This window comes from Gordionus sp. m RMFG-2023, chromosome 3 (assembly GCF_954871325.1).
Source record: "Gordionus sp. m RMFG-2023 chromosome 3, tfGorSpeb1-WG-v2, whole genome shotgun sequence".
Classification (NCBI taxonomy): Eukaryota; Metazoa; Nematomorpha; class Gordioida; order Chordodea; family Parachordodidae; genus Gordionus; species Gordionus sp. m RMFG-2023.
The window spans coordinates 40,154,702-40,217,423 of NC_088777.1; the positions used below are offsets into that span (position 1 = coordinate 40,154,702).

Here is a 62,722-nt window from a genome sequence, read left to right on the forward strand (position 1 = left end):
TCCTTTAACTTCCCATTCCCACATTCAATATGTTACAAACCTTCATTTACACATTATATATTTGCTCGGAAACGAGTCTAATTCTTCGGGATGCACCTTCATTTTATTTATATATATAATCTCATATTTATATCATCATATGAGGTACCTCAGATTTACTCCCGCGGTCGTATATGATCATTGTGGCGCATAACTGTGCCGCCCATTTCTAATTGAATCAAATTCAACTTTGAACCTCTGTTTACCCCAACAATACCCTTGGCCCATTTCTTGCCCCTCCCGTCAAACAAACGAGTCCATACTTTTTCTCCAACTTCAAACCTAATCTTTCGGTCCTCCAAAACTCCCTTCTCGTGACTCTCGGCCCTTAGAAAATCTAGGGGAACCCTAGTCCTCCGACCCAAAAACAATTCAGCAGGTGTCACTCCCTCCTTATTCCTAGAATTGAGGTAATACAACTGGGCCAAATACACCCCATTCCCCTGATTGCCGGCCTTTCTTATCCAATTCTTAACAATTGCTACCATCCTCTCAGCTTGACCATTTGAGCTGGGATGATAGGGCGGGGTCAAAATGTGTCGAATCCTAGACTCTTTACAAAACTGCTTGAAATTTTCGCTAACAAAGGCAGGTCCTCCATCAGATACAATGGTATCCGGCAATCCGAACCTGGCCATTAATGCCCTCAATTTCCTTACAACAATTTTCGTGGTATATCCATGTACCTCCTCGTACTCTATCCATTTCGAATACGAATCTACTACTAAAAAATACGACCTTTTATCTAAATCGAAAAAATCAACATGTAAGCGTTCCCGCGGTTTTCTCGACCTGGGCCATATCTGACCCACCTCCTTTCGGGGCATCGCCGCGCACGAATTACACGGCTCACATGTCCTTGTGATATTTTCAATATCTTTTCCCATACCCGGCCACCAAACATATTCACGGGCCCACGATTTCATCTTCCCTTGACCTTGATGTCCAGCATGTAACAAATTTAAAATTTTACCCCTTAATTTGAACGGAATTACGGCATGATTACCCCTCATTAAACAATCATCTACCACAGACAACTCCTCCTTCACCTTTTTAAAAACTTTACAATCCTCCTCCCAAGTCTTTTTCCCCATTACACATAACTTTATCCTAGTCATTTCTCTATCTCTCAATGTACTCAACTTAAGATCCTCCCAATTGGTAGGACCCCCTTTGAGCATATGCGAAAGCAAACAAACCAGGGCTTTTTCACTGTTTCGAACCTTATCCTTGTTCCCTTCATCATTTCCTTCATTTAATCCTAATCGGGACAAACTATCAGGCAAACAATTCTCTTTACCGCAACGATATCGGATCTCCACATTAAAGCTGCCCACCAACAACAACCAACGTTGTAACCGGGGAGACATCATTAACTCCCGATTGTTTTTCCGAAATAAGTGAATTAACGGTTTGTGATCAGTAAAAATTACAAATTTTTTACCAATCAAATATTCACGACATTTTGTCAACCCGAAAATCACAGCCAGGGCCTGCTGTTCAATCACAGAATACCTGGTTTCCACCTCACGAAAAACACGCGAGAAAAACAATACGGGTCTCTCCAAGCCCTCTAACCTGTAATAACGCACCACCAACTCCTTTATTTGAGGCATCTACCGCCAAAACAATTTCCAAGTCATTATCAAAAGACACCAAAACTGGCTCTTTTCCAATTTTTTCCTTTAAAATTTCAAAAGCAATCTGCTGTACATCCTTCCACTCATAATGAATTCCTTTTTTCAATAAATCATATAACGGCGCCGCCACCTTTGCAAAATCTTCCACGAACCTATGGTAATAATTGACCATACCCAAAAAAGACTGCAACTCAGCCTTAGTGTCAGGCCGTTTCATGTTCGATATATTCTTCAAATTTTTATCCAAAGGTTTCACTTCAATTCCATTAATCCGATGACCCAAATATTCAACCTCCATTACCCCCAGAACACTTTTCTCCTTACTAGCTCTCAAGCCTTTAACACAAATTCTCCTAAACACTTCCTCCAAACGTTGATTATGCTGCTCCGGCGTCACTCCAGTAATTAACACATCATCCATATAATAAAATACTCCTTCCAATCCTTGAAAAACTGACGCCATGGTCCGTTGAAAAATGGGAGCAGATACGCTCAATCCAAATGGTAATCTACAAAACGCAAACAACCCCTTTGGAGTCGTTATCGTCAATAATTTACGGATTTCCTTTCTCAAAGGTAACTGCAAATACGCCGACGAAAAATCCACCTTGGAAAAATATTTCGCACCCTTCAACTGAGCCAAAATCTCCTCAATCCTAGGCAATGGATATTTAACCTCCACCACCCATCGATTTACCGTGACCCTGAAATCCGCACAAAGTCTCAATTTACCATTTGCCTTTTTAACAGGCACTAACGGAGTTGCCCAATCTCTATATCCCACAGGAATAATAATGCCGTCCTTCACCCATCTATCTAATTCCTCATCGATCTCCTTCCTCCATTCGAAAGGAACTCGCCGACAAGCCAAAAAGATCGGTGAAAAACCCTCCCTCAGTTGAACATCAACTTGATAATCATTTAAACAACCTAATTTTTCATCAAAAATAATGCCATACTGCCTTACTAGAATAGGAATAGCTTGATTAACCTTATTCCATTCCTCTTTTCCCCCGGCCACAATTTGCTTCTCATTCCCCTCATCATTAAAATCCAACTTGCTCGATTTCTCCATCATCTCCGAAATTTCAAATTTTATTATTGGTATTATCCAAATTTTCACTCTCTCCAACATCCACTATTACATTATCACTAGTATTAAAAATATTCCAATAATTATTGGGAGGACCAAGCTTGGTAATCCAATCCCACCCCATAACAGTCTCAACATTTTCCTTTACTACCCATAAATCAAGGAAAAATATAGTATCATTAAGATTAACCCCCAATTTAGCCTTTCCCAACACAGCGACTTCCGACCCATCAAACTGCCTGACACACATAGCCTCTTTTTCCAGTTTACCCCCAGGCCAATACTTATAAAAATTCTCCTGCGACATTAGAGAAATACTAGCCCCGGTGTCAAATAGCATTTCTATATTCCTATGATCAACCTTCAAACTAACCCTCGGACACAAACATGGTCCATCTAATTTTTCCGTCATTAAAATATCATATGTTTTAATCGGAGAATCAGCGTTTATTTTATCTAAAATAATAATTTCATTGGCATTCTCATTGCCCCTTAAATTCAACTCGGAATTCAAATTTTTATTACTGACAATTACATTTCTCTTACCAAGATTTGTGGGACATCTTTCCCAAATAAAATTCTTAACATCCCTTCTAAGAGAATAACGGACAATATTCCTCGGATATTGTTCCCACCTAAATCGACTAACCTCCCTCTCAGGGAAATTACGAGAATGATTTCTTATTTTAATTCTATCATTTCCCTCATTTCGACTAATAATATTAAATGTTTTATTATACAAATTTTTCCGAACTCTCAGAGCCCCGACTCCTATATGATTCACTCTGCAATCATATAGTCAACACGAATTTCGTGATACTTCCATGCAGTCCACTGCTACATGTCCCGGTCTTTTACATTTAAAACATAATCTGGCCCCATTTAAACTAACCATTTTTACATTAGCATTTCCTATTTCAGGTCTCTTTAACGGAAATCCATCTTTAAACCTTTGCTCTGGGACTATGCAGGTATCCCTTTTATGTCCTCGCCATCCGCAACGATGGCAAATGATCATTTCAACAAATCTTTTATTTCCTGACACTCCTTTATTTTCCTCGTAATCATTAAATTTCTTATTCATATTTATATCACCCACCTGGCTCTTAACCGGACCTTTGCTCTCCTTCATCAACGCATTGATGGCTTCTTTCATTTCTTTCATTTCCAGGAGGATCCTATCTGACCTCTCCCCAACATTTCCAGCCTTGATTTCCTCTAAAACATCTTTTAGATTACTTTCCAAGTCTGCTATTTTCTTCCCATAAATATCCGATATTAAATTAAAATACGTTTCCTCCATTTTCTTTTTATAAACATCTGACACCGCAGTGTCCTTCTTCCAATTGCAATACATGCCTGCCAGTACCGCAGTACCCCTTTTTACCAACAATTTCAATATAATAATCAATAAATACATCATTAATAATATTCCCACAGTAATCAACTGTTTACCTAAATCCAATTCATTAAAGTTCTTATACATAACTTTATAACCCAAATCCTTATAAAAGAGAACCTTATCCCCAAAACTATGCTCCCCACTAGGCCTAAAAAAATAAACCATTTGCTCATAAATTTTTTAATTAATACTAATAATCAATTACAAAAATTTAAATATTTGTAGAAAATATTAATACAGCACCTTAAATAAAAACTTCTCTATCAGAATCGTATAATGGTTAGTACAAATGCGCAGTCAAAAATTCTTAAAAAGATTATATAATTAAAAATTTTTTGTTTTACCTTCTAAACCGAATAACTCCTAGGAAACTATCAGCGTCACAAGACACCACTAAAAAAAAACTACAAACACAAACTAAAACCTATCTAAAATCTACCCCAACCAAATCCTAGAAACTTAATCAAACTTTCTAAAAAAACGAATCGTCAAGAATTATATGAAATTATCAAATCCAAAGACAAATAAAACTACAATATAAATCCAAAAATTTTATTCAAAAGAAAATTTCATTTCTCAAAAAAAATAAATTTATATATAAAAAAAATTAATTTTTTTAACAATGATCAAAATCCGTAATTTTTTATAAAAAAAAAATTAATTAATAATATAATAATAATCCACATATAATATATTACACCTAATCTTTCTATCCAATCAACCTTATTTTAATTGGTTGATTGGCATTTCGCGTAAAAAAAAAATATAAAACGTTCACGTATTTACAAATACGACACTTTCATCTTATGATTTTGATCAAGGTAGATAATCAAGTGAGTTTGAGAGTAAATAATTTGTCAAATGTAAAGTTCATAAATATTAAAGAAGTTTCGATATCGGAATTGATTCCAGATCGATGTATCAAAATATGGAAAAGTAATCCTCATGGACGAATGAAATTCTTTCAAAGAAAAATAAAGACCGAAGTAAACGAAGATGAGAGATTTATGAAAATTTTTTAAATTCATATTTATATATTTTAATTTCTATAGATATCGGTGGTTTTTTGTAGTGTTGTTAAAAAGCCCGATTCGGGTCGATTGTCAAAAACAGCCAGATTAAGATTATAACCAAAATAATATTATGTAAGCCTGATAATTTTGTTCATAGATGGCAGAAACGTTTTTCTACCCACCAAATCTTGAGGCTTACATTACACAATATTATTTTAGCTAAAATCTTAATCGGGCCGACACTAATATTTTGCGATCTTATTTTTAAATTATAATATTATAAATAATAATTTATTTATATTCGTAATAAAAAAATTTGATAACTTATATATATATTATTATATTTAATAATATTTTTAAAAAAATCCAAGACCCCCCCCCCCCCCCCTATTCCAAATACTAATATTTTGCGATCTTATTTTTAAATTATAATATTATAAATAATAATTTATTTATATTCGTAATAAAAAAATTTGATAACATATACATATATTATTATATTTAATAATATTTTTAAAAAAATCCAAGACCCCCCCCCCCCTATTCCAAAATTTTAAGCAATACACAACTGTTCATTACTATGAATAATAAAAGTTGAGGATATATATGTTAGCTAAAATACATGAGGCAAACTACAACTCTTTCATAGGCTATGAAATTATCCATGAGTAGTGTTGTTGAAAGGGTTGATTTAGCCAATTTTTTAAAAACGATTCATTAAAATTTTATCTAAAATAATATTACTTAAAATAAGTCTTGAAATTTCGCTAATAGATATCCATATCTTTCAGTTATCTATGAACAAAATCTCCAGATTTGTGTAATATTTATTGGTTGAAATAGTGAATTAGTCGTTTTTAAAATTAAAATGTGCTTAATCAGCCGTACCCATGATAATGAAGTACTTTATTTATGACTGACTTTCGATCTTTCTACTTCATATTCGATTTAAAAATTTTAAAATCTAATGTCACTTGCCGATGAACTATTAGCTGATTTAGAAGAAGGGGAAGAGGAGCAGGATATTTATGATGTCAATATGGATAAGGATATTGAGGATGTAGATGATATTGACGAAGAATCTAATAAAAAACAGTATAAGGATTCTGTTTTTAATATTGCAAAATTATGGGATAGTGATCAAGTATTATAATAATATATAATATAATATTTTAAATCAGAATTTAAGTTGAAATCTGTCATGATCCAAATTGAAGAAAAAATTAAGCAACAAGAAGATATGGGATTTGAAATGAGTGCACAAAGTTTTGAAGGGATAATTGAAAATCATCATGAATACCAACTCATTGTTGAGGCAAATAATTTGGCTGTTGAAATTGAAAATGAAATAAGTAATTTAAAAATATAATTATGATTTATGATAAATATTTTCAAAATTTTTGGGCATCATTTGTCTAGAAATATATTTAAAAACTCATACAAAAAAATAGTTTGCTCCAAATTTAATAAAATTTAAAACAAATATTACTTCATTATATATGAATACAAAAATATGAGGTATACCTTTATGACCTCATGGGACATATTATAATTAATATTTTTTTAAAATAATTATATGATCTAAAAAGTTCCTGTCAAAACATCAATGCCTGAATGCACCAGGTTTTTAGGTGAAGACTGAACTGAGCAGAATACTAACATCAAATATAATATATTCATTTATTGATTAATTTCTTGCTATTATTAATCAATAAAAGTATTTATACCATATTTGTAGCATTAGAGACCTCCATAGCATAGGTTATGAGGGTGTGCCTTATATGGTGCAAATAGAAAGACTAAACCTCATTATGGGGGAATTAGGATAACTATATACCCCATTTATGGTTCTATTACAAAAATTAGCACCAATTATAGTATAGTCCAGGACCAGTCTTTTTATTTAGAACCACAGTCTGGATCAATCTTTTTCTTAAGGAGCATGGTCTGGTCCATCTGAGGGTATTGGTCCAGACCAAAGACCGGACCATGACCTTCTCTATTTTCAATCCATATTTTTTGATTTAAATGTATAACTAATAAAGATAATTTGGATTTTTACCCTAAATTTTTTGACAAATTTGATATTTTATTTGTGATATTATAAATTCTAGTTACATTCAAGATCAAGTTTATAAAATTTAAAAGTACTATCATTTTAAAAATAGCTATTATACCCCATTTTGCAAATAGTATTGAATAACAGATAAATCCTTATCTTTGAAATGTATAAATATTTTATAGTACATATTTTGTGTATTAAATTTTCTCTCATGCAAATTGGCCTATGACAAATTTTCTTAACTATTAAGAATTTTTTGACAAGTTTATGAATAATTTTTGGAATATACTTACAAAAATACATATTGAATATTTGTTATTCATATTCAATTTGTATTTTCGATCAAATAATTGTATATTTCGCCATCATTATTTGATTCGGAATTAAATCTTTTAAAAATACTTTCAAAAATTTATTATTAAATTTTAAATTGATTTATAGATGCCGAAAAAAGTTTTAAAATAAAATGTTTCACAAGGAACATGTTAATAAATTTAAATATTTTTAAATGTCCACAAATTATTTTGAATAATAATTATACAGATAATTCCATATAATAGATAAAAAAAATTATTGGACTGACAATAAATTTTTTATATTCATATTCGTAAATTGTGAATCGAATATTGAATTCCTTTATATAGGTATAATTTGAAATATCTTAAAATCTAATTATGTTAAACAGCAGTAAGGATTATTACCATCTTAATAAAAATATCTGTATATTTACATATAGTATTAAATAAAAAGATAAATCCTTATATTTTCTGGTGAAACTTGGAAATATATTGATATTTTTATTAAATTTTCCCTCATATGTATTGGCCCATGACTAAATTACTTACTAATAAGATTACTCTAAATAATTTGACGAGTATATAATTAATGAACTTTTTTAATATGCAAAATATATTTATGTAAATCTTAATAATACATTTAAGTTTTTAATATTTGTTGGCAGTATCAGGGCACATATCTCATTGATAAATCATCTTTGTAAATATACCATGATATAGCCGTGGCTCTGCCGAATTTTTCTTTATAGATTTAAGTTGTTCCCAAGCTTCTAATGTTTAAGATAATGAGACCGATATCTGCATTATGCTTTTTTAAGAGTCGCATATCGATTGTTGTCATATCTAGTATATCATTACAGCTAACTAATACATTGTTCCCTATTTTCTCGATTGTTATTAATTCACAAACTTTGCTTAAAATCCACATTATTTTTTTCTTTCTGTGAATGAGATATAAGCTTTAGGCTTCATTTCTGGTAAAAATATATAAATGTTTTTAAAATTTCTACCAATATTATTAGCTGGTGTTTTTTTTATGAGAACAATTGTAAAATTCAATTATCTATATAAAAATATAGTGTATAAAAAATCAATATAAAAACCTGAATTTATTTTATCCTTTATTAAAATAATTAATAAATTTTTTGTGGGAATTTTGTAGTTCTGATATTAAATAAAATAGTTAAAATAATGTTATATAAATATATATCATTTTACACTCCATACTTTTTATAACTATTATTTTTTTCTTCTCCTTTCTTGATAATCCTATTACCATAAGGTCTGATTTTTTATATCTGCCTTGTCTTTTCATCCGTGCTAGCAATTTGATATTTTTCATCTCCATATTATCTTTTTCTAATTATTTAAAAAACAATATAATATAACATAAGTTGAGTTGAGTTAATCAGATTTTTTTAAAAAACTGCTACTTTCTTCTTTGTTGTTTATCTCTTTCACTAATCATGTCTAGATCTAATGATAGCTTAAATATATATATATTTGAATATAGAAATTGCTATTATTTTTAATAATTAACGATATTTGTATATCATGAACATTGTGAGGATATGAAGTAAAAATGTCATAAAATGATATAATATATCATAAAAATACCAATCTCGGATGACGAGACAGCCTCAGTGTAGGGCACCTAATTATCCTTTGGAGAGTTTGAAGAAAAATATCAAGGAAAAATATAATATATCATTAAGATAGCAGATGGCAAGAAAGCCTTAAAGTAGGACACCTCATTATCTTGGACAATTGAAGAGTCTGAAGTAAAAATGTCAAAATAAAGGCCATAGAATTTACTATAGCTGACACGTCTTTTTATATTATGTGCAGCTTTAATGGAGAAATTACCACCACAGAGAAATATAACTAACAGGAGAGGATGTTACATTATTTCTGGATATGCTACCAATATTATATGTGCATTCTGAAGCTGAATATGACAATCTCTATATACGAGCATGCTTAGTTAGAACCCTCCAACAGTTACTAAATATTATGAAACAAATTGGCATTATATCAGAAAATAATGGGTGATCCCATTTCATGCATCTACCCCATTTTTTTAATGCCACAAATAATCGAACTGAAGCAATGAATCACAGATTATCACGAAATTTTAAATAATTTTTTAATATCCATGCAAGCTATAGTAAATTCTGAGGTGCCCTACTACAGTGAGACTGTCTCGCCATTCAAGATTGGTATCTTTATGATACATTATATTATTTTATGACATTTTTATTAATAGAATAAATAGTGTCATTCTTATAAGAATAATTTTCTGATTGAACCATTATTAAAACAAAATAAAAAATAAATAAATGAAAATTAATAATTTAACATTTACAATAAAATTTATTTTAGCTATACTTATATTTTCATTTAGAAATTTAGATATTAGTCTGTTTCAATTGTTATGATTTCAATAAATAAAAAAAAAATTTGGTTTTATTGACTTTCCTATATTTATATATAAAATATTTATAATTTGAATATATTTGGATAACTGCAATGTAATTATTATTTTATTATTGAGTTTATATGTGGCATCAATAAATAGAACTATTATCTTATATCCCCATAAGTTGATTTTTTTCCTCTATTATCTCAACTATTGCTCCCTTTTCCTGTTTTAATTTATGAATTAATATGAAAAGTATATTATCTGAGGGCTTGTAAAATTTAAGTGTTAAACCAGGTAAAAAATAAAAAGTAAAAAAAAATTAATAAATTTATTTTAAAGCACTTCATGCCATAAAATAAATTTTTAAATGTAATTGAATTTTAAAAATATTTTTAAAAAATCCTATAAATGAGCTATGTAATTTATACATTTGCTCAATCTGGAGTAGCCCATTAAGATTTTACAAAGGTTATCGTCTAAATATTTTTAAAGAAAATTTTAATTCTTTCTAAATTTAAATTTTATATTCATATTCTGCAAATGGCTGGCCCATGAAATTTTTAGACCAACCCAGCTTTTGGGCTGAGCTTTTCAAATCTCTAACATTTAAAATACTGTATAAATATTTTCATTGATTGATAATAGAGGGAAATCAATCAAAAAAACCTCCACCATATTTTTATATTAAATCAGATCTGCATGGTACAATGACAGACATTGAAAATTATGTGATAAAAACTTTTAGATAATTTCTTATTTAAAAAAGTATATAAATATTATTAATCATTTAGGGGAAGAAAATAAAATACATCATCTTAGTGAAAATGATATTGCTCATTTTATACTAGTTTTCATAGATTTTACCTATGATATCATATAGGCTTATCTATAATTTTTTATATTAAAATTGAAGTGATCTATTTTTCTATAAGGTTTTTAGATTTTGTTTTGAACAAAAGATCCCCAAAAATTATTAATTTTTTTTTAAAAAAATTTTAACACTAAATTTATTATTTATTAGCATATAGTTTTTAATCACTCATTAATTGAATACCGACACTCATAAAAAGGCTAATTTTTTTTATGTGTCTAATCCTGGTATCTCTAATGGTATTACGGATAGGATACAAATTTTAGTTTGCCTTTATATACTAAATTTAGTAAAAATCGAAAGTTGTCTTTAAATCATGTTTTTTTTCCTGATGATATAATATGGCCCTTCATTTTAAAATTTTAAAAGGTTTTTAGAATTGGAAGGTATTAAGTTATTAAGTATCAACCTCAAAATTTATAAACACTCATTATAACTGGAACTTATCAATCCCTTTAATAATTTTGGGGGTAGGAAGAATTATTATATTTAATCTTATTAACATTTTCTCTTCTTCTTGGGAGATATTTATGTGAAATCCGATATCCAGCTATTTTGTCCTTTTTGCTCCTGTGATTTCAGGATTTCTATCTGCAATATTTGTCGAGGGAGAAAAGAATGATAAACATAGGATGGAAAATCCTATGAGGTTGGGAAATAGGGATTTCAGGATTTCTATCTTATTTGTCATCATATTAATACTGACAATAACTTGAAATTTACTGTAATTAGATATTTGGTTATAGCTTATATCACTTAAAGCATAGCTTTGAAGCAGCTAAGAATTTTATCCAAAATATTAATAAGATTTAATTTTAATAAATTATTATAGGTTTTGAAGACCTACGGTTTAAATTTTAACCTAAAATCCTTTTACTTTAGTATAATACTAGTAAATAATAAGATAAAATAAAAAGAAGTATTCTAACCTTTCTATCATATATCCCCTTTACCTTTTTATTAAAGATTTTGGGTATAATATTTAATATTAAATAAATAGATCAAACTATAATCATGCGATAATAGTAGTAGTATCCAACCCCCGATAGCAATAAAAGTATTACTACTATTATCGCATGATTATTGATAAGGCTAATAACCCCGACTAACTTCATTAAAAAAATATTAGAGGGTGGAAACCCCGACACAGAAAACAACAAAATTATTAGTAAACTAATTCCTATTACTTTATACATCAACAAATAATTAGCTTTCACATTAATCACCCTTAAAACTATTATTCCCAAATTTTTTACTCTAAAAATTAGAAGGATGTACATTCCTCTAAATAATAAAAAATAAAATACTCCTCTTCTCACCAGTAAAACTATCCATACTGATATCCCAATTGAAGAGTACACTATAATTATTATAAAACTTCTCATATAAATTGGCGCTAGTGATCTGATTAGTGCTCTTAACCCTAGACAAACCATAATTGGTTTGTCTCAAGATCAAAAATAAGAGGCTGGCAGTTCTTTGTACCAAATAGTACAATAATAAACCGGAATTAACTTTTGCAGTGTAGACATTGGTACAAAGAACTGCCAGCCTCTTATTTTTGATCTTGAGACAAACCAATTATGTATGGGTGCCAATCCTGCTTTCATTATATAATGAAAGCTTACATATGTAATGTATACTTCAAATTACTACAGCGAGGAATGATACACCCCAATAAGTTATACTCCTATATCATTTTGATGCACCTTCCTCCTTGTTTACCTTGGTTATTGGGGTAACTTAAATGATAAATAAATCTATCCGAAAATCTGAAATATTTAATGAAATTAATAAATTCATTATTGATCTCCCAACCCCCCCTAATATTAATTATTGATGAAATATAGGATCAATTACAGGATTATTTTTTATATCCCAATTTATTACCGGATTCTTTCTTTCTATACACTACATTTCAGACATTAATAAATCATTTTTTATAGTGGTATCTATTGAAAATAATATTTGGGAGGGATTTTTATTACGCAACCTTCATTCTATAGGAGCATCTTTTATGTTCATTTTTATTTATTTGCACATCTTTCGTAGTCTATTCTATGGATCATTTGTTATAAATTATATAGTGTGATCCTCGGGGGTAATTTTACTTCTTTTAACTATAATAACAGCCTTTTTAGGGTATGTTCTTCCATGAGGGCAAATATCTTACTGGGCAGCAACTGTAATTACTAATATAATCTCCGCTATCCCTATTCTAGGGAAGCCTGTGGTTATTTGAATTTGAGGGGGATTTAATGTGGGGTCCCACCTATCTTGTTAAGCATAGTTTTGCGTTTTTAAATAATTCAAGCCTTATTTATAGTAACCGCGATAATAGCTCGATCGCATTGCTAACAAAATAAATTGGTAAATAGATTGCTACTATAAAGTGATGATAATTGCATGGCTCCATAAATAAGGCCTTATCCTTTGCCCTTGATAGTTTTAATTTTTCTAGACATTCCAAACATTCTTAGTCTTCATCAGAAAGAAAGAGTGGCCCTTATTTATGATTAAACACCATAATTATTTTATAAAGTAAAAATAATATGTTTATCCATGCTTAAGATTATATCTTACACTTTGACCAAAAATTGAAAAAGATTTTTTGAAAAAACTGCACATATACATCGTTCTCACACTATATATCTTTGAAAATTAGTTATTCTTTCATTATCGGAAGATTTTTAGGTTTCCAATATGAATTCTATTAATCTTTCAGAATTAAACAGATTTCACAAGATGATTTTTGTTATAAGATTATTTATTATATTATTTTAATTTGTCTGCCTCATTCTTTGATTTCATATAATATTCCCATTATGTGAAAAACTTGAATTTAAACGGTCTAATTACAGGAGGGTATTATTGAATTCAAGATAGTTAAATTATTCACGTTAAAATGCGAGTTTAAGGAAAACGAGATAATAGACGAACAAATTTGAGATCAGTTTGTTCACAATTTTTCGTCAAGTTTAGGAAGAGGAAGGAATGGCATCTAGATCAATTGTTTAAATTATACCCTTTCTATTGAAATAAAGCAAAGTGTACACAAGCCTGTCCCCATACGAAAGCATATTTTTGATTCATACAAATATGTATTTTTTTTAATGATATGTAAATTTTATTTCTATAAACCTAGATGTCATCCATAAATATATCAGAGACGTCTATACAAAACGGTTTCCAGAGCTAGAATCATTGATACCTACCCCATTAGAGTACATATTGACCGTTAAGGTAAAATAACACATATCATACTGCCGATACCAACTAATATAATATTTTAAAAAATATTTCCTTTAATAAAATTTTAAATTTATGCATTTATTTTGAAAGATTCTTATAAAATTTACAATTCTTTATTTTTCTATATTTAAATCATTTTTATAAAAAAAATTAATTGTAAATAGGAATTGGGCAATGATTTGGAAAAATCAAAATCGAGCTCAGAACTGCAAAAAATATTGACACATGCCACTATCATGGTTGTCAGTGTAACTGCATCTACTACACAAGGGTTTTTACAAAATTAGCTATAGAACATTTTATAAATTTTAATTTTTGGTATTATTTGTAATTTTGGTTTTGTCAGTCATAATCATAATTACATATCCATTTTGTAATTTATTATATTTAAATTAATTATAATGTTCATGTTGAAACATTTGTGCTTATGTTAAGAATGACTTATTGTTATATTCAATTTTCTGATAGTTTCTTTATATTTAAAGAAAATTATATCCTATATATAATAATATATAAATGACATATTAGGACTTTACTAGAAGACAATGAATTCAAACAAGTTGATGATGCATGTGATTTGGTTTAAATTAATTTATTAAATTTTTTTAATTAATTTAGATTCTATACTAATATTAGGCTATAAATTTGAACGATGCTAAGATGAAAATTTTACATTTTGTTGAATCGCGTATGATGTTCATAGCTCCTAATCTGACTTTCATAGTTGGTTCAACTTGTGCCGCTAAATTAATGGGTAATTTACATAAAATTAAAAATGATTCTTATTTTTTCATAAACGAGTGTGTGAATTATGGGTTATATCGATTTGTATTATATTTTATAAATAATAATTTATTAATTGCTATTATTAGAGCAGAACATATACATCTTTTTTGGTGTTCGATCCGATTTTAGTTATATCAAACTGATCCCATTTTAATAATAAATTTATAAGAAGAATGTTTACAACAAACCAAAAATGTATCGATAAAATTTATATGCAGATAATTTAGATTGGATATTTTTACAATTTTTAAAAGTAAATAATTATGGCACATTTTTTTAGAAATGTTTCTCTGATCTAGTATTAATAACATTGTGTCATAAGGTTTTTAAAAATTGCTATTTTGATAATATAGAATTGGTCAAAATTCACTGAATGATCTTCCTGATCCTATATTTAATGATCCCCTACTAAATTGTTTATTTTTGTTTTAGACTTGTGATAGGATATATAAAACATCTTTTATATATTATAATTATCAGTATTATATATTTAATTTATAAATAAATCTTTATATTTTAAAGCACTTTTATAATTTTAAATTTGATCATTTGACTTTATAATATGATTGAAATTTTATTTAAATAAATATCGCAATTTTTCTATAATTTTTTGTTGTAAAAAACAATAATAGGAGGTGCCGGTGGTTTATCGAAACTTTCTAAGATCCCTTCCGCAAATTTCATGGTTATTGGGGCTCAAAAAAAGATATTGTCAGGATTTTCTAGCACCGCCTTAAACCCTCACCTGGGTTACATATTCATGAGTCCTATCGTACAGTCTGCGCCACCTGTAATCTATTTTTTTAAACTTTTTTTTTGTTTATTCTGCATCCAAAACAGCAAAAAATTTAATTCAAATACTTTAATAAGTCTTCTTTAATAGAAAATTAAAAATACGTGTAAAAACCTTGTTTTGGATGCATAATAAAAGAAGAAAAATAAAATTATAGTTTGACATGCCTGTCCTAAAAGCTCAGCCCACAAAAAGATTTTTGGGCCAAACAACTTGTACAAAATATTTTTATGGGCCAGGCCTAATGTTTTAAATTTTTAAAATCTAAATTATGCGAATTTGTCTTTTTTTCATTCATAAAAAATTCTCTGGCTGGGCTGGGCAACTTATACAAAATCTTACTCATACCGGCATCTACTTTACATACCTAAGCAATCATAAGATTTTTTTTGATTACTTCTGCAATAATTTATTTACCCAGTTATATGCTTTTTATTTATTTGCACTTATTCATATTATAAATTAAATAATGATTATAATGGTACAAAAAAATTTAAAAACTACAATATTTCTCCGTCTATCAAACTATTTTATATAAAAATCTTGAAATTTAAAGTGGTAAAAAATACAGCCCATGCACCTTATTCTGGCAATATTTCTATATCTGGTCATGCACCCTATATTTTCATTGAAATCGGGCCAATGAGCTATTTGGTATTGAAGCAGTATTTCCTATTTTTTTGCCTTATCTAAAACTTATTTTTGTTTTCTAACTATAAATATTATTTATATGAGCTTATGTGTTAAGCTTTGATATTTTAAATTAAATACCATGATAAATTTCATAATCACGAATAATCATGATAAATTGTTTATTAGACCCAATATAATTTATTTACAATATAAAAGAGTTGAAATTGATAGAATCCAATTTCGCTTGCCTTCTTGCCTAAGCTTTTGAAGGCTTATTTGAATTTTATAAACTTGTCCAATGTAACAAGAGCTATCTGCAAACTGCTGATATTTGAATTGATATTTTTATTAGATGGGTATACATCAATCTGGAGGTGATGAAAGATTATAAGGTTATGGGAATCGAGCCAATAAATGGGAAAATCCATGTCAGATCGATCACGATTCCCCGACCCTTTTTAATTTTTACTTAATTTTATATACAAACTAAATTTCATGTAGCTTTTATTTGGCAAAATTTTTGATTCATAGCTCATAGACATATACAGGATTTTTCTATAGAGGGGAAACACTATTAGGCGATGTTTTCCGCCGTGAATTTTATTGGAAGTCTTAGGTTGACCTATTATAGGTCTTTGGCTATCTTATATTTTTTTAAAAATAATTTTTGGTTTTCACTTATTTTTTCTAAAATTAGGAATTATAGTCGTTATTTTAAAAAGTTATTAACTTTATTATTATTATATTTCATTCTTCCTTATAGTGATATATTGTATGCATTCTTTGTGGAGAGGGTGGTGATGGGGAGAGAGACTAATCTCCCCCTCCCCTTGGCTACGCACCTTTCATAGCTCTTATACTTTTGGAGATATCTGGAAGTGATATACCATCATTTCCACACACATCTTCATTTTGGAGGGCTATTTATTTGTTTTTTTTATTTAAAGGGAATCCTACTATAAAAAATGTCTTCATGATTTTCATGCAATAATATTGTAGCTTTTGAATGCAATTGATTTTTGAGTCAATTCAATATAAATTAAAAACTCACTCGAAAAAATAAGATTATTGGAGCAGTTAAATAAAAAAAAATCGATAATTTAACGCAATATTTTTGATTCAAATATCGAAATATTATTTACAAATTTAAACATATTTATTTTAGGATCTCAGGAGAAAATTATGCAGGTTGGTCGGAAATAAATGCGCTTTAGCTTCCAGGGTAGACAGTTTTCACCAAAATAGAAACGGACTTATAGGTCAGCAATACGTAGACTTGATCAAACGTTATTTAGACAAATTACAAGAACCGCCTGCGGTAAAACAAATAAAACCATTACCAGCGCCCACCGAGGGCCCTAAGAAAAGAAGAGGAGGTCGAAAGTAATTATTTCCTTTATTTTAACAAATCAGGCTTGGATGTGTCAATTTTTTTATTGTCCAAACAGCCCCAGATCTCTTATAAATCAAAAGTGAAAGAATTTTTTGTAAACTACTACTTTGTGTAAAAAGATTAAGGTTTTTAAAAGTGTGGTCCATATGATTATTTTAAATTACTTTTAATGTACAGGTACCGAAAAATGAAGGAAAGGTTCGGGTTGACGGAAATGAGAAAGCAAGCTAATCGAATGACGTTCGCCCATATCGAAGACGACGCTTATCAAGAGGATCTAGGATTTTCTCTCGGAAATTTGGCTAGCCAGAGCACGGGAAAAATAAGGGCCGCCCAAGTATAATCCCAATCATTCAATCATAAACTGATCTCTAAAACTCATGCGCATTTAGTTTATAATCATATGCTTAATACCATTAGCCAATCAGTCGAAAATAATCGTTCAATGTATAAAATATAATTTTGAACAACTATGGTGTTATTTGGTATTTTTTGAAAATACTTTATATTTAATTATTAAAATTTCTCTCAAGTAAAAAAATATTTCAGCATGAATCATTTGCAAATCTTTTATTAATTTCGTTTCATAGAATATATATTTTTTTATTAGGTCGACAATAAAACGCAAGTCAAAATATCGAAGACCCTTCAAAAACACATTCATAAACAAAATGCCCATTGGAAATCGGGAGCGTCTCAGACCCCCTCACTATCGGGTGGTAGAACTACTATTCGACATGGTTCATCCGTTAAGACTAATTCAACTGTGTGTGGTACGGCTTCTAGTATAGCTTTCACTCCTTTGCAAGTAATCAATTTTTTATTCAAATAAAATAAACAACTTGAAAAAGGTTTATTATAATCTACAATTTCAATGTTTTTTAGAATTATAACTCTTTTTTTCAGGGGTGAAGAATTAAAAGGTTTATGACTCAGCTGCCTAAATTGGTTAAAATAAAAGGTTATCGAAATCCCCGGTTTTTAATATAAACTTAACTATCTATTTTGGTGAAATTAAACTAATAAATTAGGACAGCGCTGGGCTTCACTTCTTATGCCGCATCCTATTCTAGAGACTTAATTTTTATTCTGAATTCTATCTAAAAAAGCTACTTAGACACCATTTAGTTTTTTTTTAAAATATAGATTTCGACATAAGTTGATAGCTTTAAAGTACGCCAAATATGCTTATTTCCATTTTTTAAATCAAAAAATCGGAACAGCTATTTAAAATTTTTAAAAGGAAAAAACCCAATCATGGCATAGTTATAGCAATTTAAATATTAATGAATCTTTTAACAATTTAATATATTTTTAAATAAATATATATATAAAACATTTATTATGTTTACTCATTTTTTTCTTAATAAAAGGGACTTGAAATAGTTAACCCACTCGCAGCTGAAAAGATGATGGATGATTCATCCGCCAAATACTTTTCTCAGAAGAGTGGATTTATTAATTTAAATAAAAAGTCATGAAATGATTTGAAAAAATTAACGTCGAACATGATTTATTTATCGTTTTTATCATTTTATTTATACCAATTTATTTGTATATTCTTTAAAAAAATGTATAATCTTTATAAAATTTTTATAAAAAATATTCCTATATACAAAAAGATTTTATAATTAAAATAAAAGAATATATAATAGTTTTAAAAATTTATAGAATAGTTTATATTATCCATCCTATTTTAATATTATTTTTGATAACTTCTTCTTTTATAAACTGTATGAGAGGTCGGAAATACTCTAATAATGGCTGAATATCATAATCTGGTTTCCCGGTCAGGGCTAATAGCATTTGACGCCAAGATATTTGATTGCCTAGTCGCATTAAATTCCTATATAGTATGTTGTATTAATGATAAATCAGCTTAAAATAGTATTTAAAAGTAGGGTTGTGCCGATCCACATATTTTTCACCGATTCTATCCGATATAAGTTTAAAGCCGATACCGATCCGATATTTATATTGATTTTTCACCACCCTCTTTTGAACCAAATTTGTTATGCAAAATATCGAATTATATATATAATTTAATTTTTTTATTTCTACAATAATTAAAAAAAGTTTACGGATTAAATAATAAAATAGGCGTTATTATTTAAAATAAATAATACTTTGGGTGTTCCTTTCAATTTTTATAAAAATAAATTTAAAATACTATAAATCTATTTGAAAAAATAAATAAAATTTAAGGGATGTTATGCATTTGCATTGTTTAAAAAAAAATTATCTAGAAAATATTATTAATTTAAAATAAATTTACATAAAATAACAAAAAAAAGAAAAGTAAAAAGATCGGATCGGTTTTTTACAGATTTGGTAAACAAAATGGGGGTTTTTTAAAACATAAGAATTATAATATTTAAAAATAATATTGAAATACTTTAATAATTATTAATAATATAACAGTTTTAAATTGGGAATATAGTGTCATAACTTGATATCAAGGATAGGAAGAAGAGTCGCTTTAAAATGAAATGGAAACCCACCATAAACAAAAATATATATATATTTAAAAAGTATATTATATTACTAACACTCGAAAAATTATTTTAAATGAGTTAATTGCTTTAAGATGACATTTAACTAAGAATGAGGATGTTTATTAATTATTATTAAATTAGAATACTTGTTTATTACCATAGAACTTTTCCAGCGACTTTTGATCCATGAAGGTTACACCTGTGTAATGGTATATTTGCATTTTCTCCGTTCGCCTTTTCGCATAACACTTTGAATAATTGAAACTGTAAAACGGTGGCTTGTAGATATTCCAAAAAATTTTGATTTTTTATGATGTGAAACTTGAAAGCCGGATCGAAATTATTTTCGTTTCTTTTGATAGGTGGAGAGAGCCCTTGATATTTACCTACTATTTCCCACCATTTGCTATTGTAATTCTCTGGTTTTATATTTCCAATCAAGGTGTTATATCGCCAATCTTCGAGCGAATATGCGAACATAAATAAGGGGATCTTCCGCAACGCTTGACTAAATAGAAACTCCATTTCTGTAATATATATTTTGATAATGCATAAGTTTTAAACACATTAATTTACCTTGTTCGGGATTAACTGTGATATCCCAGCCATAAAAATTGAGACCCCACGGTGACAACGCGGATAAGGCTATAGTATCACCAATCGATTCGTGGAAGGCAAGGTTAGGTGACATTCTGTATAGTATGGATAAATTTTGGTATGCCATATAGTAATAAATGTGTCCAAGTTCGTGATATAAATTCATCCACGAGGCGTAATTGGTTTTTTGGCAAAACATTATCCTGCAAAAAAAAATAGTCATTAATGATCATGGTGTATAATATATTTTTAGAGGGCAGCAGGCTTGGGTCTTATAATTAATTTTTTTGAAACCCAGCCTCAACTGAAAAATATAAAATTAGGACAGGGCCATATATTTTTCTCACCTAAAATCATCCCCTTTGAACATATTCCAAGCTGAGGGGTAACAGGTGGTCAGATTATTATTGGATGGCTTTATTATAATTGAATTATCCCAAAATTCTTGAGATAGTTTTGGAAATGCGAGTGACTTGAAATATTTCTCCGACAAATTAACTAGATTTTTAAGGGACAGATTTTGGGTCTTTAAGACATTGTTTATAATTTCTTTGAATGGATTCGATGTTATAGGAAATATTTTGCTGGATATACTCTCCCAATTTTGACCCCAAGCATTTTCTATTTATACGTATATAATAGCGATCATAAATTGTACATATATAATTATATTACCTGTGAGCTGAGTAGGAATTAGTCCATTAATAAAATTCTCGTCATTTAAATGGTAATAATTCTTGAGTTTATAACGCGCGTAACCATGGATCAATTGATAAAATGGGGTTATTTTTGCCATTGAATCATTTATATAACTCGAAGCGAATGGAGGTATGTTTTCTAAACAGATTTTGAGGTTATAGCAATATTTATATAATATAATTTGGTATTAAATTTTTAATCTAAAAATAAAAGATGCTTTCTATTTAGGCTTTTAAAAAGTACTACGACTTATCAAAAAAAAACACCTTGGCTCATATAAAATATTTTAGGTTATGTTGCTGTTTAAATGATAAAAATACTGTTTTAAATTAAGGGTTAGCACGAAATAAAATAATAAGGAATGGGTGGAATGAATAATCCAACCTTGAATAACACTTATTCTTTAGAAAAATTTATACAAAAAATAATTTCATTATTTTATAGGTCTCCCCAAAAACAAGCTAACTCCTATGAAGTTAATATTCATAATTTTTTTATGATTGAATAATTTAAATATTCGCATTAATTAGTAGAATAACTAAGAATTAGAAATGTAAAAAAATAAATAAACTACATTTCCGGCTCGGTTCGGATGCTTAAAACTCAAAGGGTTAATGTTTTCGAAAATTATTTTAATCGGGTTTTGAAATTCTTGTAATTATTTATATCAAATTTTTTTTTAAATAAAAATATAGAAAAACAGGTTATACTTGGATATAATATTTGATAAAATGAGTGTGCAAAGACTAAAAAATAATTTATAAGAAAGTCATTTCATTAGAATTGAAGCCTTTGAACCTATTATTGATCATAAAATTGGGTTCAATTTGATTTGATTGGATTAATTAATTTTTTATTTGCAATATAAAATTAAGATTAGAAAAAGTAATATCATTAAAATTTAAATAACTATCTTGTTTAAAAAACAAAATTCAATCATATAAATAGAAAAATAGATAAATGAAGTGAATAATGTGTTTATAATACCATTATAAAAATAATATAAATTACCAGGAAAACTATTATTGATCAAATATATGGTCTTAAATTACAATTTATATAAAATTATAACGGTATTAAACCAGTTCTGAAAAATTACTTAGTTTTTGTTTGTTTCTTTTAGTGATTAGGTATAAAGATTCGGTTACGGTTCAGAAAATTATAAAGGTTCGGTTGACTCGGGGTCCCTGTTTTATATTAAAACTATCGCTGGATATTTATAAATTTAAGTTTAAAAAAATTTTCCGAACGTTTACTTTCATCATGTGATAAGCAGCATTTTCTGTAAGAATTTGCCATTTTGGTATAATATTTTTTTAATTCAGCATCTGGACCGATTCTATGTTGTCTCCAACTACAAGTTAGCCGTTCAAATTGGGAAATATAATATGGACGAATGTACGAAACGTTATTTGAACATTTATATTTTTTTCTCATAAACCGTATTTTTGAGTAGGATTTTAGGAGATTATTCTTTGCTTCTTGATAATCCCTATAAGAGTGTTAATTTTTTATAGATAAATTTCAAATTAATAAGGAAATTATTAGTAATAATTACAGTATAGTTCGCATTCTTTATATTCGAGTTATTTATGCAATCATGTGCATAATATAATATTTAAGGGAAACCGGGGATAAGTGGCCATAGGGGTTGTCTGGTCACCCCCTCTAAATTCTTGCCTATTGAATTATTTCATTTGAAAACTTTTTTAAATATGTATATTTAAAAGTTTTAGGCATCTATTCCAAAGTAATAGTAACTTACAAAAAATAATAGAACTTAAATATTTAAATAAAAGCAGTTGACTAAGGTCAAGAATTTTTAAACCAAAATTCCGAAACAAAAAATATCGATTTAGTTATTTACATTTTGAACGTGTACTTATATATTTAATATTAAAATTTATGGAAATGTTATTTTATTAATTATTTTTCAATGAAAGTATCTGATTTGTTAAAACAAATATATAGTTTTTTAAGGTAAAACTCGGCGAGCCACAAACCGCCGCCGAGAGCTTTAAAGTGAAATGCAGTCGATAATTTTTCCATCACCGCACAGGTCTTAGCTCTATACCCTAATTTTTCGATAAGAAAGATGATCTCAACATCCATACATTTTTTCGATAATATAGCTTGAATTTGAACAAAAACATAAACAAAATAACTGGCTATTTTATCGAATAAAAAAAGTCTAAAAAACAATTTTTATGATAAATTATAAAAATAATTATAATACATTTGCAAGAAAATGTAATAGTTTCTTTTATTGCAAATTTTTTTTTCTTGAAAAGTCATTCAACTAAAAACATTTGGAGAATTGGATAATTTGGTATAAGCAAAAAATAAAAAATAAAGTACCGGTCATTGGGGATATTTGGGATGGGTGCATAGATAATATCTTTATATTTCTATGCCAATCGTGCAATATTTCAAAAACCAACTGCTTACTAAGAGTTGTAAACAATTTTGCCATAAATTAAAAAATTATAGGGACTGACTTTAGTGATGCGACATTTTGAAATGAAGGATTATATGGAATCATAGATATCAATTTCAAGGCTTTAGGATCTATTGATTTGTAGTGATCCTTTTCATAATTGTAAAACTTTATCTTCCAATTATTATCGAATAACTTTTTGTGGGTCGAAGCGTTTCGTAGTTTTTCTTCATTTTCTCTATTTATATGGATAGTATAATCCCAGCTAATTGCAGATATCATCTGTTTTTGTTTTAACGCCTCGGTATTGTATCTGTTTAACAATTCTAATAAATATTTTTAAAAAATGAAGAAAATATCAGATACTAGTTTTTTTTAAATATATATATTAGGAAGACTTAAACTAAAATTGGAACACCTAAGAATAAAATGATATATTAAAGTTACAAGATTAATAGAGGAAAAATGTTTAGTGTTTGAATAAGCCGTGTGTGAAATAAGATGTTATTAAAGCTTACTATCAAATTTCGAAAAAATCGAAAATATTAATTTTACTGTATATAAAGGAATCAACGTTTCCGAGGCATCTGTGCAATGAAAAGATAATTACTAAGGTATAATACAAATGTTTATATGTGGTCATGATTGAGATAATTTATAAATATCAGTTAAAAGTTGTGAGACATAGTTGAGCCAAATTTAAAAATGATGGAAAGGAATTATACTGTTAAAAAAATTTTCTTGAACTTATAATATATTAAAAAATGAAACTTATAGTAATATTAGTTTTATTTAAAACGCAAAGGCCAATACCTTCAATTATCTATTTGTTATAATATTATTTTAAAATACCGCTGTGGGGGTTAAAATTCAAATTTTTAATATATTTTCTATGATGATGCGGACAATCATCATATTAAAATATTTTATTGATGAATCGATAAACTATTTTATTCATCGTAAAATATTCCAAGTGTTTTTTTTAATTATAAATTTTTATATCGTTAGTCGTAGCGGCACCTAATTTTTCACTTTTCACCCTGATTTAATTTTAAATTTGTAGAATCAAAGTAAAACTATATCTTACTACTTGAAATATAGATTTATAATATGAGTTCCGATTTTAGCTTATTATTTTCTTTCATAGACTAGCAGGCACAGAAATAATTTTGTGATCCGGGCTTGGCACTCGGGCTAGGCCTAAAAAATATTATTTTTTCTTAAACAAGCCGGGCTGAATTTTATAAAATGAATTTAAATTATATCGAATTATCAATAGTTAAAAATCATAATGGATCATTTCACATTTTCAATACCTTCAATTTAGAAAATAGAGTTAAAATTATTTCAAATGACGAAATTTTAAAAATCTAGGCTCGAAAATGGAAAAAATTTAAAAACCCGGGCCTGGTTTAAAAGTTAGTCCTCTACTTTAAAAAAGAATTTATTTTGACATTTATAATACGTTAGAATTTTTTTTATTCGATTAGGGTGGCATTTGATATCCTTTGCTGCCAAACCGTAAACATTAAAAATATATATAATAAATACTCTGAATTTATAATAAATGAGACCATAAGCAGAGCTTCGAACTAGTGATCTGCATCGGGCCTAATTTTTCAAGCCCGGCCCGGCCCAAAATTTTTTTTATAAAGTTTTGCCCGGCCTGGCCCGAACCCGAATTTTTTTTTAAAAAATTTTGCAGGCCCGGCCCGAATTTATTTAAATATAGAAATTAATTCTTATAATTACTCAAAACAAACGATATATGTTATATGGCGTCTACTTTCTATAAATAAAATCACATATCTTTATTTTAAATAAAAAATTCAACATAAAATTGATAAATCTAGATATATTTTAAAAAAAAATTAAGGCTCGACCCGAATTGTTTTAAAAAATATTAGGACTTTTGCAGATCTTTACTTCGAACCGTTAAATATAGCAGTTCGGTTTTTAGTTAAAAATTTTATGACGGTTTTGTTCCATTTAGGTTTCTTTTGAAGGAATTTATATAGGTTCGGTTTAGTATTTATTACGGTTCTTTTAGGTTTGTTCCGGTTTTTATAAATTTTATTTTTTAAAAATAAATAATCATAAACCATATATTGGAGAAAAATCTTTTTAATATATATTTTTATAATTCCTTATTTAATTTATAACCATGAAGATTATTTCTTATTTAATTAACTAATGATTTGCCTGACCTCTATTAAATTGAGTATATAAAGTAAAAACAATAAACTTGGTAATAATTGATATGAAGATAATGGCGTTATTGTAAGAAAATTTTAATTTAAAAAGAAATCACGAATTTAAATTGCCCCCAAGGAAAATTAAAATTTAGGTTAATAATTTTAAAATAAATATTTTTAAAAACCGTTATGAACCGGTTTAAAATAATATTTATAACAGTTCAGTTTCTTTTTATATTTTCTTTATAACAATTCAGAATATTATATAGTTCAGGTTTCGCGGTTCAGTTCGAAGCTTTGACCTAGGTGATGGTGAGAGAAGAGTAGAGGAGACATTTTCGTGAATTTTCTTTGCTGCAAATTTTATTGAGTATTTTTAGGTTTTTCCTTGAAGACCTTTAATCGGATTACATTTTTTCTAAAATAAAATTTTGGTTTTTCATTTAAAAATTTCTATTTTTAGTCATTATTTTAAAAAATTATTAAATTTTTTACTTATTTTTTTAAATATAAAATTTATCATGACATTTCATTAATTTCGGGGAACGGAGGAGGCAGGAATATTTAGAGATTTTTTATTAGCTATCATATTTTCGAAGATTAACAAATTTGCGTGGGAGTTCCCGCTTCCCCTCACCTTGTTTATGCCATTTATGATATTATGTATTATATTAAATGATTAATATTAGTAATTATTCACATTTATTTTTTTAAAAAAATGCTTTTCTGCTAAAAATTTTATTCATAATTTAAAAAGTTATTAACTTTTTTTCTTTCAAATTCTTTTTTATAATGATATATTGTATCCAATTGTAAATGAGAGGGGGTGAGAATTTTTATTAGCTTAAAATAATATTTACGAGAACAGGCTAATTTCCAAATGGGGGTGGGGGAATCCCCACTAATTATGCCTATGAATCAGAAACCTTTTAACAGTTATTATAAGGGATGTTCCGATATAAAATGGCGCTTTTAACAAAATTTTAAAAAAGTTATATCTAAAAAACATTTTTTTTCGCATTCTGTTTAAAAAAGTGTTCATTAATCTCTTCAGAATCTGTTTTTAGTGATGCTAGTGATATTAACAGTCCCCATCACCGCAGACCAATCTCTGATAAATTGGAAATTTTAATATTTCTCAAAAGAAATCTTCGATATATTCATTTTAAATATTAATTTCAAATTTCATAATATATTTGTTTATTACTAATTATGTAAATAGATTAATGTTAATACTTATTATATAAATAATAGCAATTTAATTGAATATAAACTATAACTGATCATTATAATATATTTAAATGACATATGTTATGGTATAGTTATAGATGTTGTACTAATAAAAAGTATATTAAAAATTAAAACCAGTATCTTTTACAAAATTAGATATGATATCGGATCTGTTATCGGCCGATATCAATTTAATATCTGGAATATCGGATCGGCCTCCAAAAGGTGGTATCGGTACACCCCTAGTTATTATAAACAATAGATAGAAGCATTACATGAATTTGATTTGCTTATTATTTTCTGACACAAAGTTATATCTTTAGTAACGGCGTTCCATTCTGTGGTTAGATGTTACTTTTTAAAAGAATTAACGAGTTAAGCATTTTATGCAGGCCTGTAACCAGGAAACTTCAGTTGAGAGAAGGGGGGGGAGGTAGGGCAAAGTTTATTTGAGGGCTAATATTTTTATAAACTATTAGTTAAATTTTTAAGCTAAGTTTGGGGGCTAAAATACATTTTTTTGGAGGAGGAGAGCACGCACGCCCTCTTCCAATGAAAGAGGGGGGGGGCTGAACAAATTCAAAATCGGAAATATACATGTTTGTTAAACTTTATTGGTAATTAACAAATGCGCTATTTTTCTATCAATTAAAGGTTTTTTAAAAGTTTGTAAAGCTTAAGATATTATTTACTTAAACTTTTAAAATTCATGAATATTTTGGACGCAGCGCCTAATTAAATAATTTTAGCCGAGTTTTCCGATCAAACATCCAAGTTTTCTTTCTATTCGTAATTTTATTCTTAAACAATTACAAACTCATTTTTTTCAGATTCACACAAGGTTATACTAATCTTTTATTTATTATTCAATTATATAATAAAAAAACGAGAAACACGTATATTATAAAAGCCAATTGGCCAGAACATGAGGTAGATTTGATATATAGTACTAACTATTCTCAACAATAATTTAATTTGCTTTTTAGTCAACCTTATAATAAACACGAAATTACTGACAGAATCTAACAAATTTGGTTTACTTAAAAGTGTTTTTATTTAATATGGTGCAGGTTATATCAATGATGGTTACATGAACGGGTGATCAAAGTTGTTGCCTCCATAAATAATAAATTAAATGGAGTGAGTAAAAAAACGGGCGGGTTTTCTCGATAAACCGAAGCATGGCGGCTCGGTCTTCGGTTTGGTTATATATGGACCAACAATTATATATTATACCTTAAAACCATATAAAAGATAGTAAAATATAAGGAGGAAAAAATATATATTATAATTGAGTTCCCAAAAAGGAACTATAATTCAATATAAAAAAATCGATTTTGATCTCTTGTCTAAGATATAAAAATTCCTTTGGATCATTTGTGAGATCCCGTATTTTTAACTTATTTTTAAAATACGAAAATAATAGGTGAACTAGTTAATATGAATATGGGAGTGAATAAATAATTTGTTAATGTTTATGGATTCTGTTAAAGTAAGTGTTTAAAGCAATTTCAGTTCCTTATGAACAATTATTTTCCGAAACAGGTGACGTAGTAATAAAGGGGGGGGGATGTATAACCAATCCAAAAAATTGAATATCTAACGAAGAATTTTTTTAATCTAATCTTAAATAAGTTAATCTTATTATTCTATAATATATAATTTCTTTGTTACGTTGTTAATTATCATATTCGTTATTATGTTTATATTCGCAAATAAATAAGTTCGATTTTACATTATATAAGTATTTAAAACCTATATAAAAATCGTTCCAGACCAAAGTCCTGTTCAATGGCTATTTGATCTTTACATTGTGTTTTAAGGTTTAGTTGAGTCTTAAATCGGTTCCACACTGAACCACCATGACCTTTGCCAGTAGGCTTTAAAGCAAGTAGTGATAATCTTCATTGGGGGTAAATAATAGAGAACTGTGACGGATCATGATAGATGGGTGGGTACAATTAAAAATTCAAACAATGGGAAGAGGGTAAAAAAATTAAAGGGGTGGGTTTGTTTTAAATATTTTATGAATAGCATAAGCAGAGTAATTTTTATTAAATATTTTAAAATATTCCAAATTTGATAAATTTAATTGCTAAAAATATAATAAAATAAAGAAACCAAATCAATCGATCATATTATTTTAAAACAACGGGCGGTAGAGCGTTTAAACATTTTTTAAGCAGAAGATAAATTATTTTAAAATTAGATTATAGGAGAGTTGACCTTTTTTAAAAAACAGCGTATTTCAGACCTATAGTAGAAGTTAGGTTTCAATGTAAAGCTTTCCAAAATATCGTTAAAAGGAAGTATATAGTTAACTTCCGGTTTTATATATATTTCTAATAAAATTTAGTTTTTTCTTAAATTAAACAATTTTTTTCGTTATTCGATATGAATATAAAACAGTAGATGCTATGAAAAACTAAATAATTAATAAGAATATCATATTATTCATTTCCTGGAAACCAGTGTTGAAGTTAGATCAAATAAAAATTCAGAGATGACAATTTGATTCAATCTTTTAAAATATTTATTATTTATTGTATTTGTTTAAAAAATATAATTTATATTGATTTATTTATAAAAAAAATAATTTTTTTCTAATTTCCATGCGGTATTGTATAATTGTAATTAATGCTATGTAGAATATAAATAGAATCATTTTATACTTACAAATATTTTTTTTAACTAATATCATAGTCAATCATATTTTTAAATTTATCTATCCACGGCTTAAATTCTGAAGAAGATTCCATACTTTCAAAAATAATTTGAAAAAGGTCTTTATTGATAGTATTCTGAATGGTAAATTTAACGGGGGAAAATAAATTATTCAAATAAATATTTGATCGCTAGAATATTGACCTAAAGGCGATTTCTAAAAAATTCTGGTTATAAATAGAGACGCACCAATACCACATTTTTTTAAATCGTAACCCCAAATACTTGCCACAAAAGTTTGAATTTATCTTGAAATTTTTTATGCACGAAAAATTAGTTAAATTTGATCAAAAATCTCTACTCTTCAAAATAAAATTTAAATTTCCCAATTCAAACATACTTAGGTTGGATCTTGTCCAAAATATTTAAACGTTTTGCCAAATGAGATATGTAACAATATTTGTTTTTAAATTTAATTCCTTAGTTAACTTTTAATAAAAATTATAAAAATTTCAGCATTACCTGTAAGGATATTTTTTTCTGAATGAACAAATTCTTTTCCATTTGATGGATTTAGATAGGTGTCAGTCAAATGGATAATCAAAATAAATTTTTTTATTAAATGATCAATGAGAAAAGAATTAATAAATAAATAACTATCTGAAAAAATAATCTAGTAGGTATGTCCATATGTAATTTTATAGAAGAACTATTTAAAAATTAAGTTTCCATTGTTATCAATATTATATTGTTAACTTTATATTGGCTATACAATTTAATTTATTTTATAAATATTTCTGTTTTATGTAAATAGAATAGTTCGGTTCAGTGTTCCCTAAAAAAATAATATTTATTTGTTTTCAACTTTTAAAAACTGGTTTCAAATTTCACATACAAGAGTATTAGAAGTATATTTTAAAAAGAGAATATTTATTAAAATTTTATCCCTATTCTCTAAAAAAATAGAGCTGTATATAATTTAAATATTCTCAAGATTATCGGTTGTCAAATTACATCTATAATATATTTTAAGGCTAAGAACACATATATGTGTTATAGTGGACATGCCCGGCCCCCTACTTTTTTAAAAATTTCTGACGGAGACGTGCCAAATTTTTTTTTAAATTGGTACCTTAGCATAATTTGGTATCAGCTAGTTACTACCGAGAAAGTTATCGGACAGATACCGAGTATTAGTGCATCTCTTGTTTTAACTCATAATTAGTATTAGATTTTAATTTTCAAATATTATCTCAAAATAGAAAAACATGGATTCGCAAAAAGGGGTTCAAAATTCAAGAATCTATATATATAATATCGTCGGCCAAGGATTATAGTATTTCATATACATTTTTTCCAACTTGTTTTACCTTTTTAAAAATTTACCTGTTGTATTTTCTTTATAGATAGACATTATAAAATAATTTTAAATTTATTTAGTATATGCCTAGAGCTACAGGTAGGCAAATTATTATAGATCTTAATCTAACTAATATAAATTTGCTAGAAATATTTTCATACTATAAAAAAATGTGTGATGGAGTAATATTTTAAATTTAACTATTAAAACAAGAAAAAAATTTTTTAACAAAAAATCAGAATATTTGTAAAATATAATGTATTATTTAAGATTTTAAGAAATTTTATCAAGCCCTCTATATAAATCGTACGACTTATTTTAAGAATATTGATTATTTTAAGGATTATGGAACATTTATAATAATTATTATATTTAAAAATTGGACATTGAATAATATAATTATGTAAACAAAAATAATTCTAAACATTTTTTTTATCAACTTTTTATTTCTGATATAGAACAATTTAACCCTAAAGAAATAGAAAATTTCACTAAAAAAAATGGATATGGAATACTATAATCCTCAAACGCTATATAAAAAAATATATTATATGTTAAAATTTTATAAATATATTTTATTACTTTATCACCGAATGACTTAGAGGAAAGGCTAAGTATCAGTCCGTGTAATTCAGTTTTCGAATCTATTTTGAAAATAGTAAGAAAACAAATTTGAATTAGAGGTCTGCCTTGGGCGGGGTTTCGGCCCGCCCGCCCACGCTCTATTAAGTGGGCGGGCGGATGGGGGGGGGGGGGGGTAAAAAATTTGAGAGGCGGGCTGGGCGGGTTAAGAAATTTAAACAATGGGCGGGCGGGTTAAGGAAATTTAAAATTTTTGTTCAAAAACAAACTAAAAAAAATAATTGTTTAAATGATCTATAACAATATTTCTTTTTTTATTGCACCAATCGTTTTTTTTAAGTGAAGAACATTTACCTAACTATATTATGTAATAAACACAATAAAAAATTTTTAGTGCTTCTTACGAATGCGGATTTAGCATTGATGGAAGATTTTTAGAACAAAGAAGAACGTGTTTGAATCCAGAAAATGTCGATTCATTATTATTTTTGCATTATAATTACATATAATATTAATTTTACATTTATATTTTTTCATAAATATTCAATTTGATCAAATAAATTGTCCATAATTTACATTGATTATTTTATACTTATATTAATTTCCTAAATTAAACTTTTGTAGAGGTGTAATGCTGAAATATTTTTATTAGATGCTTAAAAAAATGAAAGAATGACCATAATTAAATTTTATAAGCGGGCTTGGGTTAAAAATTTTTTATAAATAATGGGCGGGTAAGGAATTTTAGACAAATGGGCGGAGCGGCGGGTATATATTTTTTGAAAACTTTGGGCGGGCTGGGGGGCGGGTTAAATTTTTTTTAAACATTAAATGGGCCGGCTTTTGGTCCAAAAATCCGCCCAATGCAGACCTCTAATTTGAATTGCCAGGGTTATTAAACAAAAGATTATTTTATCCCTCAAGATTCCTAACAAACAAATAATAAATTACATATATTCTGCAAATCTTATAAATAGCTTACAAAGTTTTTTTAAAAACGATATACTTGTCTTAATGATGTGCTTAACCATAGTTCTGAACCAAAATAAAAATTCAGATTGCGACTTGAGTTGATACGATGTAGTAACTTGATTTTGCAGAAACCTCGATAAATGCTTATTCTCGGTGTCTTTTAAGCATATTTTGACAACGGAGGTATCAGATTGTAATATTGACGCGATGTTAAAATTGTCTTGATTTGAAGTGCTATTTATATATATATATGTGTAAATCAATAATTTTTTAATAAAATATATTACCTGCCAAAATAAAATCGCCTATCTCTTAACCCAAGGCAGACAAAATGTATAATAACCAATGATTATATATTTTTTTAATATTCATAATTACATCTAAAATCATTCTTTTATTATTTAAATAATTGATGTTAAAAGTTATAATATTGGTAAAAAAATAATATTAAATATTGGAATTCATATTTTAACCATTGGAGAAAAAAGGAGAAAGCAAAAAATTTAATTTAAAATATAAAAATGACGAGGGGATAAAAACTTGAGACCAAACTTTTGATATTTCTTCAGGCAATAAAGGGAATTCATTGGGTCATCATCATCTTTTACCGAGTTCATATACATGTTTGTAAAATATTTTTCCAAGATATCATCCTTCATATCAATCAATAGCCTATATATAAAGTATTTTAATAAGATAAATAATGTCAGTTAGAATATAAAGTTTATACTATATTTGCATTATTTATAACAAATCATAGTTAGTTGATAAATAAGCCTGAAAATCCTTCGATCTTATGAAAAAATGGATATAAGAAACCGTTCTAATCTAAAACCAACGTGCTGATATTGATTTTATATTGACATATAATAGAAGGTATTTTTTTGGCATTCTTCTATGATATTGACTTAATTAAGGTAATTGTTTATATTTCAATATTAATTTTTAATGAAACAACCTTAATTTTCCATCCCTAAGCTTATTTATCGCACTTCTAAAATACACAAAAAAAAATTATCATAAAAAAAGATTTGCTCACCAACTCCGTAAATTATCGTCATAAGTGTAGGTGTGATCATTGCAAAAATGTAAGATTGGATTTCCATGGGAAGTTATATCGATGTCATCAAGTTGATCAATCTCTGTTTACAAAATCAAGACAAGTACAGATAAATTAAAAATAAGCCGTTTGCACATTATTATATTAATTTTTTTTTTAAAAATAGTCAAAATATTTTGAAGAACAATAATTATCCATACATTTCGAGCTGAACCCACTCTGGCAGATTTCGCACCACACTAGTTGGGAAAAATTAATCTTAAATTTTTTTGGATAGTTATACTAAAACAGATCTTAGAGTTCTTATAGTTATCGTTTTAATTTTATTAAAAAATTATATTCTTTACCGGTTTGTATGGGTGTGGCCGTGATATCATTGATTATGCATTTGACAGAATCGAAATAAGAATTTGATGTTTCCCTAGATGATGTGTCAATAAAAACCAAAAATATATTATTTTTTAAAAAGAAAATGAAATGTATGTTTAATTGAGCAAATTCCCCAGGGGTGGAAAAAACATTTATAACTAAGCAGGTTCTTTTTAAAAGAGTAATATTCTTATTTTTCTATTTAAAAGACACAACACATAATAAATAAAAAAAAATAGATAAATTTTTATAATAAAATTGAAAGAAAATAAATAAAATAAAAGGCAAAACAAAACCATAAATATAATTTTGCTTTCGATGTTATAGCCAGCACGTAAGAGTTCTTCGCAAAAAGGTATGAAATATGGGAAGAAAGCATCAACGGAGGCAATAATTTTCGACCAGACTTGAGGCAAAAATATACGATTCCAGGGAATTTGTGTAATGACGCAATGACAACGTCCCTAAGGTTATAACAATAAGATAGATAAAAAAGGTAATATTTTTTTAAAAAATTGACGAAAATCCAAGTTAACCTAAATTTATAACAAACTATTCGAATTAATAATAAATGCAGGTCTTTAAATGTAAATTTTTATTTTTTAAATATTAAAATATTTTTAACCATTATTATAACTCATGAGATTTAGAGACAATAAAATATCGTTTAGCAAACAGTACAATAAATGATCCTTGAGTTAATGACTTATTGGTTGAGATCGGCGCAACATGATCCAAAGAACGGCTTGTGGGCTGGGTAAAAGGATTTTCGGACCAGGCCTGACAAATTGTGATAAATATTTTTATGGGTCGGGCCGAAGTTTTGAAAATTTTTTAAAGGCAAATTTAAGTTATTTTTCTTCATAAAAATTATCACGGGCAGTATATTTCACGGTCCAGGTAAAAATAATTACGGCCCGGCCATAAACCAGATAGGAAATTTTCATAGACTATTAGGTAAAAAATAGATTTTTAAAATAGGAACAAAAGGGTTCAAATGATACCGACTAATAATTAATTCGACCAAATACAAGTATTAAAATATAAGAAAATTCGTCAAATTTAGATGCTTCGCCAACTTGAAAGTATCCTTTTTTAAAAATGGAGTTCACACTAATTAAAAATGAATAAATTTTGTAGGGCTGTGCCGATCCACATAATTTTCACCGATCCGATCCGATATTTATTTTCCTATATTGGTTCAAAACCGATCCGATATTTATACTGATACCACCCCCTTTGAACTAAATGTAATTATTAAATCAATATTTTTTATGCAAAAAATCGAATTAATGAATCTTTCATTATTCCTCCTCGTAAAATCAGAATTCTGCAGATAACGCATTTTGAAAAATTATCTTTGTCTTTTGTAAAATATTTCCATAATTTAGATACCATATTTTAAAAAATTCTTTTATTTAAAGTATAAATAATAAAATTGTCGTTATTCTTTAAGAAGATTTAAAATAAATAAAACTTTGGTGTTCCTTTCTATTTTTATAAAATAACTTTTAAATATTATAAATCTATTTATTTGCATTGTTTAAAAAAAATATTTAGAAAATATTTTAATAATGTAAAATAAATATACATAACATAAAATAAAATAACAAAAAAAAGATCGGATCGAATTTTTACAGGTATCGTCCCCATCCTATATTTTGGAAAACGTGAAATATCGGTGCCGATCCGTAATATCGGCACAGCCCTAATTTTTTCTAATATTTTCAATAGATATATAATGCCTATTTAACAAGGTATATTTTTATAATTAATATGAATGAATAATATATATTTTATGCCCAAATTTCATAGAAAGATTGGTCTAAAATACATCATGGCATCTTAGAATATTAATAATAAAATTAGCAGAAAGTTCCTTAGACCTAAAAAGAGAGTTCAAATGGAAAAGGTACGTGTAGGGACATCTACTCCTGAGTAGGAATGATGCGTGATCATCATTGAAATAGCAAGAAGTAGGTAGTTATGGACACTATCATCTATATTGGAGGGGACAGGGGGGCTGTTTTTATTTTGGATTTTTTTTCTTAATAATTTTGATTTGGCAAGCGGGGATTAGGGAGTAAATTGTCATTGTCTTAGGGGGGATAGAAATCACAGGGTGCATAAATTATTAAGAGACCAGATTAGATATGTTAGTCTAATTGTAGCAAGTAAGATTAATAATTTGACATACATATGATGTATAAAATTTTATTTAAACTAAGAGTATTTATTACTCGTTGCACGCTATCAAATTGACTGGGGATATAGATATAGAATTCCGCCATTTCAACTTTTGTAATTGAAGTTCTTTATCATGAGAATTTTGGTCAGATAGGTAGTAAGCCGAGATTGTGGTTACATATTGGTCGTCGTTTAATTTACAATTTTTAATTTCTAATGTTATGGGTGATAACGATTTATTTGTGATCTAATATATACGTTAAGAATTTATAGTTGAGTTTAAAATAGCTCATAATATAACTAATATTGTACACATTTATAGGGCAACATCAGTATGAAATATTGGATCGGATAGACCGTTATTAGCCATATTTAAAACCCAATCTGATACTTTATCTTATGTTCATAATTTAGAATTACTAAAAAAATTTACTTTATTAGTAAAAATTTTTAAATAATAAAACATAATACTCATATTTTATTCTGATATATTTTTAATTTGGGTTAGAATGGAAATATTGATATACATAATAGATAAATGGGCATATGCACCACCCTACTTCATTGATATAAGCACACCCTTGATTTTTGAGCTTACATTAATTTTCAAATTTAATTTTTATCAATAAGGAAAATGTAAGTGTTTAAACATGGTCACTTGTGCATAAATATCCGCCCAATATGCTATAATCACCATATTTTTGCCTATGTTAATTTATCTACCATATTTTTTAAAAATAACAATTTAATCCTATACCCTTTTTAGTTTTATTTTCTTCAAAAAGATAGAAACCACAAATATCCATATTGAGATTAACATATCTAAATAAACAATATATTCTGGCAGAAAAATAGAAAATCAACTAAAGTTGGTCTATATCAAAAATATAATCTAAATGGACTTCTATAATTAAATGAAAAGTGTCCTTAGAAACTTGTTCATTCAATGGGATCGTAAGATTAAAAAAAATTGATATGAAATTATGTAACATCTTTTATATAACATAAAAGAATTTTCAACAATATTAAAAGAAAAGAGTAAATTGGGGAAAAGGCAATGGAAGAACACAAGTCTTAGTCCCAGAAGAAATAAGATTTTTTTAAAAAACAAGGAGAAAGTTTCCATCCTGAATGCTTAAAGAACAGTGAAGTTTCCAGATAGTATATTATTGGATAAAGTACTATAAGTTTTCTTTATAAATATATTAAATTCTATTAAAAATCTAGATATCCTCAGCGAAGCATAATCTCATCAATTTATTTATTAGAAGAATGGAGCTCCCTGTCATACCGTTAAATCTATAAAACCTGGTTAAATGATCATAATACCAATTTATTGGATTGGCCAACATCTTCTCCCAAAATATTTGGGATGTATTAAAACGTGAGCTTAGAAAGAAGGGACCTTAGAAGAATTATTTAGAAAATAAATTAGTTTATATGTCGAAATCGATATAATAGAATATGTTCCAGTATCAGTTAAATGCCATAAAGAATAGCTGCAGTTATAAAGGCTAAGGGTTATATATTTTAAATCATGTATATTTTAATTATCAATATTTAAATCTAATTTAGGTTATATTTGTTCATTACAAATTTCTATTCTATAATAATAAAAAATTTTGATACTAAATTTGAGCGTTCAAATTATTTTATAAATTAAAAATTCATTAAGCTTAAAAAAAATAAGAGTGGGCGGATATCAATGAAATGAATTATTGGACATTCTGCGTCGATCCGGTTTAGGTAAACATCAAGAAATAATGAATATAAAATTGTGGATAGTTGCCGCCCTAATTTTAAAGGTTATCGTAGAGAAATAATATAAAACTTCTTGCAAATCAAATCTTAAAAGAAAACCAATGTTTGAATGTAAAGTTAATAAAGATCAAACATACTTGAAGAGTAAATGAATTCTGAAGGTAAGGTATCGATAACTGTTGAGTATTACTTTCAATAATCAAATTTTTATTTGAAACATTATGCTAAAAAAATATAATAAAAAGGTTATTTATATTAAGTATTATATATATTAAAATGTCGAAATTGAGATCATATATTTTAGAAAAATAACATGTGTGGGGGGGGGGGGGGGGGTCCTTATCATCAAAAAGTTAAATTTATTAATTGACAAACCTTTATAAAAAAAATCCAATAATCCATTATGATACTCTGAATTGAAATATATTGATCTTTTGGCGTACAATATGGTCAAAGAATAGGAATCAAACATAACACTATTATTTATCAAGCCAAACCGGGTCTATATTTTATTAAGGTGTTAATCCAAGGCTTGGATTATTGTATAAAAAATTTGAGGCTAGTCCGAGTAAAAATTTTTACAAAGAGCCGAAATCGCTTTTCAAAATTCTTAGTGGGCCAGTTAAGGCCGATTTCAATATGCAGTCAGGATTTATAAAAACATTAATTATAATGGTAATTAAATAATTTTCCTTTACGATATATTTGTATGGGCTGTTGCTAGGTTCTGGATTTAATTGTTTCTGGAATTTTTGATTTATGGCATCAACGTTAAAATTGAATTGATCTTGTTTATGTGATGAATTTCTTTTTTTTAAAAAAAATATTTAGAAATTATGGTGCCTAATATCTTTCACACATAAACTTTTATAAAATTAAATAATAGTAAAAATGGCATACAATGTTGCTGTTTTAGTTATGCAACGCGATTCTTTCACGTTGGCCAAAATGTTTGTGTGAGAGGACAGGTCCTAAAAAATATCTATAACCAAATGAAAAATAAAAATGTTAGACTTGTTGTTTATCTAGGTTAGTCGTTAGGGAGGCTCTTTTTTCAACTTTTATATTGCTCTTTTTGGCTGCAGATGTATTGAATATTTGTGCTATGCCATTAGATATAAGTAGTCTGTTATTATTCGAAAATATATATTATTAGATGTAACATATTATAACACATTTGATAAACTATTTCTCAATATTTTTTATTTATTCTAGCTTGATTATGATAGAATTTTTTTAAAAACTCCATTTGGTTAAAATTAATCTAGAATCAAGATCGTATTCTTAGGTGTCCACTTCGCCTCTTAACGTTCAAATAACCCTTTAAAAATATAAATATCTATATCGGATCGGCAGGGATAATGACGATTTGAAGTTGATCGGCCTATCTTTTTATACAACCGTTTCATTACTGATTTCTTAAGTTTTTTCTTCAACATTAATTTATATTGAGTAAATTTAAAAAAAAATTTATTATATTTTTAAAAGGTATATAATATATTGGCAATTTTATAAATAATCATTTAAATTTATCAAATAATTTTGAAATATTAATTAATTTGTATTAAAAATTAAAATAATTTGGGACGATTATGGTCAATTACAAAGAAAATGTTGCGAAATGTATAATTTATTTAATAGGTTGGACGAAAAAAAATTAATTTAATAGCACTAACCTACGAAAACATCGAGAAAGGTAACACAAAAAATTATTTAAAACAACAAGACCCTGAAAAAAATACTGAAAAAAGTAAATAATATCTAAATATAAATGATTTTATCCGTCTAAGATGCTCCGCGAGATTAATACATCATCTGTGTCCAAATTATCAAATTCCAGGTCGATAAAAATATTTAAAAATCCTTCATTTTTTTCAGAAATTGGTGATTACTAAAATTTATGAAGAATTATCAAAAAATGGAGATTAATTTTATATAATTTAAAGAGTTGTGATGGGATTTGCATGAACTATATATTCAAACTTTTTTAAATCAAATATTTCGGATTTATAAAAAAAATTATATGATTTAACAACCATTTTATAATTTCTTGACCTTTACCCATACAAAATAAAATGAGTGATGCTGTATTTATAGTAAGCGCGATATGCTCAAGTGATGCAAAATTAATCGCTAGCAAATCACAGCTGATTTGCTGCAGCTATAATACTTTTTGAAATATATGTCAACAGCTGTGGCGATTTCATCATTTAGATCCGTGTTTATAAATTATATCTATTAGCTTGCTTTTGTAAATAACGCAGTAATTAATTTCGCATCGCTTGAACAAATAACACGTACTATATATGAGACGTAAGATAAGGATAATATTTAAGTTATAAATTAAGGTAAAAATCGATATCGGATCTAAATTGAATCAATTTTTTTTAAGTCCTGATCAAAAAATAATCGATATCGGTTAAAAAGATGGATTGGTCCAGGCAGCCCTATAAAAAATATAGATTTTATTTAATAATGTTAACTTATATTTGATTCTTAAAAAAATCGATGAAATTTTTATGTAAATGAAGTCAGAATTCTATAATATAAATAAAAATTGGCGTTAAATATCTGCTAAGTAACATTATATATATTTTTACCTTGTAAAAAGTGTTTCGAAATGATACATTTCAAGTTTAGAATAATATTTTTCAGGGTAAATTGTCATATTAAATTATGTTTAGAAGATTAATAGAAGTAATTCAATTACTCTTTTTTTATATTAAATATCAATTTACATTTTTTTTTAAATGAAGGTAACCTTCTCCTTAACATGTATGTCAAATGACCAAAGAAAAACTACAATAGGGATTATATACATAAGCAAAAAATAAAAATATCATTTGGTATGTATTTAAAACTGTTATCTATCAAAGAAAATTTTAATTTCCCGTATTTATTTAAATTTAAGAAATAAATGAAGTACCATTCGACCCGTGTATCCTCTATTTAATTAATTTTTTAAGACTACATCCACGGTTGATTTATTTTTCGTAAGAATAAATGCATTCAGATATATTAATATTGTTTAAGAAAAGTGAATAAGCTTTGAAGGGTAGGGTAAAATAATAATTTACGTTTCTTCGAAATTTGGTATGAAAATAGGTGTAATCCTCCTTTTTCCGCCAGGTAATCGTAATTCAATTTGTCTATCCAGGGGTTTCTTGAAAATAACCATAAATATTAATTTTAAAATAGAAATAAAACCTCATATTTTTGGGGAAAAGAATCTTTATACAGTTTCTTAGTGACATTCGCGTTATCCTTTTTATGTCGGGGGAAATTTTTTTCGAGTGGGTTTAGTAAATCGTATTCGCTGCCATAAATCTTCTTTTGCATTACGAGCTTTTCTTCTTTGGATAAGGCTACCCCAATTTCTTCGCTATCAAGCTCAACATAGGCAACTGTTCCATCCAATGAACAAGTCAGCAAATATTTACCGTTACTTCCCCTATTTCCAAAAATTATAAACATTTTAAGAAAAACGTAAGGTCGAATGTATCGTGATTCTATAATATTATTATAAAATTCTAACACCCTTGGATAAATTTCACAAGAGTGATAGAACCCTATCACAATCAAGTGATTATATTATTTTAAAAAAACAATTAAATAACTTGCCATGATATATCCATGATAGGCTGCATGAATAAACTGTGAATTACAACCAATGGTCTTTTCAAAGCGGTCATCTAAGATTTGAAAATATATATATAAAATAAATAAACTTTTCCTTTTTGTGTGAATAAAAGTCATGTTATGTAACATAGCAAAAATTCATGAATGCGTTTTAACCATGGTTCTGGGTTGGAAGCTCAGAAATTTGAGATTATTTTGTTGGACATTTTGAGAACATGGATCAAACAAGAATAATTTATGGACCAACTCAAGCAAGCGTATTTTAGGACCGGGGTGGGCTCGGCCACACTTTAGAAGATCGGCTAATATTAAATTTTTTATTAAAATTTTAGTAATAAAACAATTCTAAATTTTTGAATCCCGAACCCGTAGCAAGAAACCTGGTTTTAATAGACCTAAAAGAAACATTAAGGAATGCGGAATTGTGCAATCATGAATTCAAGGCCATTTTGGGAGTATTCCAATCCAATAACTAAAAGAATATGTCATGTACATTGAAAATATATTTTTATTTATTTTTAAATTAAATAATTCCTTACCCAGATTGATAAAGAACGATCTTTGCTTCCAAGAGCGCATACTGAGTACTGTTGAGGCTGAAATTTGATTTGTTTGTTAAATAAAATATATAATTTAATATAATAAAAATATGCCATGTAAAAATAGAAATAGGAAGGAAAAAAATAAACATACTTTATTAGTGCCTTTTTTGATTTTTTTCATGAGAATATTGGGGTTAAATCTCTATAATATGAAGAAAGGAAAAATAACTATATATTTATTATTGAATAAAATAAACTGGAGATGCTTATATATTATATATTTTTTTATTGGAAGGTTAAATATAATATTAAGAAAATATGTTAGAGAGGAGTGGACTTGCCATTAGCCTATAAGGAAAATTCCTATGAGGCTGATGGAAAAAAAGAGAAAGGGAATCCCTCGATAAATACTGCAGATAGAAATTCTAAAAATCCAATGTAAAAATTCAGTTTTAGGCATTTTTTATAAATAAAATAAATATCATAGACCTGCAGAGATTAAAAAAATTTGGCTTGACTCGGATTTGACATTTTGATCATTATACTGCCAAGCCTGGAATAGATAAAATTCTTTATTTTAAATAATTTTTGGCTTTAGTATGCAAAATTTTCAAAATGGAAAAATGAGCAGTTAAATGAATATTAAATGCGCAACATTATATGAGTTTTCGACTAATTCATATAATTTGTTAAATCGGCCCAGCCTATGTGTAAAAAAACATTTTTCAGCCTACCTTATCCCGGTTATAATTTTAAAATTTACGGTTCAGTCAGTATAAAGGGCCTTGCTTTGGTCCAGACCTTCAGATTATTGATAAATATTTTAAATAATGTCTAGGTTAAGGTAAATATAATATTGGACATTTAATAAAATTTACTATACAGTAAGGCCGTTATCAACTTACGAGAGCTCAATTTAAGCAAAATTTTTAGCTTTATTTTTCGAAATTAGCAAGAATAGTTTATCAAAAATTAGCCCAAAAAAAAGGTTTCACATATTAGCACAAAAATTTCTAAATAAAAAAAAGGAGCCCCCCTTTTGAGCACATTATAGTGGGGCATAATCTTGGCAAATATATTAGAGGTCTGCAAAGTGAATTTTTCGCTGCCCGAGCTCAAATATTTTTAAAAAATTTGTCTGAGCCTAAGAGTCCGAATTCAAATTTTATTTTCAACCCGATCCAAACCCGACTAATTTTTTTAAATTTGAGTATGAATCTTATAATATCCAAAAACAATTAAAAATTATGTGTATTACCTTAAAAAAGTTTATTTAACCGCCATAATATAATCAATATTTATATAAAGTTGCATTTTATTTAAATTGAAAAAATATACCTTTTATTCAGTTTAAATACAATCGAATTTAAAAATTATTGCGATTATATAAAAATAAAACATATAAAGATATATCATTATCAATAGTATCACATAGTGAATAATTGTGATATATAATAATGAGGGGAGTTTGTCAGGCTTTAAACAAGTTCTCCTATCTATAAAAGCCCTACCAGCCATTGAAAGCGCTCTTTCACTACTAGCCGAGGAAGCAGGGATAGCCCGGATTTTGAGAACCAAAACACTAAAATTGGGAGTCGTTTTGATAAGACTTTTAAATATTGAAAATTTGAGACTATTTAATTAAATAGATATTAGAAATATTTTAATTAACCTGATAGAATATGATGTAAATAAAGTATGTAATAATAACACAAAAATATAATAACAAAATAGTTTACTAAACCGATGTTACGTAAAATAATAATTGAAAATGATATTATTCTGATTGACATCTTAATGATGAAATGTGTTAGATAAAAAAAGGCATGTTATTCTAATCGAAATTATGAATTAAAATGATTATTTAGGATATTTATATTTATTTATCAGATTGGGCTTCGGGTCGGACTCTTACAACCCGACCCGAAAATAAAGGCTGTTAGAACCCGACCCAACGGAGAGCCCATGCAGACCTCTAACGTATATTCTCTCATCGGTCGGTTAGAAGGGGTTAGATGATGTTGATTACGATTAATTTTGTCATCTTTCTCTTTGGACAATCATGTCCAAACTAGTTGAATGTCAAACTTAATTTCCAGCATATATTTTAATCTTAGGTCTATTAAAGTTTAAAAAAATCTATGGTAATTTCAAGATATTTTTAAATTTGTATTCCATTTAGATCTAATTTTAAGGTAACTAACATCAGTATTTTGAATAAATATTCTACCTTTATTACATGAAAAATTTTTGCCACTTAAAAATTTTATTTTTAAGAAAATTTGTGATCATAGAGGTCAATCATAGTCTGGGAGAGTTAAGAACAAATTTTTTTAGATTTTTATTATTTACCAGGTTTATTAAAATATGAAATTTAAAATAAAATCTGAATGAGTTAGGCCAGAAATTGACATTTTTGGGTGATTTATAATGGAATATATTATATAACTTACGACACAGGTGATAGCCTTGCGATGACCCACGAAATCCATGTTTACCTTCCAGCCGTTTCTTTCGATGATTTGCGCGGTAGGGCCAGAATTGTTCATGGCGTGAGCAGAAACAATATAATGACCATCGGGAGACCATCCCAATCTCAACACGTGAGTAGTGCCGGCACACTTTAAAATACAAGGATGATTATTATTATATTATTTTATATAATAAAATTTTGCAGAATTATTTTACAAAGACATTTTATTCACTTATTCATTCATTATTTCTCTCTCTTTCTTCCAATATCGAAGTTTAATATGATAAAATTTAGGTTTAATAAAAACAAGCATTTATTGCAAAAAAATTATTAATCTATCTCTAAATATTTTCGATATTTTCAAAATAATGAGACATAAAAAGTTATGATAAATTGTCAGAACACAAAAATTCTTTCTCTCGTGAATAAAATTTCCAGAAAAATATATACATTTTTTAAAAAAATTTAAGATTATACTACAATCTGAATTAAAAAGCTTGACTAAATATAATTAAATTATTGAGCAGGTCTTGCTTAACCAAATTATTTTATATTGTAAGAATATCTGATTAAAAAATTATTTAAAATAACTTTACTTTATAATAGGCCTTTTCAAAAATGAATCAAATTGTAAGGAAATCGTAAATTATTCGTTATGTGCGAATATATATAATGATTCTATTTCAAAAAATCGCATGTTATATAAAGAAAAAACAATAAGAAATTGCCCTAAAAATTGGGTTGGCATTATAAATTAAATTTATTATTATAATGATGTATTTTATAAATAAGGAAAATCTATATAATTATTATTAATTATAAATTATTCACGTTTTCGTTTAAATATCTCCTTTTTTTTAGAGTAGTTAAAAATTTCCAAGATTCAATAATTGCTATGGAATTCTGCCAATCTTCAATAAAACGCTCAAATATCTCACCCAACAAATCAAATTTTTAAATTAAAAAAAATGCAAGTGGAATACTATTGCGATCGGGAAGGTTAGATTTCTTTAGAAATTAAAAGGTTATAAAACATAACGATGAAAAATTATTTGATATTGTAAATAATTTATCTGATTTATTACAAATATAAAATATGATGGCATTTACGAAATATTATTGCAATTTAATTTATAACTATATCCTTTTTAATAAAATTATATTACTCATAGAATTGGAACTCCACTTGGGCAAAAGATTAAAATGAGAAAATCAACATTAAAGTTTAAAATCAAATATAGGGAAAATTTATTGATCAATTTAATTAAAAATTTCAGAGATAATTTATCATATTATTAGTTATTTACTGTTTAAAAAATTTTTATTCAAAAAAAATTAAATATAAAATTTATTTGATAAAATCAAAATGCAAATGAATTAAATATAACACTTTATGATGATTTTTTTTATGTTCAAAATGCTCCATTTACATTTTTTAAAATAAAATTTAATAAATAAATTCAAAATAATAACTTCAAATCATCGAAATTAACACTATATCTTAATTTTTTTCTATTTTACTCATGTAATAATGATCTTTAACAAGAATTTATGATAATTCATCAAATTTTTTAGAATATAACTCATAAAATATTTTATAATTGAAACTTCCCTTAAGGTACTCCTTTGAAGAGTCTTTTTGCCTGTAATGTGAAAAGACTCTTGGAATAGTGTTTATGTGATCAATGATAAAATCTTTATCTCCGAAATAACTTTTTTTTAGTATTATTAACTTTTCTAGAAGCCAAATCAGTTCCAGTTGGCATAAATTTTTAAAGAAACAAATATTATGTTTATTACTTATTCAAGTGTTTGTAATTAAAAATTATCCACAAACTCGAACTTTAACATTCTCCAATACAAAAAAATTAAATTATGAATAGTTTTTATAAATTAAAGAATCTTTTTTTCCCTTATACGATGTTCTAACAGTAAATTTACTATATCCCTTAGCTTCATCAGCCAAGCTCCAAAAAGCCTCGTGAATATTTTTTTTCCTCTGATCAACATTAGCTTTTTTATGACACTGAAATATATATTTATTCAAATATCTTTTTTTAAATATTAATATAGGCCTCACCTATTTCTCTTACTCATTTTCTTTCAATGCCTTTACTTTTAGATATTTAAGGATAATATTAAGTACTTATATGTAAAATTTAAATTCAATTTTTATATCTTTATTTAATGAACATGTAATGCTTAATAAAAAAAATAGTAAAATTTTATATAATTAAATATAAATTTAATTTTAAATCTTTAAATTATTAGCAAGTAGATTATTAAAAAATTGTGATAAATTTTTTATACAATTACTTAATTTCAAATTCAATTTCTATATCTTTATTTAATGAGCAAATAATGCTTAATTATAATTTTTAAATAATTTGGGAATAGATATGGAATAAAAATATTTTACGATTAAGGAAAAAAAATTAAAAATGGAGGGAAATATAATACGTGATTAAATAAGATAATAGGATAGGCCATGCATATGAAGCAAAATTAACATCGTTATATGCAAATAGCGCAAAATTGACAGTTATAACTTCGGCAAAAATTAATATTTTTTAATCTAGTTTTTATTTTATATATATTGGGAATAAATAAGTTACTATCCACTTCTAACTCAAAAATTTTGAAAATGGTGAGTGGAGCACTCCAATTCTAGATCGACGATATAATACCAGACTTTTTAATTCTTCAGATTGTATAAAGCTTTTAAAAAAAATTAATATTTTTATCTTTCTGGGCATCTTGGGACATTTTATCTATTGGACATATTATCTTTGTCCCTGGACATTTTAAACAGTCATGTTAAATGACCACATAAACTAAATAAAATAATAATATATATTTATATATAAAGATAATTGTTTAGTTTAATTGATTACTTCTTTGAAAGGTTTTGTGATCTGAACTTCTTGTTTCCAGTTCGCAGTGCGCCATATTCTTAATGTTCTGTCTTCTGACTAAATATTTTTACAAAAATTGCAATATGATCTGGTCGAATGGATAAATTTATGTAAAAAATAATAAAAATTTATATTCAGGGCGTGTTTAGGTCAATGATTTTTTTATAAAAATTCAAAATTTTTTTTAATTTAAAACTATTTTTTTATATTTTATATTTTTTTAATTTAAAACTATTTTTTTATATTCTAGATTTTTAAAGGTAGAATCTAGTGAACAAATATGATAAGTTATATATTCTCTTAAAACCGGTGATTAATAAAATTCTATTTCAATAAATTCTGCATTAATTATGATAATGTTTGATTAATTACTTCATGAATTTATAAAATTTTCGCGTCAAAGATCAAAAGTTGAATAAGTTTATGTGCAACTAAAATGAAATCGAAATAATAAATGATGAAGGCCATCTTAATCTCCTTTAAGTTTAGATAAATCTTTAGTTATGGCTCAAACTAAGAGAAATGGACTTGATTTCGCTTGTCAGCACAACCATCATTAAACATACATTAAATTCACATCTATCGCAAAATATCATTTCGCAAAATAAAGACCTTTTCTCTTTGTTTGAGCCAGGTCTTATGGTTAAAATTATAATAATATAAATACATATTCATCCAATACTATTATAAGTTTCACTCCAAACATCATTATTTATTTAGTTTTAAGATCAAATAAAGCATCCAAATATATAATAAAAACTAAAAATAGAGGATGAAATTTAAAATAAACATAAAAATTGTTAGAGCAACCTATAAAAATATAAGATTATCTATATAGAATATAATTGACCCTAAGATTTTTATCCACACTCTGTTTTATACTTTTTTAAAAAATTCATACTTGAGTAGCCAGATATTTGCCGGTAGGATCCCAAGTGGCACCTTTAACTAATCCAGTATGACCTTTGATCACGTGAATGATATCTGCGCGTAAAATAAAAATTAAATAAAAAATATTCCTGTGGAAAAAATTTACCTGGAAATTTGAGCGCGTCCCAGATAATTATAGTGTTATCGACACTACAGGTAGCCAAATAAGCATCGTGAGGAGACCATGAAACGTCCAGTACATCTGTTAAATAAATTATAAAGGTAACTAAATAAAATACATTTTTTGCCAAAATAATAAGTAAATAATAAATAAAAACGAGCACATCCTATAAAAGTGGGATTTTGGCAGATAAAATTTCTAGTAACCATATAAAATAAATGAAAGAAGTGATTTTTGCATGTACACGGCATGAAAATAAAACCTCCAACATGGGCCCTTAACATGTAATGAGATTTCCAGTATTCCCCAGTGATATCCTTGGATATATTTTTGTAAGCCATTTTCCAAATGATGATCAATTTGTCGTCACTCCCCGAAGCTAAATATTCGCCCGAATTTGACCATCTAACGCAATTGACGCAAGCTTGACGTGAAATGTATGTTAGTAGAGATTAGGAATTATTATAATCATAATAGCATTTACATAAATGGTTATCCATTTGGCATAAAATTTTAGGAATGGCGTCATTTTTTTCTTTATCCTCGTTAACGACCGGATCCATGTTCCATATTACTATTTTCCCACATTCATTTCCTAAATCGATCGCCAAAAATAATATAAAATATAATTATTCTCTTTTAGATTTACACTTTATTTTTTACTTTCTATTATAAATACATAAATACTTTTTCTTTATTTTTTATTGTATATGAAAAATAATCCCGGAAACGTCCCCCCCCCCAGGAAAATTTGACAGTGTGAAAGGAATTGGTAAATATACCATATCCAAATTTATTATTAACATTTTCATATCTAATTTTTTTAAAGAAAATAACACATTTGATGACTTTGCTCAACACTTTAACTTGTTTATTACTTATATAAATAACGCTTTTTGAAATTCTCTCACATAATATAAGATAGGTACAGACCAAATAACATAATTTGCTATTTTACCTAATATTCTTCAGACTAAATTCAGGAAAAGTCGTATTTGAAGGTTACTCATATACCATCCATAAAAAATGCTTAGACTATATAAGATGGCGCTATTCCAGGTATTCATCTTTTAAATGTCGAACAATATAATCTTCAACACTTCAAAATCAAGATCCAATACTTGAAAAAGCGCATATACAATCAATATTGACGGATTAGCAGCAATGAAATCCATTTCTAACATGAAGAAGCGAGCAGACTTTTTAGTATTAAACCTGTTCAAATTTATGCAGAGAAAGTTGTAAAATTAGACAAAAACGTTTAGTCACACATGTTATCGAAGGGGTCAATAAAAAAGAACCCTTAGGAATCATATCAAAAGACCTAGTTATAGAAGGTATTTAGTTTAGATATCATTATATTTTCATGAAAATTGGGCAAATTGTGATCCCCAGAAGTTTTTATTAGATAATGGCCCAAATCATGTTTGCAATGGATGAATCTTGAAATTATTAGTAAATATAACAGCATGGTATATGGATGGAAGTTATGCTATGCTTCCAAAAAAATTTCTTATGTCATTCCGAGTATCCACAAACGCTATTTTTAGCTGTTTATTGTGTACTCAAAAAAAACGCTAAAAAATAGGTATAGCTAATAATGGCGATTTAGAATATTTGGTTTTAAAATATATGGCACGGCCCGGGTATTTTTTTTTAAAAAAAATTTAAAGTCCAGCCCGGGTATTTTAAAAATATAAAAATTTTCAGGTTCCGCCCTGGTATATCTAAAAAAATTAAAATACGGCCAGGCCTGTGCACCCTGGCCTACAGGTCTCTTATACATGCTTGGATTTCGAAAAGTCTGCTATGAGCTTGGTTAAAACTATCATTGGTATGATTATTAATTTTTTTAATTAGGGGGATCATACCGTAATTATGCTTTCTATTTGTGTCATAGTACACATAGAAAAATTAAGAAGCTAAACCTAGTCAATACAAGACCGGTGAATTTAAAACTTTTTTTGTGGCATGATGGAAGGCTTAGAATTTGTTCACTGAAAAAATGTATTGTATTCAAATATTTTATAAGGATAATAATATAATTATCTATCCATTTTTACCCTAAAAAACTTAACAATATTATATAAACCATTTACAATAGTTAACAATTATTGTAAAAACTATGAAATTTTTCCAATTCTGATTACCAGAGGTCTGCCTTGGGCAAGGTTTCGGCCCGCCCATTGGCAAAAAATTTTTTAACAACGGGCTGGTGGGCGGGCGGGTTAAAAAAATTTTAAAATATTGGCGGGTCCCACCTACTGTGTGGGCGGGTTATGAAATTTAAACAATGTGCGGGCGGGTTAAAAAAATTTTAAATCATTTAAGTAAATATTAATAAAAAATTGTTCTTATGAACTTTTTGGGATATTAAAAATTAAAATGTCCTTTTTTGGTATCATAAAAAGTTTTTTTTTAAAATAAATAAACTTTTTTGTATATAAAAAACTACTTTGGTGGAAACGACAAAAAAGAGATATGCCAAAGCTATCAAGATTAGCAAGAAAAATAATGGCAATTCCTGCAACTAGTGCTTCTTCTGAACGAGGATTTAGCTTTGCTGGAAGGTCTTTAGAATAAAGAAGAATATATTTGATCCAGAAAATGTTGATTCATTATTATTTTTGCATTTATCAATTTTATATTTTTTTCATAAATATTTTATTTGATCAAATAAATCATCCATAATTTAAATTGAATTTTTTTTATGCTTAATATAGTAATTTCCTAAATTATAAAGCTTTTTGTAGAGGTGTAATGCTGAATTTTTATTTATTAGATGCTTAAAAAATTGAAAGAATGGCCATAATTAAATTTTATAATAGCGGGTTTGGGTTAAAATTTGGCGGCTAAAAAATTTTAGACTAATGGGCGGGCGGGTATATTTTTTTTTGAAACTATGGGTGGGATATAAATTTTTTAAAACATTGGGTGGGCGAGCCTAAGGTCCAAAAACCCGCCCAATGCAGACTTCTAGGCTTTACCATGTCTTATTTTATTATATAGCAAACATAATTGTACAATAAATAAATTGTGCAAGTTTAAAGTTTATAACCACCTTATAATAAATTACTTGTAATAATATTTTCACATCCTTTTCTGTTAAAAAACGATCATGATATAGTATATTAATAGATATACAATCAAGTTGTTAGCCATCAAAATTCATAAGTAGAATATTTTCAATAGGCTAAATATTCATCCTCTACTCCATAACAGAATAATCATCTTTAAGGATTCAATATGAGAAAAAATAGTTAGAATAAATAAATAGTTATAAAAATTATATTAAATTATTCTTAATCTTAAAATTAACAATTTCATATATAAATATATTGAAGGTATTTTAATACCTAATATTTGAATTTATAATTTGAGGATTACTTTGAGCTATGTCATTAACACTATTTGATTCATAGACAGAATCTGAATGGTTGATTCCATTCTTTTCTCTTTTCCACCCCCCCCCCATCTTGAATATGTTTTTGTTCATTTCATTTGTTCAAATCTAATTCATCAATAGAATCTAATTCATTGATAGAATTAGAATCATCATGAGAATAAACTGCATGCTTATGAATGGCTAATTTAGCCAACATATCAACATAACTCATATGGTTTTGTATTTGATTCATAAAATTAGACTACATTTATTATTTCTTAAATTTTGTGAGCAAGAATAATTTGGTAATGTTTACCAAACGTAATTTGATTTCAGCTGCCAGTTTATAATTCCTTTGTTGTTTAATTAGATTATTTTTTAGGTTATTGAAGTTTGTTTATGTAAAAATTTTTTGAAAAAACGTTACCTTACCCAATGCAAATTTTTTTTAGCACATTTAGCAGGCCAGGATGATCTACTATTGCTTTGAATTTATTTTTAATTATTATTAAAAAAAATTATTTTTTTGAGGATAAGGATAAAAGATTTCTTTTGCTAAGAAGAATAATTATATTTTCCTCTACTAAAGATAATTGTGATGTAGATTGTTAGAATGTTTATAATAAAATTGATATCATTAGCTATATTAGTATTTTATTTAATCACATTTTGATAATATATTTTTATTTTATTGATATTCAAATCTGTTGATTAATAGTTTATCATTAATTTTTAATTCATTAATCAAATCTAATTAATATTTGTGTTTATTTAAATATTTTTTAAACTATTTAACACCACAATATTTGATTTGTGGTCCTTTTGTAAGTAATAGAGGAAAATATCAATATTGATATCTGAAAATCTTTTGCCTTTGTAAACAAAAAAATACCAATATTTATTTTTTATTATAAATAATTACATGTATGATCAAAACAATAGAAATTTCATTTATTTTAAACAAAATTATTCTCATTGTAAAGATAAATTTATATCTTAGTTGTATTTTTAAAATTTTATTTTATTTTAATGATATAAATTATATTTATAATAGTATTTTGATATTAAATAAAATTTAAAAATATTAAAAAGAAAAATCTATAAAATAAAACAAGAATTAAAATATGATAATTATATACCAAAAAAAATGTTTATTTTCATCAGTGTGTTTTGTTGAGTAGAAATTTAATGAGAACTAATGTGGGAGTTAAATAATTCAATAGGTTTGAGAGGATATATGATAAAAGCCATTGGATAAAATGTTAATATTTATTTTGCTAATTTTTGCATCCAATTTTAATTTAACATAAATATTCAAATAAAGTATGAATGATTAAATATTGAATCCTATATTTTTTATTATTCCCAAATCACAATAAAATCAAAAAATATATAAAATTGTAATAAATGTGACTATTATATTATTTTTTAAAATAAAGACTATTCTAAAAAGGACTAATTATTTATATCAGAAATTTATAATATTGATCATGATTTAAATAAACTGTGAATATATATATAATATTATACTGAATTACCAGTTTTCTAATGAATATATATAAGGAATAAATTAAAATATTAACCTAATCCCCCTGTAGCAAAGCGTTTGAGATTAGGGTGAATATCTATTGAATAAATAGCACAACCTAATAATAAATATTTACATATCATAAACAAATTAACATTACCATTGTGATTAACCCATTGAGGTTTTAAAAGTTTCATTTGATATTCCTAGATCCCAAAATAGAATTAAAAAATGCTTAGTGAAAAAATGTTGGGCTCGGTTTAAATATAGGTATCGTCTCTCTAGTGGCTATTGTTACTTGCAACTATTGTTGCATTTAAAAAATTATAAAAAAAGTAAAATTTTCATTTTTTAAAGAACGCATGTTCTTTTTTTTTTACCATTAACGATATTTATTTATTTCAAAATAATTTTTTTTTTATTAATAAATAAATATATTTTTTTTCATAAATAAAAATTATTTTATTAAAAATTAGCTCTCCATTTTTTTTTATAATTAATTAAAGTCAATATTTTTTTATTAAATTTTCTTTTTTAAGCTATAATTTCGAATAATAGATAACAGCAGAAGAATTCCATGAAAATGACCAAAAAAACAAAATAGATTATATCTTAATTCTTTTTATACTATAGGCATTACAATAAACTGGATAAATTGAGACTCTTCATAAGCAAATATTTTTATTAAGCTATAAATATGTTTTTTTCCTAATTAATTAAAATTTTCATGTTTAATCTAATTTTCACAATATATATTTAGTCTACACTAAAAATAGATAATAGCAGAAGAATCCCATGAAAATGACCAAATAAACAACTCAAAACTTAGATAAATAGATTATATCTTAATTCTTTTTATACTATAGGCATTACAATAAACTGGATAAATTGAGACTCTTTTTAAGCAAATATTTATTTCTTTTTCATAACATTTGTATTTTAAATATGATTACACTATTTAAATATATTATTATAATAAAAATAGATACAATTATAATAATTTTGAATGCAATTTGTGAAATGACAAGGTTTTAGGTAATTGTAATTGATCCTGTATGGGTAGTTCTATATTCTCTTTATATAATTGTAGATTTTCTTTGGGTAGGTCTAGATTCTCTTTGGATAATTGTAGATTTTCTTGATTCGTGATATCCTGCATTATAGAAAGATCGATTTCATTATCTATTTCTTTATTTAAAGCTTTTTTTTTGTTAAAAATACTGTATTTTTTTCTTTTTTCTATTTATTTTTTCAGGCATTTTTAAATTTTTAACTAATTCTAAGGAATTAGAAGATGATGGTAAACTATTAATATTCTCTTTGTTTTCCAATGTATTTATTCTTTTTTTTAAGATATTCTAGGTTACATACCTTTTCACATGTTTCTTTTAATTCCTGAAAGCATATAATCATCAGGTAATTTTTATTTAGCCATTCTTTTAAAATGAAGAATGACGAATATCTAACATTTACTACAAAAGGTATGTAATAATAATAAATAAAATTTTTACCTGCAAGAGTTGTATCTATCTCATAATTTCCAGTAGGGCTTGATTCGATCATAGGAGGGACTAATACCATAAAAAAATATTTGGCTTAAAAAAATATATTTTTTACCTGCAATAGTATCTATTGCACAATTTCCAGTAGGGTTTAATTAATTATAAAAAAAATGGGGAGCTAATTTTTAATAATATAATTTTTATTTATGAAAAAAATATATTTATTTATAAATAAAAAAAAATTATTTTGAAATAAATAAATATTGTTAATGGTAAAAAAAAAACAACATGCGTTCTTTAAAAAATGAAAATTTTACTTTTTTTATAATTTTTTAAATGCAACAATAGTTGCAAGTAACAATAGCCTCCCTCTAGTTCGTATTTTTTTTTAATTAGGTGTTTTGTCGTTTTGCTAAAACTTAAATTTTTCCAATTGATTCCCAAAATATCAGTAAGTTAATTTTAAAAATTTTTAAATATATTATAAGTTTATTTAATATTTTAAATATATTTATAGTTAATTTTATATTTTAAATATAATGTAAGTTATTTAAATATTGATTCCCAAAATTTTTAATTGATTCCCATCCCAAAATTTCCAATAAAAAGCTTATAAATTTAGAAATTAAAATATATATTATTTAATTTACATATAATAATTTATATTTTTAAACTAAACATAACAAAGATTGTTGCTAAACTTACTGTTACTCAATTTAGCATCACCATAGAACAAAAACTTGCAAACCAATCCAAAGTAAATAATTTTGATTAATATTTAATCCTAAATTATATCCTTAATTACTGAATTAATGCTTGTGTATTTATATTATAGTATCAAATGTATGTACTGCAGAATGCTAAAGTAAAATGTCTAATTAATATTTACAATAATTTTTCAAAGCTATTAATCTACAAGGTCCAGTTTTGGATAACACAAATAGTCCAAGTAAATTTTAATTATATTAGTATAACTATTTTTTAACAAAGTTATGAACCAAGAGGTCTTGGAGGAAATAGATGCCCATAACAGAAATACCATTATACCAAGTAAATAGTAACTTTTAGATAATTATATTATTTTTAAACAAAGCTATTATTCAAAACAATTCTAACAATCAAATGGTTCAATATAGTTTAATTAAATCAAAATACAACAAAAATATTATCTATTCTAACAAATATTTAATTCAATTTATACATTATCATGCAAAAAAAAAGGAGATTGCATTTTTATATATTAATTTAGATTTTTATTATTTGATATACATTTTATTAATATTATATCAAAGATATATTTATAATACAATTGTGCTGTCTATTATATATTAATAGATCTAGAGTATTAAGAGTTTGCTAAAATATTGTAAATTATCTGCAATTTATTGTTTAGTGTATACTGTTCTTGTATTAATATAAATATTAATTACCATTTAGCTATTTATTTGTCAAATCTCTTACAACGTTTCAAAATTATACAAATTTATAATCGCTTCAAATATATTTGTGGCCATTTTAGGTCATTTGACGTTTTTTCATAAATGTTCATACTAAGAGGTGGACCCATGGTTCCATGCGTGAATGTATAATAACAATCTAATCCATATTAGCGAATATTATTCCGCGAAAAACAATATTGCGAAGAATGAAATAAAAATTTAATATTAATCATTATGAATGGCGATTGAAAATAAATTACATATAAGTGTGAATCTTAAGATTTTACAATCCTTATAGATATATTTTTATCTTTTCTGTTTACTTAGATATAAAATATTAGTTTATATTTTCATAAAATTTGACAGAAATCCGAATATATTAAGACCCCTTAACCACAAAGTTTGGCAAACATTAATTCTGAAGCTTAAGTCAATATGTAATGTCAAATTAGAATACATGTAGGTTAATGCTTCAGCATATATATTATTTTCTTTATTCCTTAATTAAAACTACTTAAAGTAATTTTCACTGAATTCCCAAAAGATGATTTTGCTAAGCAAAAATTTTAATTCAGAATTGAATTTCTTGGAAAATATAATATATCGCTTATAAAATTTACTGGTTTATAATATGAAGGGGTGGAGGTAAACATTTTTACAAAAAATATCAAGACAAGCATATCAAATGGAAGTCAATAAAAAGATTGAGAGTACTATTATAATTACCCATCACTCTATCTAGGCCCTCTCATATCTAGGTTTGAAGAGATCTAAATTTCTTTTATAAGAAATATCCAACAAGGACATCAAATGAAAGCGAATAAAAATATTTTTTAAATGCTATTATCTCTGAGATCTCTGATCTCTATCATTGATAGGGGGAGAAATGGGTAGGTAAGGCCTACTTTAAAATAAATCTCCATATGAGTATTTAAAAAAACGAATTCATTTTATATTAAGTCTGCGCCTGGTTGGGGGGAAGGTAAAGGTAAAATATTTATAATATATATATGGGTATCAAATGGACGCTAAAGGATATGTGTAAATGATTACTCATCTCTGGGGGTGGGGGATAAAAATTATAGCATAATATCTCGACATGAATATCAATAAAAAATATCTTTCGACTGTTTTGCTAATCATTTCTATCACTACAAATCATGAAAATGATCAGATTTTTAAAAGTTTTTTTAACCAGTATAACTTAGCATGGAAAGGGGGGCGGGGTGATAACATGCATTTATGGTTTAAGGAACTTTTATGGGTGAATAATATTGAATATGTTGTTTTCCTTTAAATAAATGCATTCTCAATATATTTATTGTTTTTCGATAATGTGCTAGCGATATTAACCGGCAAATTAGCGGTAGAAAATTTGCTATAAAGGGTTCGCGATAAAAGTTTTGCTAAAATGTATTTGCTATGAAGTATGTGCGGTTAAGGTTTCGCGAAAGTAAATTTCGCAATATTACTTTGCTATAAATTTCTTCCCGATAAACAACAGTCGCGATAAAATTTCGAGTGAAAATGTTTCGCTGAATTGACATGATACGCAAATGTATTACATAATTTGAGCAAATGATAAGTGTTAATAATTTTATTTGTATTAACTTATTGTGAATTACATTGAAAAATAATATATATTTTAAAAAATTTATTTAATATATATCGAAATTCAATGGATATAATATATTAATCTTTCAATATCGATAGTAATCATTTAAAACTTACACAAAAGAATTAAACTTAAAATCAGCCTCCACCTACTCTTAAAGTTATTAAATCATATTTTGTTGTTTGAGAGGTATTAAACTTTTGTACATCCATTTATAAAATGTTATCCAAGGAATATTTTTAAACTTGATTAAAAATATAAAATAAAAACCCATAGTATAAATTCGAGTTTATGATTAAATTTCGAAATAATCTATATTATAATTTTCCGATGTCCTCACTACGTCATCGTGACGTCATGTCATCGCTACATCATGTCATCGCTACGTCATGTCATCGCTACGTCATGTCATCGGTACGTAGTATTATTTTTATTGATTTTTTTTTTTTTATTGATTTTTTTTTTTTTTTATAGAAAATATTTTTAGACATGAAGCCCAATAAAATCTACCAAATGCAAAATAAATTATTCATCTATATATACTAAAAAGGCTTATACTTTTCATTTTAGAATACTTAGCTTATGATGGATGATATTCCCACTATTTCTAGAGAGATTAACCTAATATTGACTCCTCTTCAGGTTTAATACATTAATATATTTTTTATTTATTCTTTTGTTTTTATTTTAGATAACAAACCATGTCCCAACCTCACTTAATGATTGTACAGGTGGTATATTGACTCCTCATCAGGTTCAATGCATTTATTTTTTTTTATTTATTCTTCTGTTTTTATTTTAGGCAACAAGCCATGTCCTAACCTCAGTTAATGATTGTACAGATGGTGATTTATCCATCATTAATAAAAGAAAAAGATGGCAGATCAATCAAAAAAAGAAACGCACTAGGGATAGCGAGGCCCTACAAAATCTAACAACTCAAAATAAAGTTAGCCTTATATATATTTTTTTTTATACTCTTTTATATTATAGAATACATCTCATCTATTTTAGCTTCTGATAATGTCCCAACTATTTCTAGGGAGTTGAACCTAATATTGACTCCTCTTCAGGTTCATTGCATTTATATTCTTTATATTATTCTTTGTTTTTATTTTACATAACAAGCCCTGTCTTACCCATATTTAATGATTGTACAAGTGGTATATTGACTCCTCATCAAGTTCAATGCATTTATTATTTTTATTTATTCTTTTGTTTCTATTTTAGATAACAAGCCATGTCCTAACCTCAGTTAATGATTGTACAGGTGGTGATTCTGTCATTAATAAAAGAAAAAGATGGCAGATCAATCAAAAAAAGAAACGCACTAGGGATAGCGAGGACCTACAAAATAGAACATTCTCTTATTTATCAAGTATAATTTTTCTCAAAATTATATTGGGATTTTTTAATGTTAAATGTTAGTCTTATGTTATTATTTTTATAAAGTAATATATTTTACCTGTAGAATAATTGGTAAATTAGAGATTTCCTCTTCATTAATTATAAATTTTGGGCTTGGTTTCAAAATTATTAGGGAAGATGGGTTAGAGAAATTCTTTTTAAATATTAAGATCTTGGATGCTTTTTTCTTGAACCTATATTGGGAATTTCTAAATTATTAGGGAAGGTGGGCTTGAGAAAATCTTTTTAAATATTAATATCTTGGATGCTTGGATATTTTATCCAGATATTGTAGGCTTGAACCTATATTGGGATTTTTTAATGTTAAAGGTTAGTTTGGATTGAACCTATATTGGGATTTCTTAATGTTAAATGTTAGTCTTATTTAATATCTCTGGGCTTTATTTAAAAATTATTAGGGAAAGTAAACTGCGAAAATCTTTTTAAATATTAAGATCTTGGATGCTTGGATATTTTATCCAGTTTAACCTATATTGGGATTTTTATTATTAAATGTTCGTCTTGGATGCTTGGATATTTTTTCCAGATATTGTAGGGTAGAACCTATATTAGGATTTTTTAATGTTAAATGTTAGTCTTATGTTATAAATTTAATATCTCTGGGCTTGATATTTCAAAGTTATTAGGGAAGGTGGGCTTGAGAAAATCTTTTTAAATATTAAGATCTTGGATGCTTGGATCATTACATTTATCATGTTATTTTTTAACTTTTAGAATATCATAATAGACTTGATTAGTCCCCCAAAAATTTTATTTGATGATAGCCCTCCAACTTATTAGAAATATGCATCTAATATTGACTCTTCTACCGGTTTTACATTATTTTAATGTTTGTTTAATTTCAACAATAGTATATTTATATTTTTGCCTGATTTCTTTCTTTGTCTAGGCTAACCCTTATCCCTCACATTGCTACCAAACATGATGAATCTTTTATTAAAGATAAGCAAAGAAAAAAATGGCGATTCAACAATCGCCTTACCCGTTCTAGAGTTACTGGTGGCCAAGATAATAAGGCACTGTGAACTCCTCTGGAGGTTTATTTTGTTTTTTATCTAATGTTTCATATCTATATGTTTATTTTATACACCCAGTTGCCTCCAAATGATATTTCTATCACCACTACCACAATCCCTATGCCACATCTGCCTAATTTTTAACAAATAAAAGCATTTAATTCTACTATCATTTACCTCATTAGGAGTTATTATAAATAATACTTTATCCGATTCCCTAAGGAACTTTCATGAATATTTAGAGAGTTGTTCAAACGTGAATGTGTAGTGCGGCCAATTTCATTAACATTATTAATGGGAAAATATGCGGTAGTTTTGTCATGGCCTTTATAACAAAACTTACGACCGTTTTATGGTTGAGTTGACAATGTCGTTCATGATTCTATTTTAGAGGGGGATACCAAAACTGACACTTTGGCAGAAATATCATTTTGCGTTCTTTTTTTACCAGTAGCCCAGGGCCTCAGCTTTATCAGGACGCAATGGGTGTTGTACACTGCTTTGATAATCCGTCATTATTCATTACTTTCACCTACAACCCTAAATGGGATGATATTATACATTCATTTTTCCTTCTGCAGACGACTGAAAGGATTTGCTCTTAATTTTACCAGACACACATAGTAATAATTATTCCTCATCATTTTTTAAAAAAATTACCTAAATTTATATGGCAAGAAAAACAAATTTCTTAAAAAATATATAAATAAATTGCATATAAGTTTCATTAGTATTGAATGGCATTTTTGTAATTTAAATAAATAGCATTTTTTTGTACTTAACAAAAGATATAGATAGCCCTTATCAAATTTTTTGATAAAAGGAGTTAACCCACTAATTGGTAAATCCGAGATTTCCCCTTCATGTGTTGATAAATTATTTAGAAATTTAACAATCTCCGGGTTTGGGAAATAGTTTTGAAACTTAATATGAGATGGACTGGGCTTGAAAAATATTCCTCAAGATTAATATTTGCTTGCACCTGACTTGGGAATATCTTATACAAATTATTATGGTCATTGGTATTATTACACAAATATAAGAACAGGTAAAATATCTAATAATAATTTATAAGATTAGCATAAAAAACTTTAATAAAAAATAACTTTATGTTCGGAATCATATTAACTGAATTTCTATTAAAAATACTATCTGTCTAGGTATTTATTTGAATATTAAGTCATTTTGAACCTTTTTAACGTATGATTTGCATTTTGATTTTTAGTATGTGAGGGGGGGGGGGGTCTAACCTTTGTGGCTACGCTAACCTACCATAGAGATAACCAATGTATTGTGATCTGTACAATTATTTGGTTGTGGGCTATTTGTAATCATCTTGCACCTACATGAGCAGTTGGGATAGTAACAGTTTGCATCCAATTTTTTTAAGTGGGGTAGGGAGTAGGCATTTAAGGGGAGGTTACTAGTAGTAGAATAAATTTATTTGGGGGGGGATGTTGGTTATCTATTAAATATTTAGATGAAATAGAGCAAATTGCTGTAAAAATTAATACTTTTATTATAGATTTTTATATAATACAATGATATTGCTAAATTCGACGAAATGCACACAATCATAGACATTATTTTCCAATATAATAATTTATGGATCACTTCCTGCTATCTTTTTAAATGTAATTTAAAAGGGTTTGAGATTCTATCAGTAAACTCATTCATGCCAAACAATGTACTATAATAATGCCTTCATTGTAAATGTTGGTTTTTAATTATATTTATGTTCTAAAAAATAACTCTCTAATGTTAACAATATTTTGCTAGTTGCTAGTACAACATTAGTTTAAGTTATTATTCTTAAAATTTATGAAGGGAGTACCATTATATTAAAAAATGTTTTAGAGAGGGGTAGGTATAAGTTTTTGAGGTGG

The 62,722-nt window shown here is 26.8% G+C and overlaps 3 protein-coding genes across 5 annotated transcripts; 1 reads left to right on the forward strand and 2 right to left on the reverse strand.

The window, feature by feature from the left end:
* The first annotated feature begins 6,109 nt into the window (after positions 1-6,109).
* On the forward strand, positions 6,110-19,239 carry LOC135927502 (U4/U6 small nuclear ribonucleoprotein Prp31-like). The gene is made up of 11 exons (XM_065463519.1): positions 6,110-6,331; positions 6,377-6,539; positions 13,984-14,081; positions 14,255-14,361; positions 14,619-14,670; positions 14,727-14,844; positions 15,509-15,666; positions 17,468-17,685; positions 17,873-18,032; positions 18,306-18,503; positions 19,069-19,239. The coding sequence occupies exons 1-11, from the start codon at positions 6,155-6,157 to the stop codon at positions 19,174-19,176; spliced, it is 1,557 nt and encodes a 518-aa protein (XP_065319591.1). The 5' UTR covers positions 6,110-6,154; the 3' UTR covers positions 19,177-19,239.
* Positions 19,240-19,372: 133 nt separating this feature from the next.
* Positions 19,373-24,205, reverse strand: LOC135926966 (angiotensin-converting enzyme-like). The gene is made up of 7 exons (XM_065462899.1): positions 23,985-24,205; positions 23,490-23,677; positions 21,463-21,624; positions 21,135-21,408; positions 20,767-20,990; positions 20,348-20,717; positions 19,373-19,541 (listed from the first exon to the last, which is right to left on the reverse strand). The coding sequence occupies exons 1-7, from the start codon at positions 24,203-24,205 to the stop codon at positions 19,373-19,375; spliced, it is 1,608 nt and encodes a 535-aa protein (XP_065318971.1).
* On the reverse strand, positions 24,132-54,204 carry LOC135927501 (protein HIRA-like). 3 transcript variants are annotated; one of them, XM_065463518.1, is made up of 26 exons: positions 53,997-54,204; positions 53,892-53,954; positions 49,408-49,518; positions 49,186-49,347; positions 48,909-49,004; positions 48,774-48,856; positions 47,852-47,929; positions 44,938-45,105; positions 42,636-42,686; positions 42,482-42,538; positions 41,925-41,995; positions 41,511-41,754; positions 41,381-41,466; positions 39,318-39,429; positions 39,204-39,274; positions 39,002-39,110; positions 38,441-38,527; positions 36,596-36,789; positions 34,652-34,819; positions 34,334-34,407; positions 33,966-34,068; positions 33,467-33,598; positions 32,961-33,160; positions 31,955-32,016; positions 24,479-24,510; positions 24,132-24,249 (listed from the first exon to the last, which is right to left on the reverse strand). In XM_065463518.1, the coding sequence occupies exons 1-25, from the start codon at positions 54,031-54,033 to the stop codon at positions 24,493-24,495; spliced, it is 2,637 nt and encodes an 878-aa protein (XP_065319590.1). In that variant the 5' UTR covers positions 54,034-54,204; the 3' UTR covers positions 24,132-24,249; positions 24,479-24,492. The 3 variants fall into 3 exon arrangements, with proteins under 3 accessions (XP_065319590.1, XP_065319589.1, XP_065319588.1); XM_065463517.1 differs by lacking the exons at positions 24,132-24,249; positions 24,479-24,510 and adding an exon at positions 29,967-30,149 and having other exon boundaries at positions 33,479-33,598; XM_065463516.1 differs by lacking the exons at positions 24,132-24,249; positions 24,479-24,510 and adding an exon at positions 29,967-30,149.
* Positions 54,205-62,722: the final 8,518 nt, after the last annotated feature.

Bases quoted from the DNA above. Each gene is read 5' to 3' on its own strand.
- LOC135927502 (XM_065463519.1), top strand. From the start codon at position 6,155: ATGTCACTTGCCGATGAACTATTAGCTGATTTAGAAGAAGGGGAAGAG. The intron at 6,540-13,983 runs GTAATTTAAAAA...CTATAAACCTAG, and splicing joins TGAAATTGAAAATGAAATAA to ATGTCATCCATAAATATATC. The intron at 14,671-14,726 runs GTTTAAATTAAT...TACTAATATTAG, and splicing joins TTGATGATGCATGTGATTTG to GCTATAAATTTGAACGATGC.
- LOC135926966 (XM_065462899.1), bottom strand. From the start codon at position 24,205: ATGATATCTGCAATTAGCTGGGATTATACTATCCATATAAATAGAGAA. The intron at 21,625-23,489 runs GTTTGTGGCTCG...AAATCTGTTTAG, and splicing joins CTTTAAAGCTCTCGGCGGCG to AAAACATACCTCCATTCGCT. The intron at 21,409-21,462 runs GTAATATAATTA...ACGTATAAATAG, and splicing joins AATTCCTACTCAGCTCACAG to AAAATGCTTGGGGTCAAAAT.
- LOC135927501 (XM_065463516.1), bottom strand. From the start codon at position 54,033: ATGAAACTTTTAAAACCTCAATGGGTTAATCACAATG. The intron at 41,755-41,924 runs GCAAGTTATTTA...TTTTGGAAATAG, and splicing joins CCTATCATGGATATATCATG to GGGAAGTAACGGTAAATATT. The intron at 41,467-41,510 runs GTTTTATTTCTA...GTTATTTTCAAG, and splicing joins CTTTTCCCCAAAAATATGAG to AAACCCCTGGATAGACAAAT.